A 72,089-nucleotide genomic window follows, 5' to 3' on the forward strand; every position below is an offset into this window, starting at 1 on the left:
CTTGCGTGAATGTAGGATTTTGTATAATTTTTAGATAGCACATGTTTGTGCATGCTATACAGATGCTGATTCGTATTTTACAGGAACCGTACGTAGTGTTATGGTATTTGTCTCCCCTCACACGCAAACCTGCTCATCATCCCAGTGTAACCTTAACGTAATGCACAGTTTTTAGTGTCAGTACCTTAAATTAATCTCTTACAGTGGGGTTTTAGTACCAATAAAGTGTAAATAATGTTATTAGCAAGAAATGGCCATAAACATAAATTTCAGCAATAATCTATAATAAAACGTAGATCAAACGTTCAATTTGCATAAAGAAATTAAATGATTATCTAAAATATCAGGTCTTGATTTTAAATGTTATAAACTGTTGTTGATAACTTAATGTTAACGCGGAGGTAACTTAAAAAATAATAATAAAAAAATAAGCAAAAAAAAAAAAAAAAAATCCGTGTTTCTCATTTCCAGTAAATGATCACCAAAACAATATTTAATTAAGTACTAAAATCATGACTATTGAGTATATGTCTTTGTATATCTCCTTCCGTTTCGCTTCTCTCATTGATGGTAACCAGATTTGGAGTCAATATTTTAATTAAAAAGTCCGTCTCCACCGGGAGATGCCGCTCCTTACTACAACTCGCACCGAGGTGGAAAGAGAACAGTTAAGGGCGGCAATTCCGGGTAGAGATTGTCTTAAAGCCACGAGCAGTTATCTATATATCATATACATTCAATGTAGGCACACAATCGCAAACAACTTTTTAATATATAACGGGATTCAAACAATTTACAATGTTCTCTCTAAAACAGAACACAATATGCATAAACAATAAAAAAAATAAAAAAAAAATAGCCGTAACTAGATCGAAACTAAATATCAATATCATGTGTAGTAACATAACAGTATATCTTAACAGTAAACTAAACAGAGCTATCTAATTATATACGAGGCTGTATTACCTCGGTAAGCCGTACACACTGTGGCTAAAACATTTTCTTCAATATTTTCTCCTTTTTAGTTGCAGTCTATGATGGACATAGTTAAGAGGTTCCACGCATATCTATACATGATAGTAGCTGCAACTTCATAGAAATAATTAAATGGATATTTCGGGATTTTGTTTAATTGTCCAAGATGTATTTTATAGTACAGGTTGTCATTGGCTTATTTGGTAAAGAATATTGGTCTGACGTCAGCGACCTCCTTTATAGGAACCATTCAAATAGTGATAATAAATATTTCTATATACAAAAATAGTATATGTATAGCACCTGCATTTGTTGAATAAGTGTTTTGCAATTACATGTACCTCCCATAATGCAACGCGTACATTCAAACAACATTCCACGTGGTGTACTACGCAGGAACGGATTGGATCACATGTTGGCATTGGTAACGACACGGCCGCTAACCTCTTGTGCTATCGACACATGTACTCAATTGTGTTTTAAGGGCCTGTCACACTACGACGTTCTCACCAGCGCTCGAGTAACGTGTTGCGAAACGCAGAGGAACGTCGAGAACGTTGGAAACAAGTTATAAGAAAGTTAGACGAGCGTCGACAAACGTTTAGGAACGTTGAGGGACGCCGACGAACGCTGAGGGTGAAAAATATTTACGCGTTAGAGGAACGCTACACGAAAGTTGGCGGGCGTTACTCGAACGTAACTCGAAGGTCAGGACGTTCCCTGGACGCTAGGCGGACGACGGTCCATCAGGATCGAGTGTCCAGCGCGTGGCTAGCGCTTGGGTAACGCCTGTGTAACGTCCGTCGAACGTCTATCCAGCGTGTCGCCAACGTTTCTCAGCGTTCACTGAGCGTTATTAACGCTCATGTAACGCTCTTTTAACGTAAGTCAGCGTTCTGAATTTTTCCAACGTCAGTGTAATGTCCATGTAACGTCCTTGTAACGCGCCTGTAACCTACTGGTAGCGTTCAGGAGCGTTTGACAGGCACTTGCCATATATAAGGGGCTTGCAGAGGCCACGCCAGCCCTGTTGGAACTTTCACAGAGTCAAAAGCCCTCAGAAGAATGACAGACCAAGAGAAACGCCAGTATGCTGTTGCTGCTCTCCTGAACGTTATAACAACGTTGACCTAGAAACTCAATTTGAAGAACGTCGACGTTCCCCGACGTTTCTCCAATTTTTCAAAACGCAACCAAACGTCCAACAAAACGCTATAGTGTGACAGGGCCTTTAGGTAGCTGTCATTTTTAAAACTGAGTACTGGTTAACAACAGCGCCCGCGATGTATCATAACGAGTTAGGTGGCCTGTTTCTCAATTACAAAAATACAAAAAACAAAAACTAAATGGCTTCTTACTGATGGGACAACAGAATAGGGATGATGACAGATGCTACTATATCTGTGATATTCCGGCTGGTGACAATGGAAATTATGGCATGTTATGTACATGTATACATATTGTTTCAGTGTGCAATAATGGCAGCCGTATTGGACACGGATGAATTCCCGCGTTTTTTTTTTTTTTTTTAAACTTTATGCTCAACTTTACATCTCCCTTTCATCAGCGCCATACTTAATACAATCAAATAGGACTAACTAATCAATCAAGTAAATCAATTCACTGTATTATTAGTTTCCTTGAAAGTCACATGTCCATTTGTTTTTGTGACGTCACGACTTGCGTCATCGACAGTGTCCAATGGGATGTAGCTCTGATGTTGCTGGGATTCCTGAAGACGTGGGCTTCTCCGCACTGATGTTTGTACGTTTGTGTACTGTGTTGTGGACGTGACGCTCGTGAATCTCGTGTCCCCATTCATGAAGCTTGGCCAGCGCTTTCTGATCAGATTCTTTATGTGAGTGTGGACCTAGCAAATATCAACATGCATTTGAGTGTAAAACAGCATCAACTTCCATGATTTTTAACTGCAATCTAGTATTATTCAAAGAGTAATATCATTTCTTTTTCTCAATGTGATACATCTATATAGATATATACCATCTTATATATGAAATATTTACATTATATGCTACTCAAAGAGGCCAAACAGAAATAATTAGAATTTAAAAGATCGTTAATGACATGGCTTAACTGTCCATTATGACGTGATAAATAATGTCTTAGGGAGGTAATATCAGTTCTATTTAAATGGTCACTATAGCGACGGTCCAGTATATCTTATTAAGTTTAAATATAAGCAAAATCTACACCAAACAACAGCAAACAGCGTCAGAAAAGTAAATTATAAGCGCAATTAACAATTTTGCTATGGCAAATATTGACAGTGTTTTGCAGCCAAAATAATAGCGTTTTGCCTGTGAATCTGTGTCATTGTGATCGACTTTAAATGCCATAACGATACATTATTTCAGACTGAACATGTTTCTTAAATATATTTGTATCAGGTATGTTTATTGTCAATAACATGTTTTTACGAAACATAATGGACTATACTATAAATGGAAAGGTTGTGAGACAAAGAGCACTCGGTTTTACTTAGTTCATAAATAACGTTAACATCTAAACTTTTCAAGGATTGAGATAGCTTTAATATCAGCGAGGAAACGCAGTCGTAAAGAACACTTACACAACTCCATTGTACAGGTTTCTTACGAAAAATAAGAAAACAAATAAGTGAACGGATTGATTGCAACAGAAATTTTCAATTTCTAGCTACCCCAGAATCCTTGACTTGTTCCAGGTGATGGAGTGCTGAATACGTATTAAAGCTTACCGCTCTGACACGGAGGCAAAATAATGATTACGGCGAAGAGCAGTATTTCATTGAAAGTTAATTCAGTTACATTGTGATACACGGGTTAATAAAATTGTTCATGATCCTCAAAGTGTATAGTAGTGGGTGATGTAATGTACATTTGTACCATGCAATATCATCGTGTACGAATAATGAATTGATATACCTTACCTCCCCATTGAAAACACAGAAGATTAGAGAAATTATCCCGCCCTGAAAACAAAACAAATTCAGTTGATATACAGATATTTATGATAGCGCATGGGTATTTATATAGACAATATAAATCGTCATTAGATATAATTCGCCTCACGTCTTATGACAACTAGTTCCAAAATACTTTTAGTTTTATTTGTCTACCGTAATCGTACTTTATGTGGGGTACTCAAATTTTAGCATATTTCCGAATTTTTACAGATTAGCGCATTGATGAAATTGCGCAACAAAACTGTTTTATATAGAAACAGTGTATAGAAAGTGCAATTAGCGCAATAATAATTTAGCGCAATGCTTTTAGCGAAAAGTGCTAAAATAAGATTACCACTAAAATAAGATCACCGCTAAAATATGATTACAGCTAAAATATGATTACCGCTAAAATATGATTACCACTGAAATAAGATTACCGCTAAAATAAGATTACCACTAAAATAAGATTATCGCTAAAATAAGATTACCACTAAAATATGTACGTTTACAGTATTTCAATATCGGAAAAGGGTTGTAAAGTCAACCATCGAGAAAATATTATTTTATCCAGCATCGTCGAGTTTACCGTACCTGAGTATTGATGACAATAGTTTTAGCGACCTCGTACACAAACATGGCTGATCTAGAAGTATCAGGTCTGTAGATTACGAGGATAGACTGGATACCAAAGAGAGGCACAAGTACAAAGGTGGCCCGGAACGCACGCCTGAAAAAAACAGGAATATATACAATATAATTATGTACAAAGGAGGCCCGGAACGCACGCCTGCAAAAACAGGAATATATACAATATAATTATGTACAAAGAAGGCCCGGAATGCATGCCTGCAAAAACAGAAATCAATTATAAATTGTGGACAGGGTCTGGAATGCATGACTGAAAAAAAAGAAACAAAGCACAAATCAGAAATAAATTATAGACATGATCTTGAATGCATGACAGAAAAAAGAAACATAATAGAAATCAGAAATAGAACATAAACATGGTCTGGAATGCATGACTGAAAAAAGAAACATAGCACAAATCAGAAATAGATTATAGACATGGTCTGGAATGCATGACAGAAAAAAGAAACATAGCACAAATCAGAAATAGATTATAGACATGGTCTGGAAGGCATGACTAAAAAAAGAAACATCACAAATCAGAAATAGAATATAGACGTGGTCTGGAATGCCTGATTGGAAAAAAGAAAGAACACAAATCAGAAATAGAATATAGACGTGGTCTGGAATGCATGACTGAAAAAAGTAACAGCACAAATCAGAAATAGTATATAGACATGGTCTGTGCTTAAGTACAATAACAATCAGTAAGGGAAACCATAAAGAAGACAAATGCTTTATTCGGGGCAGCCGATCATGTTCCTTGTCCCCGTGACCGAAGACAGGATAGAAAAGCCACCGATACTGCAGGGGTACCTCTTATAATAACCTCCTGCAATCACATGCAGTGGGGTACAACAGGTGTTATTCTGTGATTTCCACAACCTGAAGACATCCCAGTACCCCCGATCCTGTACCTAAATGTATGACCTACAGAAGAACACAACAGGCTTATTTCCCATGAGATTACAAATTTAAATTATGTAGCTTTCTTTATATAGAAACACTTTGAGCGTGGTGTGTGGTATACTGGATGTTAATGATTTGGACCAGAAGATACCTTCAGTAATTACCTTGCTGGGATGTGGAAGTCGAAAGTTTATCAATAAATGGAATTAAATATACATGTACCCTGAAGCGCCCCTAAAACAAAACTGTTAACGTTGGATCTGACTAACGCTAGATTTGCCTGCGACTGAAGTACCCTAGTGTTTTCTAACCAATTATTATATCATTTGCTTTACAGTCTAAACAGTATATTCATCAAAATGGCGCGGTCGTCTTGTTACTGCCCCAAAGGATCTTAACCTTTGACATATGAATCGGAAAATCAAAAGGACCCATTTGATAAAGGTGATCAGGTACGCCTAATTTGATCATCCTTCATGCGCCGGATTTTCTCCTAATTATGTTGACACGGAATTGGGTCAGTTACCTTGCTATGTGCCACCTCAATACAGAAATAGAGGTGTAGGTGTCTAAGTCTTATAATCCCCAGCGGTGACGTTTTCTAGTAGCCAGAGTGACAACCAATCTTGTAACATGACCCAACTGACATTGACCTTTTTAACCTCTGACTCAAAAATCGATAACGTTCATCTTCTTATATTTACATTTCCACTGTATGTTCTCTATATGAAGGTACTAACAAAATTAGCGGTCATTCCTAGGTGAACAATTCACCTGTCGCGTATGAATACATACAGTACATTGTTGACGGTGCCAACGTCAACATTGAGAATGCAGAAGTGTGAATATAAAATCGCGTTTGATTACACATGAAATAATGTTTTATCAACTTTAAAACTTGTTAATAATTGTAAAATTGAAGACAACATTTCAATATTTTTCTTTATGATGATTAAAATAATGAATTTGTGTGGAACTATATTTTGTGTACTTGTGTACTTGATTACCTTTCCCGCCAAATTGGAACTATCTGTTACGCTGTTACATCGATCATTCAGCTGTTTCGTCACTACGTATAACGAACGTAGAATACTATTTCTTATGATTTTTTTTTCAAAGATTACGTTGAAAAATAGTTTTGAAATGTAAATATAAGAAATAATTGTTATTTTTTGTTGTTCACTGGTGTATGAACGGCATTTTTTGACAGATATTTCAACATGACGCGCTAATGCGCGTCATTTAAAATATGTCAAAAAATGCCGTTCATACACCAGTGAACAACAAAAAATAACAATTATTTCTTAAATGAAACACGTATGCCAAGATTGATTTTATTTATGAAGCGGAAGTGGAGTGAGCTGAACGCCAATGGCTATCTAGCTCAGATGGTTAGAGTATTCGTCAATATACTTCGGGGTCCTAGGTTCGAGTCGCGGTCTGGTAGTTTCATTTTCTTCTATTTCATTTGAATTTGGTTGCCATGTTTTATATACCGACAAACAGGCAGACACAAACACGTATATCCTGATAGATCTCTATGCTCGGGGATAATTACATGTATAACATGAACAGGAAATGTATGCATAGGACCACGTGTTAAAGGACATAGGTGATACGGAGCGGCGCCTGTCTTCAGAAATGATTGATTCTCAGGCAATTCAGTTCACCTGTCACTGTCCCGTCAGCTGGTTCGCACGTGTAAACCTCTGCCATCTTATGAATAATGAAGCCGATATCAAATCAGGAGATCCTATACATGATTTAGTGCTTCAATATTGGCCGTCTTTGTTGGGTGATGTATACGGCTATGAATGAAAATATGCATAGAGCGGATTCCACGGTGTTATTCTGAGCAGTAGTAATCTCCCTCAAATCCTAGGACGCGTCCTTGGCATCTGTTTTATCACAGGGACGTAATAAATGATGAGTGGTCCGTAAAAGCATCACAATATCCTCATTTGATGTACAGTATGTATTATAAAAAAAATGCTTTCTGTAATGGACTAAAAGATGTACATTCTGAAATACTGTAAACGTGGAAATTTAAGCGAGGGGGAAATTTACACTAATTACATGGAGTCATTTTGATCGCGAAAATTCCCCCCGAGCGTTTTATTTTGATATCAATTTGCATAATCTCGAACTAAAACGAATGTGGATCGATCGCGAAAATTACCCCAACGCGTATAGTTTACATATAGAAATCGTGAAATTAACTCCACGCGAAAGTAACCACGTTTACAGTATATTTTTCTGTTAGTACATTGCACTCATAGTCATTATACTACACGATGTGATGGACAACTCTAAAAGCTGAATCTAGAGACGTAACCTTATTGAAAGGAACATTACTTCCAAAAGGTCACAATTTTCAATGAACCTGGCAGATTTGGGAGCAGAATAAACATCTTAAATCTCTGTTCTCAAATCCAACGTTAACGAATGGAAACTGTTTAGCGTAAATACTGCAGTGGTATGATATTAATTCAGAAGCATGCTAGGAGGGCGGGTTATGACTGCAGGTATTGAAGAACAAGGACTTTGATGGTAATTCACAACTGTTAAAACAGAATGAATACCGCCCATTTAAAATATTGAGCTAATGATCAAAGTATTTTATACACTCCATAATGGTGTTAATGAATACGAAACATCATGCAATAAACCATACTGAACTTAAGTGTAAGAAGGTGAAGTAAAAAGTTTTTTGGAGTTTCCGACAAAATGCAGTTTATATAGAACTACAATTTTTCGAAATAATGATGGGGTTTGCTGCTAAAACATGCATGCCGACATTCCTGTATATTTTAACCCCCAAACTGGACCTTTTATAATCAACCGTATTCACATGTAGAAAAAGAGACGGCTAGAGACGTCGCAATAACGAAACACGTCAGGAGCAGGGAGACATTCAAAATCAGTTGATCTGATTTTATACATGTTGATTGACCAACAATAATTTGCTGACAAACAGGAGATTGGATCTAAACTCTGCGATGTTTTTTAGTCTTCACTAGTAATGTGTTTACGTTTTACACAGCAAAAATAAATATTAAATAAGTGAAGATGGATACACAAGTCGTTTGCGTTCAGCGTTATATACAGGATCGATATCTACCTGCCTGAACCGTCATTGTTGTGTAATGGCGTAGGGAGCTGAAGGTATTGTTGTTTGATTACAAAAAATACCTTGACGGACCTAGACTTTATTATCTGTCACTATACTAAGTGATAAATCGCCCTAGTTTAATTAAATGGAAAAAGGATTTCAGAAACCTGCCATGGAGTCATTACATTTACCTGTGTGTGACATAATGTGGTATAAAGCGATGGTATCGATCTTCGATATATAACCAACACATATGCACAGAGCATCACTGAAGTGATAGATAACTTCGATAAGTATGGGGTGATGTCCCAACATAAGGAGAAGTTCCGAACGGTCCCAGGCATGCATGGAAGGTGTGTGTAGCCTGTTAGGGGGTGAAGTAATGAATACATGGAATGATTATATGAGTGTGATACTGAACAGGTAATAGAGATTACATAAGAATTACCGATAGAAAATGATGACAAGCTTAGAGGTAAATTTTAAACGACAATATGTTGCGTGGGCATGCGCAAGAGTCAACAAAAGATCAGAACGTGTGGAAGATTTTGTCGTTGATGCAGGAAATGCCTGACTTCAAGATTCATGTAAACACGAATAATAGATTTGTACGATAGCACGGCGATAACTGAAAATGGTATCAACGTATTTCAAGGACTTGCGCTCGAAAAGGGGAAAAGAAGAATCACCTGATGTTAACAACTTTAACAGTTTAGCAAAGTTCAGAAAGTGGACTGACAGCACGTTGTATGCCGTACTGACGAGCTCAGTTTATCTTGGAGTGTCGGACAGAGCTAACCCACATCCATTTTGTCAACATAGCCAGCATTCACTATGGGCTTTCAAGAATGCTTAAGTTTACACGCAACAACTCCGTAGCGGGGTCGATTCTGTTCGATACAAGCCCTCTCGTAAATACAGCTCCAAACTCCAAACATTGATGTTCATATGTTGTTATAAAGCGGGCATGACATAATTATTGATGTACATATGATGTTATAAAGCGGGCATGACAGAATTATTGTTTTTATTTACATTATCCTACTTTTTGAAAAGTTCGTTCGAGGTTGCATGTCCTTGTGGCAGCTAATACCATATGTAGACAGTATATAGCAGGGTCACTTAGTGTCACGTAAACATGATCTCACACTCGAACTCTGGTCACGGTAGTATGGTACTAAACTCATTTAATACTGACAATGGTCTGACCTGACCGCTACCTAAGAAAGGGGTCAATGACCATTAATTACCCACTTTAGGGATCATGTGTTGTTTCGCTTAGGAGGCAACTCAATCAGCTGTCACCCCTTGGTCGAACACTCTATACCAAGGCAATAATCAAGAAGGACTGAGAGGGAAGTCCGAAACGAAAAGAGTCAGGAAATTGCAATTGGAAGAGCAGGTTCATTTGAGTCGCTTTCCAAATGACACAGGCAGATTTCATATTCGTCGCCTCAATTGGCGCCATGAAACATCAGGTACATTAGCTTTTCAACATTGAGTTTTAGTTGCACGTGGAATAAAGCAATCTGTGAAATATTTTGATCATTTGTGTTATTTTGATCTCATTAGTAGGATATCAGATATCAAATGTTACCTGTAATTACTTGGCTCGTTTGGATGAGACTGTAACTGTGTCAGCAAAATCCGTAAAATGTTGACGAAGAAAAATATGTTGATCTGAAAGGGAAGTAATATATATTATAAAGAGTTTAATGATATAACAAAAGGAAAAAATGTAATGACATTCATTTTTGCTCTTGTTGTTTAGATGGGAAACCGAGCTACCATAACACATGTAGGAGTGTATGTATCTGGTATGAATTATATTTAAGGTAGGAGGGAATTAGATATGTATGGAACAAGACGTAACTACAACACAAACATGTATATTTTCTTTACGATAATGATATGGATTATATACTAAAATTATTTTTCTCAAGACGTAATGTCTTTGCTTACGGTCCTATATAACGAAAAACATATCACATACAGATGTGAACACAACACATATTGACAATTAGTAAAAGTATCTCCGCCGAATGTCCTAAAATTTGACCATATGAATTTTTCAGTCGAAAATATCATTCACTGCAAATTGATAGAAATTCCTATGAACCCTTTTGCTCACGATTGTACTTCCTGATAATTTTGATATTTGATAATTCATTTCTAAAACAAAATGCAAAATCTAATTTAATAAACATAACATTATTGTAATGTTGTCATCATTCCTTCTTACCGCTAAAGTCACCAGTATAGGAACATATATGACGTATTCCAATCCGCCTGCGTGTTTAACCCAACAGTTACTGGAATAAAACCAACAAAAAGCAATGAATTTGATTATGAGAACATGCCTTACGGGTGCCAAAATATTTAGATATTTTTAAAATGCTTGGTTAGTTAATAATTTTTATTCTGATTCTATTGAAAGCCACAATGGTTTATTTAAGGATGACTTTTTTTTAGTATATTAAAAAAAGAATTAAAATGTTTGAAAAAAAATAAGTAAGCTAACGAAGCTCTAAATGTTCGAACACTACGTACGCGCTTACGTCATTGATTAAACTGTAATTTATTTTAGTCACCCAGACGCTTGTATAGCTGAGATTCACCATACGCCTCATTACAAACATCAAAGTGATAGGAAACCATATGTATGGTATCAAGTTCATATCATTAAACCTCAGTATACAGACACTTGTGCTACTGAGTTTTCGCCGTCTGTAAGTACAACATGTCAATTTACAATTACTAGTAAATAAAGATTAATGATTTCTAGGGTAAACGAAGTAAAAAATAACTTTTAGTTTGGCGATTACATGTAACAACATGGGCCACGTAAACTGTAAATTTAAAAAAGGGGAAACAGTTTTAGAGAAATAATTAACAATATTTTCCTTGCCAAACGCCAGACTGTTTCTCGCAAACTCTAAAACGCCTATCTTAATTAGACATGATCATACTCTTCCCTATCAAACTGTTCTTATTATCACGATCAAACCGCAGATGTTCCATCTTGAAAATCTTCACAATATGTCTTTTTAGCACTTGCTGCCATAGTCTTCATTTCTAAAATCCCAACATATTTTACCCTTCAAATCTCAAAAATTCCTATCTTATAAAGTACAATATTCCTTCTCGTCATTCCCAGAAATCTCATTTCCTCTCATAGCTCTCAAATTCCAATTTCATTCCTATTCTATCTCAAGAATCACATTGTCAAATTCCACTCAAACATTACCACACAACATAACCTTACATAAAAAAATATCATTTCCAACCCTAAATTTCATCCATTTGTGTTTACCAGAGTACAGTTCCAAACGTCTCCCTATGTCTCTTAATTGGGTCGCATTCATGACCATAATAGTTATTTTTATCCTATGTTCCACAAATGCCGGAATGATTTGATCAATAGTAGACTTTAGTAGAACACCGTGTAGAAAATAGCAAGTTTTGATACTCTACACGATTTTCTCGTCCAAATTAATTTTATTTATGTGTTTCATATATAGATCGGATTTATCTATCTCGAGATGTCATCGGAGTTCGTATATGACATTATTGTACTAAACCTATATAGAGACATAGCAGAAGTTTGTACAGATTTGTAAAAAGGTTATATTATAATTTATACGATGTAATAGGAATTTCAAAATGACGCCAAAGGAAACAATGTAGTCATAAACGCTATAGGAAAGGCTAAAATAGACGATTTATTTTCGTAAATTATGAAATAAGATCTCGATGTACAAAAAAGGTCTTATTTTGAGAGCATGATATTCCTTGAATTGCTAAGCTGAATTTACATAACGTGTGTGGGCGATAAACCAGAAACCGATTACTCTTTCGGAAATCTTTGAACTTTTTATAGAGTCTCATTGACTGGTTTGTCAACATTCTGGGTTGGAATTACGACCACACGTTATTTTTCTCTTTTTGAATCACGGCATTATTTGGTCGTGTTTGCAGGACAATCATCAAATATTGGGGGCATTTCTAACAGGTATGGGGTGCCATTACAACAAATATAAAGGTACCTTCCTTGAAACGTAAGAAGGACTTGAAACTATGAAGATGTTATGAAAAAACGGCAAACCATAATTTTTAATTGGTTCGTTTGTGACTTTAGAGCTTCCATACGTAACAGATACTTCAATTCAGGCCTCTCTGCCTACAAAATGCTGTGGTGTGTACTCCAGTGAAGAAGTGACGTGCATTTGTGAGATTAATACTGAATGCATTGTCCAGAGGAGAGGATTCTCTCAATTGAACAACACAAGTTATCCAATAATCATATGTCTACATCTCCACCGCCCTTGTATTGGATTACAGACCCACAATGAGTAATCGAAGGATTAAAGACGAAACATTAATTGCTTTCGGGTACAAAATTATTCTCCAGATATTACATCGCTAAATCGTTTCCATCGATTATAATTTAGGATTTGCCAACATGACAAGGCTTACTGTAATCGTCAGGTCTCCGGAAGGCACTTACTATACATGACTCTGGGTTTGTGATTACAGGAAGGAAATATCATTACAATGCGATGAAGTGCTTGTAACACATCAAATTATAATCAAAATTTAAAAAAAAATCGTAAATGCGAATGAGATAATAATACAATTGAGTCAATAATTGAAATCAAATCAAAAATCTAAATTAGTTGATAATCTCTATCAATCAATTATCCACACCAATCAATAATCCACACCAATCAATAATCCACACCAATCAATTATCCACACCAATCAATAATCCTTTTTTAATTTCGAGCATTAGAAGAGAAGATCTTTGTAAAAAGCTTGTATTGAAAATATGTCATACTGATATACCAATCCGTTGATGGTAATATAAGTAGTGTATGTTATCGATGTCTATAATGTCTGGCTGAGTCATAAGGCATGACGTCACCGGCCCCTAACTATAAGTAACAATGTGACATATGCCGTCTCGTTCAGCGTGTGGTACATTACCTCGAGTTTGTGACGATGATGTTAGTCTTAAACCGGAAGTGTGGATTTAATGTCAATGTCAGTTAACTCTTGTTTCAAGCAGCGTACCGGAAAGAAATGCTCTCTGAATATATCGAAAGTCCGCAGACATACTCCTATTCCCTTTACCCATGCTGAGGACGGCGACACTTGGTACGATGGAGGAATCGAATGGGATTATAGACGGTCATTGCATCCTAACATTACGTACTGGGCGTGCACTTTCCTTAAGGCGAAATTTCATAGCGATGACAAAATAACGAATTTTGCAAGTAACAAATTAGCAATTAAATCCTAACCAAGCTGTTCGTCACTTGTCACATTGATTGCAAATGAATTTCCGGTGTCAAATTGAAAATGCTGGAGTGCAATCCGGCTGTGTCGATCAAATTTGGTTCTTGCCGGAATTGACGAAGTGAAAAAAAAAATTAGAAAAAAATAAAACATTGTATTCATTTCATTTTATCAGCAAATAGGAAATGGATTTAGACAAAATTGATCAAAACTTTTTGCCGTGTTTGAAATAAAGATACTGTCTGGTCAAATTTTACACGTAGTTATGTGGATGTTCAATAATCTGATATAAGAATGATGAAACATTATCACAGACACAATTGTTCAGATACATGTGTTTCTGTTATCGTCATCCCATTGGGGACACAATCAGATCAGGCAACCTGGTATCAGTTGCGTGTAGCTTATATCTCTTGCGAATATTACATGAAAAACACGCAATGGTTTGTGGTGGGCCAAGTGATAAGAGAAAATGTGTGTAGTATATTTCTTGTCTGTTTCTACTTCTGAATTCGCTACCTACATATATTTTGACTTCATCACCACACTGACTAGAAGGCTTTGTACTTATAGTCCATCATCCGTCTAACTATGACTTCACCATCACACTGACTAGAAAGATTGTACCAATCGTCTGTTTAAGTGTGAATTCACCACCACACTGACTAGAAAGATTTGTACCAATCGTCTGTTTAAGTGTGAATTCACCACCACACTGACTAGAAAGATTGTACCAATCGTCTGTTTAAGTGTGAATTCACCACCACACTGACTAGAAAGATTTGTACCAATCGTCTGTTTAAGTGTGAATTCACCACCACACTGACTAGAAAGATTTGTACCAATCGTCTGTTTAAGTGTGAATTCACCACCACACTGACTAGAAAGATTTGTACCAATCGTCCGTCAAAGTGTGAATTCACCACCACACTGACTAGAAAGCTTTATACCTACCGCCTGTAAAAGTGTGAATTCACCACCACACTGACTAGAAATCTTTGAACCTATCGCCTGTCAAAGTGTGAATTAACCGACATGCTTTTTAGGAAGTGTTGTACCTACCGTCTGTTAATGTATGATTTTACCATCACACTGAACAGAAATCGTTAGTCTTATCTAGGTCTGGATTCACTACCACGCTAACCAGTTAGTTTTGTACCTACGTTTGATCGAATTCTTTGTCCACAGCACGAACGATTGAGTAGATGATTATTGGGACCCACGAGCCACCTAGAATGACAAAACCATGATTGATAATTACATTTGTCATAAACTACATATACCTGTTCTATCTTCAGGTTTACTTTTGTTTTCTTTTTGTCATGAAGCAGCGCCTTGTTTTAATTTACTTGAAATAAAATGTCGCACATCAGATCACCTCTATATTACATACTGTGCACTTAACCGCGTAACAGTACTATTGGTTTGTGGTATTTTTGAGCATTACTACAGAGGGTTTCCTTTCTAGCTAGAATAAAAAATAAATCGTTTTTATGCAGTTCAAAATATCATTCGGTGGATTATAAGTTTTATTTTGCTATAATGCATTTCAATAGACACTAAACGAGCCCATTCAACACAGGACATAGTCAAACATACACTCTGTATCGGTATCTTATTGCCATTAATGTGCAGAAAAAAAACCGGAAAGATGGCGCGACATTTTATTTGAGTGTTAGTTTTACGACAGTGTGACTCGTTATGTAGAGACATTTTATGATGATAATATGGTAATTCCCTGTCGAGAGTTTTGGTATTAACGGAAAGTTCATAACAGTACAATAACACAATGAACTAACAATTTATTTTCTTCTTATCTTCTAACCTCTTCCTGCCAACAAAGAGTGTGGCATTAGAATATATAGAATGTATTTATATATACCATTTTCACTTGAATCATGCCCTACATAATGCAGAATAGTTTTTACAACATAATAGAACATTTCAATACAAAATAATGAGCAAATTCAATTATAAACTAAGAGTTGTACAGTGAACCAAAAGTCAAACAAACTGCAACATGAAGCTGTTTAGTCTTTCTAAGACTCGTATGTGGGCCTACAGTGGTGATACCAGGAGGTGACGGTAACTTTAAACAGGAAGAAGATACGTAAAAAGTCTTTGAGTGGGAGATGTAATCGTTCAGTTATTCAATAAATTTCAAATTTTCAATAATTGATTTCATAAGAATGACAAATACATGTGTAGGAGTTTAACTGGAAGCCTTGGAGCTCCTAAAGCGAAATGGTAAGATTTTACAATATATAAAAATAGCATATAGTCTGTAATTCCAGTCGTATCCAAAAGATTGACGGATAATGCTTGCAGTATTATCGAAAATTAAAAGCTTACATGTGTTCTTAACTAAGACAATACCCATTTACAAATATAAATTGTTCTTTAATACGCACCCCAGCCGAATATGTAATATCCAATGAGCGTCTTTGGTACTTCGAAGGCATGCACGATGAGTCGATGGAGATAGAAGCCCTCACAGAACATCCAAAAATAGTTACACATCTGGATGTATCGGTGAAGGACGTACATTAGCTTACAGCCGGCCTACAAGTACAGGAAATGCATGAGAGCAGTAACATAAATGTGCATTTAAAAAAAAAAAAAACTATCCATCATAACATTTCACAAGAGAATTCTGGCATGTGAACAAAACCGTAGTTCTGACTTGAAATGTGAAAATACTACATATTTACAAGGTAACCCTAGGTAAGTTAACAATATAAACTGTTCCGGAAGAGTAAGCGTCCTCCGATTACCGTGTTATTTGACATTTCAGCAGAAAGTCATCAAGTTGGATATATCATACCAAGAAGAAGCATTTTGAGTATTACATGTCCCCTACCTGCCCTCGATAAAACAGGAACAGTGACCTTGACCTCGATCCCTAAACCGTGAATCTCGAACATGTCCGAGATATTATGGTCCTTAATCGTTGTGTGAAGTTTGATCAAAATACCTCAAGGCTACCTCGAGTGCTGACAACCTAAGGCGTTACGTATTTATACCTATGTATAAGATGGACGGAGAAGAAACCTATAATCAGCCCCCCCCCCCCCCCCCCCCCCCTAATAAGTTTGTTGAATGAATTGAAGGTACATGTAAATGCAGTAAATCCATCGCCTGTGTGTGAAATATATATTTCTTGTGCCATGCCCCGTAAGTAGGTCTAGGCAGCTGTGTATCATTTAATGTCAGTATGTGAAGGCTGTTACGCATGGTAGGTAATAGGGTTATTTCAGACGGTTTCCTGTTAATGGGTGAAAGCTGATTAATTTTGGTTCGGATTGCAAAACATTATCGTAATATTTACGTGTACCGTTTTCTGTAATAAGGTAATGGCAATATTTAATGTGAATATGGGAAGGAAATCGTGCGTTATTCGATGTAAATTAGTCTAGGACAATAACGATTATGTAATGTAATAGACAAAGGTAATTCTGTACACCTTGATTGTGTATATGTGATTTAATACGTGTATGATTTAGTAGTAGTGAGTTTAGTATGGCGGTTTCCGGTAATAGATATATGGTTTTGATAGGTAGAAATGATGATACCGTTGAGTATGGCTAGGATATAAAGAAAACATGTCAAATCACCTGTATTTGATTCCAATAATTAAAAGTAAATGTAGATCTGATTACTTTTAACGCTATCTGACCTGAGAAGTCTGCAGGAATTTTACATTTTGTGATGAATATGTCATATTAATGTTACGTGATATAGATATGCCATGGTTATAATGCTTAAATTTGTGAAGTCATTTGGCCAGGAAGGAGGTGAAGGATTTTGTCTTTAATGATCAATTAGTACAGCAGTTTAGTGATCTAGATCAAGGCCATCGTGTATGGTACCCCGTCAGTTAAGATGTTCTGTTCGTACGGAAATATAATTGTGTTGGACCTTCCTGTAGGAAGTTATGGTAATTGCTAATAGTGAATTTGTGCTCCTGTTTTTATCCTTAAGGACACCATAAATGCAGCTCAAAATAATCTGTTTATTGCTGTGTGTCACTATCTTCACTTTCCCGTGGATATGTTTTATGGTTGTGAGTGACCTTCACCATTAAGGTCACAATAAAAACGTTCAATTCCCTGTGAATCAGTGTTTGACCGTAGCCTAATAAGCAAGGACAGGGTAAATGATCACGTAGAAAACTCTGCTGATTTAAAATCCTACCGTATTTTGAACCATCAGGCTTTCTTCCCGATTTTGAGCTTTTTCAACTCGATCATAAACGACGAGGAAGTCCCATAGGATTGTAAGGACGGCGGACACAGTGAAGGATAGAAACAGACAGACATGGAGACGGATCCTCTGTTGTACCCGGAGTTGGCTGTGGATAACAAAGTATTAATGTTAAGACATGGAGACGGATCCTCTGTTATACCCGGAGATGTCTGTGGATAACAAAGTATTACTGTTAAGACATGGAGACGGATCCTCTGTTGTACCCGGAGTTGGCTGTGGACAAGACATTATTAATAGTTAAGACATGGAGACGGATCCTCTGTTGTACCCGGAGTTGGCTGTGGATAACAAAGTATTAATGTTAAGACATGGAGACGGATCCTCTGTTGTACCCGGAGTTGGCTGTGGACAAGACATTATTAATAGTTAAGACATGGAGACGGATCCTCTGTTGTACCCGGAGATGTCTGTGGATAACAAAGTATTAATGTTAAGACGTGGAGACGGATCCTCTGTTGTACCCGGAGTTGGCTGTGGATAACAAAGTATTAATGTTAAGACATGGAGACGGATCCTCTGTTGTACCCGGAGATGTCTGTGGATAACAAAGTATTAATGTTAAGACGTGGAGACGGATCCTCTGTTGTACCCGGAGATGTCTGTGGATAACAAAGTATTAATGTTAAGACATGGAGACGGATCCTCTGTTATACCCGGAGATGTCTGTGGATAACAAAGTATTAATGTTAAGACGTGGAGACGGATCCTCTGTTGTACCCGGATTTGGCTGTGGACAAGACATTATTAATCGTTAAGACGAGGAAACACATTACTGTTTTATGCGCAGTTGTCTGTGGACAACAAAGTATTCAACATTAAGTCGAGGAGATATATTTTTGATGCACCCGGAGTTGTCTCTGAATAACAAATTATTAATCGGTAAGACGAGGAGAGGTATCCTCTGTTGTACCCGCACTTGTCTTTGAACATTATCAAAAGTGAAATATATAGAGAGGTAGCGACCAGTCCCTGTTATTTTACTTCAATTTCCTAATTCACTCTTTAGAGTCCATGTTTAGTATACCATGAACATTTCATCAACTTTTCTCCAAATGAATTTCAAAAAATCCCTGTGTATTATTGATTCGCTTCGTAAATATTCAAAAGTTTTTAATTCGGATCGAACGAAATGAAAAATATATATACAGTGTATATATTATCCCCTTTCCTGGGATCAGGTTATCAGGTAGAAATATTGATGCTAATAATGGTATTACTTACCGGAATGCCAGAAACACTATACAGGATGGTACTAGTAAAATGATGCTGATAAGGCTGCAAGTTAAACCAACGTACACCAGCTGTTGTTGATCCTGAAATACATAATTAAATATAAATGATAATGGTAACACCATTTTGTAACGGTTGTAATTGTCAAAGTCCTCTCTCTTTCTGTCTCTCTGTGTCTGTCTCTGTCTCTATTTATCTCTTCTATCTGTCTGTCTTTCTGTCTCTCTCTGTCTGTTTATCTCTTCTATCTGTTTGCATGTCCCTGTCTCTCTGTCTCTCTGTGTGTATCTCTTCTATCTGTCTCTCTCTGTCTCTTCTATCTGTCTCTCTCTGTCTCTCTCTGTCTCTCTCTGTCTCTCTCTGTCTCTTCTGTCTGTCTGTCTGTCTCTGTATGTCTCTTCTGTCTGTCTGTCTGTCTGTCTGTCTGTCTGTCTGTCTGTCTGTCTGCCTGTCTGTCTCTGTATGTCTGTCTCTGTATGTCTCTTCTGTCTTTCTCCCTGTCTGTCTTTCTCTGTTTCTCTCTGTCTGTCTGTAGTATGATTTTATATCCCAAATGTTTATATGGTTTTATCCTACCGCCTTTTGAACAACCAGACATCACACAGGTTAAAAGATGTGTATATCAATAATTAGGGATACTATTTATTGTGTCCAAAACAACACAAACTGTACTCACGGAGTAAGGTTAGAGACCGCTTCTCAAATAGTGGGATGTTGCCTAGTTAGAAAATTGAATTACTGCATCCCAAGTGTAAGAAATAGTGCATATTATATAAAAATTTCTTTTATTATACTAACATTCCATCGCTGTTGAATATCATTTATATATGTTTACTCTATAAATCATTCAGCTGTGAACAAAACGTGGGTCATAAAACGCAGGATTTATTCAAACGCTTCCTTTTAACATGTATTTGTTCTTTCTTTACTACATAGCCATAAGCTACATATATACTGTTGTTAAACAAATTTTTGTCCATGCCGAATCAAATGGGGGATGTTCACAAGATATTTGCAATTGAATACTTGTTTAAGACACATGTGAGAAGAAAATTGCAAAGGACGTGATAGCCGAAGGTTAGGAAACCATGGAGACCATGTTGAGAAGTCACTTACAGGCCGTCACTTCCAATACACTGAAATTAACAACGGTATCCATTTACAGTGTCATCATCTCTCATAGGCTCGGCACCAATACTTGTAAGTATTGTATCAGCGCCTTATATTATCCTCTATACTAATTTACGTCTCAGATTGTGTAAACACCATCGCATTGGAAGGATTGTAAAAACGACAAACTAGATATTAGCGCATTTCAATGCTCATTTAGACAGTAGGGCCAAAATAGATTAAACTGCAACATACAGCTGTTTCCTTCTTGTAGGATTCTTCACTAATGCTAAAGATTTAAAGTGTTGAGATAAGTAGGAGGCGTCAGAGGAACCGGAAGGCGAAAGAAAAAGAAAATTCTGGATTAAGTAACCTACGAGGCACAATCTCATAATTCAATAACGACACTTATCATATGCGATGTCAATGTACTCCGTACGTCTTGGAGTGGCGACAGTATTGGTTTGCTGGTATCTATTACACAACACAGGACCGATAGGGCAGTCAACACCCCACTTATCTTGATATTGAGAAAGTCAGACGGGACGTCCCACAAATATCAATGTCATGGACGCATTTCCACAATCACGTGCATCGAGATAACCTATCATAAGTTACGTCCGCCCGCATTAAGACAAACATACTAACAAGTACTCACCTCAATGTCGAGACATGTAGAATAGTTGGTCCACTCGAATGTCTGTCCTGACATGGCATTTGTGAGAGAAAACCACGTGCCATTCTCGGTACAGTCCTTATATGCCTGGGCTGCAAGAACAAAAATAATCATGCCTTTAGCATTCCGACTACATGTAAGAGCATCAGACAAGCTATCCTTACCGATACTGTGTAAGAGCTATAGTACCTGTTTTTTTTCTTACGTCATGCTTCATCTGTATTTTCTTAAATAATATAAAAGAACTTGTTTTTGTAGTAATGTTATTCTAGCGTTTTTCGAACTGAAAGTCTTCCGCTAAAACAGGATTGCCTTATTGAAATTTTGATATATTGTTTTCCAGGACAATTAGAGTGGATGCTCCAAGTATTCAATACGTTAATCTGTTCAAATAACCAGTAAGTACATGTAAGTCATCCGCGAAAATTGAAATATTCCAAAATGAATGAGTTTACAGTATATTGTTTTCTTTGTAATGTCTGGACACGGCGTTATGCCCTTGAGCATTGCCTCTTGTTGAAAAGACTATCGGAACTGTCTCCAGTGCCATACTGATGCCATTGCATAGTACTTAATATGCTTTAGGGATTCACAGGGAAACATTAGTGTCCGAATAATGGACTAAGAGAGAGTTTTAACCAATTTATCTATGATTTGACCTTTTAGTGAAATAATGCTTCTACAGAACAGAGCGATCAGCCCACGTGCTTACCAAAGTCACTTAGCGAGTCATATCTCACTATTTAACCCATTACGAAATGTTCATGGGAAAAAAACCTCAGAACTCTGTACGGAAATGAATGCCTCTACCATTTACCGCTTCCGTGAGTCATTTAATGCAAATTGTTTGAAAATTTTAAATTTATTAACATACTATTTTTATTTCTGTACTTAACAATTACAGTATCGTGTGTTCAGACCTCCGCGATAGCGGTGAACTGTAAACACAAATGGTGCCGACATAAAAGTAAAAATCAAAGCTGTGGCGTAAAAACGCGATAAACAAAGTTGCCTGACGTCGACGGTAACCTCGGGAACGCTAAACATCAACAAAACAATACCATTGTTCTTCTACAACAACCAAGTAAACACATATAAGGGTCCATGATAACAATTTTCTTGCCCAAACTTCGTGGCAGTTTGCTTACATATCGACATCTGTGCTGTGTTCGAATTTACATTTTGAAGTCGTTAGCCATTTAATATGTGAAACATTTAAATAATTGTATGCTGTTAATGTCACCTTTTGTAATGGTATGTTTATTTATGATTGCAGGTGCTATACAATTGTTTACATGGCTAAAAAGATATGCATCATACATTTTAAAATATTCCATTGTAGAACATGTGTAAAACATTCGAGTTTTATCGCTTACAAAACGTCGAATTTAATGGCTTAACGAACGATTCATAGTTACAATATCAACAAGTTTAATCAGTCAGAAAAAAACCTAAACGTATTATCGCTTTGAAAATTTCTACTTAAAAGGCCCAACTAATGATTCAGTATTTTATTAACTAGTTTAATTATTCAAAGTAATCGTGTGCTGTCAACTCTGATATTTTTATATAAATGTCATGTGCATCGTGTCGTGATACTAATCAAATTATCATTAAAATGCATAAATAACCAAGCGTGGACTAAATGGAATTAAATTCCTTCTAATTTCATCGCCATTAGGCCTACTGTCATAGATTAAATCATAGTGAAGTAGTAACATTATTTATACACTGTACATAGAGATAAATTAAATATATACACAAAGAAGACGTCAAAAGATAATACAATTCTTAGTTAATGAGTTAAGTTAATTAGAATTTGATGCCATTATTTACTACATGTATCCCCTCGCGACGAAGTCTGTTTGGGGCGCATGCACGTTTGTATGTTCGCCTTTTGTAAGCGCCGTAGCGACATCGTTTCTAAAGGGATTTCAATCAAATATCATGCATTGGTCAAATATGAGTAACACTAGACCTTAATAACAAGTTCGTGCTTCAGGGTGTCAAGATCAAGGACAAGGTCATCATTGATATTAAATTCATACCATAAAACAATATTGATCCTGCGCTCTAGTGATTTCATTTTTAACGGATCTTCATCAAACTTCCCATAATGGTAGAGTTCAAACTGTTATGGTTCTAAACGAAAATATATTTTGTAGTTCAGTTGTTATGAGAGTTTTATGGCTGACATGATAATCTAATTGGGAAACGTTAAATTTCCTGATGCGATATGCGAACAAACGCTTTCGATGCTTGTTAAATTGTCTAATGGTTCCGTTGTCACCTCCCTAACTCAAATTTAAGAATGTTCCTTAACGGGATTTGTCCTAGATTTGTATGGCGAATGTCGTATATAAAATAAAAGATGCTTACTCTTCCGAATCGTATGGTCTTATTCACTTTGTATTTGTTAAAGAGTCTTCATACAATCTGTCTTTTTGAGTTGGAATTACGGTTTCGTTGTTTTGTCTGAGTTTTCTGTTGTTTTGGTATCTCCAAGAGTCCGAAACCTCGGTTTTTGATTGGATGGATTAGGTAAACAATAGTAAATTGTCATTGCGAGACACCACAAAATTCCGCGGCAACAAATATAATCAGAGAAGAATTCCACTTTTTGATAAAGAAATGAACTTTGGTCCCACACCAGTTATAGCTGTCAAAATATCAAACGTATAGCTTTGGGGTCAGAAAAACCTAGTTATTACAAAGGACGCCTAGGCGATGACAGACACAACAGACAGTTCGGCGCGCATGTGAATGGTGTTTAAAGATGACGGCTATAATAAACTTAAATCATCTGTAAACAGTTTTACCCAGACGTACCATTAAAATGATTATATATTACAACATGGAAATGGATATTGAACACCTGTAGTTTATAGCTTGATTTAATAAGGCGATACCCAAGTTTTCTAAGATTATAGGTATGATGTCGTCTGTCTCCCTTATGTTTGAGTTTCTCATACTGCAAAAGTCAAAATCTCTTGTCAGCGATTTCATCTGCCACCCGACAGACATTGAAATATTATTTTATGATCTAACAACAGTTTCTTTCGTTAGTTAGCACTCATGTGACTAAGCGTGTATAATGTATCAACACTCAATAGCGAAAATTCGCGCAACGCTCTTCAAAGACACCTCCTGGTACAACAAATGTCAAGATATTACCCATTTATGATTGGTGGTTTTGAACGAGGTTTTGCCTTGTTGCGTAGGGAGAGAACGCACGTGCATGACACAACATCCAGGTCGTGACACAGCAGGACCGCTAATTCTTGTTATCCGGAAATCAGACGTCACATGATAGAATTTTGTATACGCATTAGAAAACTAGTTCGATAATTAGACCATATTATGTCACATTGCTTCCTAGAAACAAAGGGAGGCACGTGATCACACTGCATTGTTAACGTATCGAGCGCGTCAAAAAGACGTGATGACGAATATTTGTTTGTATATCATGGTAAATAGTAACAGTGACTTTCAAAAACGCAAACATTCACAAATTTTCGCAATTTGGTTTTATATTTATAAATTTCTTTCTCTGTCTTTGGTATTTATTTACCACGAAACCGAATGTTCAACGTACATGTACCAATTAATACCGCCCATTCGCGCTAACGACAGCGGAAATACGGATACGCTTCACATTATCAACATCTGTTGAATAATCAAAAATAAAAAATAAATTCAAACCGTAAGAAAGTGTTCTCCACTATCCATATTACATTATCTACGTAAAGTAAGGTTACAATTAGTATCTGCTCTTGGAATACACCCAGTACATTTCCTCATTACAAACTTCGGGTTTCGGTATCAATGTTCCATACCACCAGTCATTGGCGGCTCTCCAGAAAAAGATGTCTTACGTCAATAGCGTTTTTTTTTTGTTTAATTTAGATTAATCATGAATTGATTTCGTAACGGATACAACTGATATAAACATTTCATACGGTAATTACTCTTGGAAATCTGCACAAAATACAAAAAATTAAAGTACACACATTTGTAAATGAAAGGTTGCTGAACCCATGAACGAGAGGCTTGGTTTGGTCTGGTTTATTTTGTTTAATTTCCTATTAACAGTACACTAGTCAGAGTCAATTTAAGGACGTACCAGGTTTTGGAGGTGGAGGAAAGCAGGAGTACCCGGAGAAAACCCCTCGACCTACGGTCGGTACCAGACAACTGCTCCATGTGGGTTTCGAACTCGCGACCCAGAGGTGGAGCGCCAGTGATAAAGTGTCGGGACACCTTAAGAGTTCCCAGTTACAATAAACTCGTGGTTGGATTCCTTTAACACATGCTCTGAGCGTTGTGTTTTCTTGATGGCACAATTCCGCATGGTTTTAATAAACGTTTAAAAAGAGAAAGGAAATGATGGTTTTCTTTTAGTGAAAGTTATGAAACGGGGTCCATTTCATCCGTACCGTTTCAAAGATAATTATTTTTCATGGTTGTGTTCTATTTCTAAAAATACAGTAGAATTGATCGTCTTGACATAACGACAATAACACCAATTGTATGTTACTCTCTGTAAATTGCTTAGGACAATACATTTTAAAAACAATAAAATACATAAAAATGTAAGTAAAAAAGGTGTTTACTTCTATATCAAGGTTTTTCTCCAAAAAAATGTTTACAAGGCGGGAGTGTTGTCGATGAAACTGAAGACGCTTATCATTTTGGATCAAGTGGTCGTATTATCCTGGTACAATGTACCTGTTTAAGATTCTCCGTATAAGTTGATATTTTTTACCCTATTTTGCCTTTTGGAGGCGATGCCGTTTCAATTTCAATTTCAATTTCAACATATCTTTATTGACTGATAGTATTTCAATATAGAATTGGAGCTTATATAAGTCCTCTCCTTACATAAAACAGGAAAACAAACTTAAACATATTTACATACAACCAATATGGATTATACAATAAGAAGGGAGGCATCTTCTTAATTTGTTCTGATTTAACTTCTTTAAAGATGATGATTTAATTCTTGCGAAATGCATGGGTATACCTATTAGGTCAATTTGAGCTTTTCCCCCAAACAGCTACAAGCCGAACATGGCGATGCCGTTTACAAGGTATTCTTTTAATGTTACTATACATATATTTATATATATATATATATCTATCATGACTATGATAATTCGTGTCAATTAGAATATATTTTCGTTTCTGCAGTGAGTTTTAATTTACCCTTATAGATGCTTCTCTAAATATTTTGCTTGTTCTGTTGCCATTAAATTGAACTGTTCTAAAGGCAAACCAGCTGAACAGTGCCCCTAAAATGATTATGGCAATAGAAATACTTAATCCTAATGACGAATTCAAAACAACAACAAACAGCTGTTTCTTCCTTCAAGGGACTCGTCAGTGATGTAAGGGATATCATTCAGCTGTTTGCCAGTTTGGTACTTCCATGACTCGGTAGCGATGTTAGGAATATCACAAAGCTGTTTTGTCCTTTAAGGGCTGGTCGGTGATGTTAGGGACATCACAAAGCTGTTTATTCCTTCTAGGACTCGTCAGTGATGTTAGGGACATCACACAGTTGTTTCTTCCTTCTAGGACTCGTCAGTGATGTTAGGGACATCACACAGTTGATTCTTCCTTCTAGGACTCGTCAGTGACGTTAGGAACATCACAAAGCTGTTTTGTGTTTTACATGACTCGTCAATCAGTGATGCCAGGGACATCATACATTTGTTTCTTCCGTATAGGACTCGTCAGTGACGCTAAGAACCAAAAGTGTCGAAAACCAGGAGGAAAGTTAGGAAAATCAAAGCGGGATTCTTACCAGTCTTAAACTATATACTTCTATATTTTGTCTCAAGATGTACAGCTAGTATTAAGGATTGAGTGTTTTATTGCATTTAAAAGATAACAACAACCGAATTTAGGGATTGACATTTAATATATGTCAGTAGTTAATGTCATTTCCCATGGACCGCTTATTTTGAAAAGTCACGTTTTCATAAAGAAATGATGGATTTTTGTCAGAGTGAATCATTTATTAGCAGGAACAGGATTTCTTCCCAGTTACATATAAAAAAACTGATAAATGTAACACAACATCAAATACGTTAAATACATTAACATTGGGGACGAATGGCTTTGCTGGACATTTTTTATTGAAAAATCATCCTTAGTGAGTCACATATATGTAAATACGATATCATTGTAAACACATAATGAGAAGATGAAAGCAATACGCTACAACCATACAACTTACACTAAATGGCAATGGTTCTATCACCCGGTAACCAGATAACATTCACTGCAAGTAGAAACCGAAATGGGATTTCACACAAACAGCACAAAGGTACAGTTGTTGTAGCAGTTTGGTCATTCGTTTAGCCACCTGGAGCACATCCGATATTGATTACTTTGGTCCATTTTGTCCATTAGGGGAGTGTTGTCACCGACAGTCTCGTTTGTTATCTTGCTTGGCCCCCTTGTGTGGACTTGTTGTTTCGTGTCCATGTTTAGTGTTTTACAGAAAATGATGAGGTATTCTAATCTATAGTGTCCCTCATGGCTACTGTACCGCTCATTTCTATCAGGAAAAAGATCATACTTACTGTCGTAACAACGATCATGGAAATGATTTGTTATGCCCACTACGGCCACCGGTACGACCCCTAGCCACAAAACATATCGTTAAGTCCATTTTGGCTCCCTGCGCCGGCTTTACAGATGTATGTCCGTACATGTCAGTCATCAGTACTTATCATAGGTACATTAGAATTATAAAGCTCTTTTCAATAAGGATGGGTCTTTTCATATTTTGAATAAATTATTATTAAGAGATTATGATCCTCCAATACTCAACCTACAAGTTTATCTACATTTATACTTATCTTTTTATCTTCAATAATTAATAAATTTGTTTTAGTCTTTTAGGTTTTTGTCTCGAGTGTATTCTTTTGTCGTCAGAGCATCATTAGATGCTGTCTACTGATTGTGTAATTGAAGAAAATAAAAATATATTCTGAAATGAAACAAAGAAACTTGTTATATGTTAAACACTTTGTACCGCATGAAAGTACTTGTATCTCATATAGAGACAGACAGTCTAACGCCGCCGGGAACATTGGCTCAGACATACTTCTAAGACATGAGCCGATTCTAGCATTGTTGGTCATGTGAAATCAGTAATGTTGCTCTCAAAGGGGTATCGGGCCAAAAAGAAAAGTTCCTGAAACCCTTGATAAGCTTCCCTAGAGGTCTAAATAGGTCAATTCCAATTCTCACGGCTTCTAGTTATTTTCAATATATTTCAAATTAATTTGATAATAAGTTGTTACTTGTTTCTCTTCAGTTTGCATAAACCCCTAAGATGTCGTTATTTTAGTAGAAATTGCGAGTGTTATATTTCTGATGGAGTCAGAGAGTTCCAAAATACAAACACATCTTGAGTAGCTTAACAGCAGCCGCTGTACTCCAAAGGGACAAGACAACACGTATGTTCATCTATCAGTACCTACTCTCAACAGGCACTGACTTCTGTTACTGACTTCGTCTAATGATAGCTCTTCATCATCGAATTAAGCTGGAACTCTTTACCAGAAAATGTAGGTCAAGCACTAAATTTGAAACCCTTTTGGAGTAATGTCACAACATGAAAACTAATAAATCTTTGTTAAAATATTATATGGACAGCGATCTGAATATAGAGGTAATTATGCCCGAGTTCATAATATATTAAATTTCTAAGCTACTGAGTTATTTCAATAATAGCGTTCATCATATCGCGACGTGCTGGAGTATTGAATAGAGAGGGTGTCAGACTTACGATAATTTTACCCTACTAAGTAAACAGTGGCGAAAATATCATATTGTCGGCTCTGTGTATTAATATTTTAAATACGAAAACATATACATGTATGCTCATATTATCATATAATTATTAAATAATAAAATAAAACATGACGTTATTGTTATGAATGATTTTATTCATATTTAAAAAGTTGGAAAATAAACAATTACAGCAAAAAGTGTTAAGTTGATCTGCGATTAAGTTTAGCGGTAAATATAGATAGTAGCGGTTCTTTAAATGTGATTTCGGGGGTAAGCGATCAATTTGTTAGCGTTGTTAAACTGTAGTACGCGCCATCGTGTCCGGCGCCAGAACACGTGAACAGCAACGCACAGCATCGTCTTGGCAACAGGGGAAGTGTCAAGACACAATTAGGAACGGAAACAATGCCAATCAATCTAATGTTTGGTCCGTTTAAAGTCCAAAGGCTGTTAACAAAACAAAACTAATGCTGATGAATTTCTGCACAAAGGTCACGAGTTCACACCCAGGAAATAGCTGCGATGTTAAGATGGAGTAATGATATATCGTTCTATCTTGTATCCTATATTTCCCTTTTTCAAACTGGGAAACTCCTCTCATCTGAAATCTTATTTTTGATTGACTTAGCAAATTAATAGTTCCTATCCGGATAACATCCATCCGACAACGATTCCAAACATCCATCCCGCACTGATTCCAAAGAGCTACCTCACGCCGACCCCAAGCATCCTTCTAATACCGATCCCAAACGTCCACCTCACACTGATCCCAAACCTCCACCTCACACCGATCCCAAACATTTTTCTAACACCGATTCCAAACCTCCACCTCAAACCGATCCTAAGCATCGACCCCACACCGATCCCAAACATCCATCCTAAACCGACCCCAAACCTCCACCTCACACCGATCCCAAGCATCCTTCTAACATCGATCCCAAACCTCAATCTCGCACCGATCCCAAGCATTCTTCTAACACCAACCTCAAACCTCCACCTCACACTGATCCCAAACCTCCACATCACACTGATCCAAAACCTCCACCTCACAGCAATCCCAAAGTTCCACCTCACAAACATACCCCAAACATCCACCTCACAGCAATCCCAAACATCCAATTCAGACTGATTCCAGAAATCGATTTTTTTTTATGTTTGAACGATATTTATGTAGGTTGACACAATAACACCTTTCGTACGATGTCATTGTTCACCAATGTAATTGTTATTGCCGTCTTCCTTGGTAAAGCCTTTTTGTCAGACTTTCACGATAATTAATTCAATATCTAATTTTCAATAAATATGAATTTGATACGTCACTCGGGACACATCTATTTTTATCGGTAACGTTCCTAATCGATCGGCTAACAAAACAATCATCACTAATATCTTAATTAGCTTCCATTGTCAGGTAGAATTCACTTATGTGTGTTCCATACATAATCCGAGGTATCATGATCGAGCAATTTTCTATAATGGCCATGCGGCGGAATCATAAATCATTGAAATAATGCCTTTGTTTTATTTGCATTGTCGCCGCTTCTATCGTACTTAGGAAAGAGTAAACATAATTATAGCGGTGTGTGAGCGTTTGACATTCGCAGAAATAGTTAACATCCTATACGCGTACTTACATAACCTTTTTATGTACTGTATAGGGAAATGATATAGTGGAATCTTCAATAAAACTTTAATTTCACGTATCTGTCCACATTTTAAAGTTCACTTCACTGTCATGTAGGTCATTAACTTTATTGCTCTACGATTACACATTTGGAGTAAGTAACTAAACAACGCCCATTGAATGTAAAATGGCAGAGAAAATGTTTATTCAATGTTAAATAATGTGTTTTATGCATACTGTATGACTTTCGGAAATGGATACGGTCGCCGTGCAGTCTACTCAAAGGGACTGGTGTGGAGAACGTTGAACGGGACCTTTACCTTTCGCATACCGACTCTGACCTACTTTTTGGAAGGAAGTAAATGATAATAATGCCCAAAAAGGTACTTGTTACTTTTGAAGTTTTGAAAGTGATGAATGGTCGGTACAATGAAACAAAAAATGGAATAAACGTGATAAAAGTAAACTGCATAGTTGCATTCCGTAGTGTAAAATTAGAATAAAAAAATAGGGAAAATACAGGATTAGTCAATCCATATGGATATACTAGTTGATAAAATTATGAATATGGTTTAAAAACTGGTTTATTGTAACAAATTGCAATTGTTTATGAGACAGAAAAAGACACCTGCAGAACCAATATGTATGGAATGTTGTCATTCCACTACACAGAGGTCAGAACCAGCAGGTATGGACTGTTGTCATCCCGCTACACAGAAGTCAGCACCAACAGGTATGGACTGTTGTCATTCTGTTACACAGAGGTCAGAACTAACAGGTATTGACTGTTGTCATTCCACTACACAGAGGTCAGAACCAACAGGTATTGACTGTTGTCATTCCACTACACAGAGGTCAGAACCAACAGGTATGGACTGTTGTCATTTCGCTACACAGAGGTCAGAACCAACAGGTATGGACTGTTGTCATTTCGCTACACAGAGGTCAGAACTAACAGGTATGGACTGTTGTCATTCCACTACACAGAGGTCAGAACCAACAGGTATGGACTGTTGTCATTCCACTACACAGAGGTCAGAACTAACAGGTATGGACTGTTGTCATTTCGCTACACAGAGGTCAGAACTAACAGGTATGGACTGTTGTCATTCCACTACACAGAGGTCTGAACCAACAGGTATGGACTGTTGTCATTCCGCTACACAGAGGTCAGAACTAACAGGTATTGAATGTTGTCATTCCGCCACACAAAGGTCAGAACTAACAGGTATTGACTGTTGTCATTCCGCCACACAAAGGTTAGAACCAACAAGTATGGACTGTTGTCATTCCGCTACACAGAGGTCAGAACCAACAGGTATTGACTGTTGTCATCCCGCTACACAGAGGTCAGAACCAACAGGTATGGACTGTTGTCATTCCGCTACACAGAGGTCAGAACCAACAGGTATGGACTGTTGTTATTCTGCTACAGAAAGGTCAGAACCAACAGGTATGGACTGTTGTCATCCCGCTACATAGAGGTCAGAACCAACAGATATTGACTGTTGTCATTCTACAACACAAAGATGATACGTGTTCCATTTCTACTTCGGTGTTGGCACGTTAAAGCTCGTGGTATATCAAATGGCTGAATTCATTTAATAAACTCCATTTAACATTGTCACTCATATTAGATCTACTATATATATATCATATGTTTGCTGCAAACAAACATGATACTAGGGGCCGAACGTGTGGAAACCCATTGGAGACGTTAGTAGAATCTATATTGACCTGACAAAATCATAAAATATTAAAGTAAAAACGCTCTAATTCGGTTTTAAAACAATTAAATTATTTTTGATATTAGATAATGTTAAAAGAACCTCAAATAAGTGTGTTTTATTAGAAATAAGATATTAAACGTGGTATGCAGTGTTACAGAAAACCCCAAGGGCTGAAAATTCCACAGTTGCGTGCCACATATCATCAAACCCTTTAAGAGCTATATATATGTGTTATGTATATCAGGAAAAGCATGCACACCAAAGAAAAAACTTCATAGACGACAAACGCACACAGAACGTGGATACACGAGATAACAGTGTGGATCACGAGATAAACAATAGGCTATTATCAATGTTTGTTTACGTACATAAAGCATTCAGCAAGTTTAAGAGATGACTGACAATTAAACGTTTTAGCCTGTCTGAGGAACATTTGATGTTGTGTCTTCGGAATTACACTTTTCAATTATGCTCTTTATTTTGCATTCGTGAAAGTTGATTTGACTATGTCGATAACGTAACATCCTCGCTCAATATAATCAAAATAGACAAGTATGCTTATATGCCGATTGTCTATTTATGTAATATACATTCAGCCTTTGTCAATATTTCATATCATTTTATCAGCATACTACAAACGCACTTCATTTAAAACACTGAAATTTTAGCGCAACGCTAAATCAAAACAGATTAACGGAATGATGAATTAGCACACAAGCAATGATTGTCATAGAAACGACTATAAATAAACTACAATTAGTGCAATCATAATTTACCGTAATGCTTCCAGTGGAAAACGCTAAAATAACATTACCACTAAAATATGTACGTTTACAGTAACACGGTGTGAGGTGAAATCGGTAACCAGTAAAATATGCCCGGCTTATTAAGTCCCGTTTTGACGTGTTTGATTTGAGCTACATGATTTAGTTGTATCCATCATTCGGCATTGTCGTCTAGTTTTTGTCTCTATCATTTCATTGTTAGTTTCTTTGTGCTAGTTTGGCTAATAAGCTGAGCAAACTTATTTTGTCGCATGGCTGATTTTATGAGTTATGTACAGTGTATTCCGAATGATAAATCTGATTTTGTATATATATTAATACATTTAGGTAAGATAAGTGTAAATTAAAGTGTTAATTAGCACTCCAATGATATAATTGGCGTTATAAACCGTTTGGTAGTCAATAACAAAGATGTCCTTTTATACAGTATAGTCTACAGTTCTCGGTTATGATTTATACTAATTTTCGTTGAACCTTTATCATCATTTTTGATGATTTATTAGCATATGCATGTGTCTGTTAAACAACGAAAATCTTTAATTTGATATTAGATTAACCGGTCTTTCCTATTCAGTGCCTGTTGATGTGACGACCACGTTGATTGGTCCAATCCGCGAGACGAAAATTTGACCAATCATCGTAGTCGTCTCGTCGGCTGACAATCCAGAAAACATGGGTGAATTGAACCTAAATGTTTACGAATAGTGATATTGATCGGGAAATAACAACATCACGGATTTATACATTTAACAGCGCCACAAGTGTACAGTCTGTGTAATTAGGCGTTGTTAATGAGTTACCCATTAATGACGAGACGGCGGTTCCGGCCGACAGGCAAATGACTACTTAGCGGATTTGACAAACGTTTTCGTGATTGACCTATGCAGATCGGTTTTCTGACTAATGTTAATGAAACTGCGGCTTGAATTTGGTATGTTTGCCTCGTTTCTGATAAAAATTCCATCAGAAGAGCTTGTAACATATAACATCAAACATTCTCGAAGTTTGAAATGGCATCTTTCCTTGTTTATTTTCTTAAAATGGAAGGACTTACGATTGGCTGGTACATAAATTTCGACCACATATTACCGACTCTGTTTAAAAGCTTTTTATGCGTCCGAAATGACCGTACATTTATGTAGGAGAATAAGTAACCCACCTCCGTAAAATCTGGCATTATATAACTTTAGAAATACTAACGACTTATGATATTCATTCGTTTTGAATCTTTTGCATTTCTTTTCAAAACACTCATTTCAATAACATCCAGATAACTCCAACAATACAAACGTAATAGAAATTATATCTCAAAATCGATAAAACGATTGCAAAAAATGAATAAAATCGAGCAAAATTACACCGAGACACTTCAAAAAGCACAATTAGAATACGACCAGGTGTGCTGGAACAATAAGCGTCTTCATGGACGACAACTGCGAAACTATTCCTCTTAACATACTGCTAACAAAACGAAACGTATTTTTTAAAACAGCTAATTCAAAGTTTTCTTTTTCGCTATGATGTTTTTCTTACATTAAAATCAATATTATGTAAATACCACTAGTACGTTTTTATATATTTCGGTACAAATGAGATACAAATCGAAGGAATGCCTGATCAATTGTTGTAGACATTCCCGGATTCTGGCAGAGTTTGACCGAACGTCATTGTGATTTATTGTTCGTATAGATTGTACGGAGATACGCCGTCTTTTAGACGTATTACTTCGATAGTCCAAAACCTTGCAAACACTTTAGTAAAAGCCCCAATCGAAAATGTCAATATGCTGACCCTTGCCCGTACCCAGATCACGTCTGCGGTCCTGCCACTCATTAGTCTAAAGCATACAGACCAGGGTCGTTGTACAGATTGTACAACTAGACCTGTGTGTTTGCAAAGAGTAAGGCACATTGATTTCCGATTCACCTGGTTGAAGTCTCGCCATACGGCTCGCGTCATATTTGATATCGTGATTTTAATACTATGAACACTACGGATTGCTATTGGAGGCAAGAATCGCGATCCTTGGTACAAATTAACCCCTCAAGACATTAATAATTCAGCGAATCACTACAAGACATCCGACCGGAAAAATAAATCATTGTGTTCTATTTCTTCATGAAAGAAGCAAACTGATAAAAACTATCGTATCAATGTATATAGGACCAATTCTTACTTTAGTCGCTGTGAACGTATGGATGTATCTGGTAGAGAAATCTTTGAAGAGTTGTCCTCCAATTTGTCTGTAATTGCTGTGCGACTCTGACATTGACTATCACCATGACATCGGATAGCTGTGTGCTCCGGCATTAATGATATCGACTAAAACTGTCTAGGCGCTAAACTAACTAACGCCACTTTTACTGTACATGTTAAATTAAGTGCAATTGAATTAGTGGGCTGTTATATGAAAGAATCATTCTCTTTATTAAAATGGGTAAAGTCAACAGTTGCAACACTCAAAAATTATTACATGTAATTCTTTATGGGTTTTTCATAATCTAATAATAGGGGTATCTTGCCTTGTACACAATGACAAATCATCGAAAACAAAACTGTGTTTCGGAATCAATGTCTTCACTAAAGTTGGAGTGTTTAACAATGACGCCAATACAGTTTGTCCAAAGATATTGATATTAATGAAACGGTTTTGTTCTGAAGTTGGCTACAATCAAAGACGACCCATACTAAAAGATGTAGAAACCCGTGGCATATAATATAAAGACAGCTATGATAGTTTACATACGTTAGCCCTCGATTTAATAAGGGTCACGCGTCAGTCCGCAGTATACATCAGAACATACACTTCAAAATTAACCTATGCGCCGCAGTCTCCCATAACCCCAATGCTAATCATGCAGTCTAGATCACATGACGTCATTTTGATCAACGTTACGGAAATGCTTCGAAATACGCTACAGATGAATCAAACGCAGGGAGGATTATAACGAGCGCCATTTTATCTACATGTCAACAATATTGCATTTATATTGACAATGAATACAATGTTACATGAATTATGTCGGGGAAAAAAATCGAAGCATCGCGAAAGGCCACCAGTTTGGTCCGATGCATAAAACCTAGGCCGATTTTATGTCATTTGGCGATGAAATGGAGCTACACCTGAACCAAAGCAAGATACGTAAAGTGCTTTCAGATTCAATTTACTTTGTACCGTAAAAAAGACAACTCACAGCATCCGCAAGGGTTCAGAGCATTCCAGATTGTCAGTTCATTTATTCCATAAGCTCAGAAAAGATACGTGTATGTGTATAGTGAGAGGAACCTGAAGTGATATATGTTTCACATGTCAAAGCTTCATAAACATAGGATTTGAGTAAAGTCATATGTAGTTTCATAGCGGTAAAAACCTTCCTCGGTCAGTGTAGATAGAGGTTCAGAGTTTGGATGTGTGGTAGCCTATATAACGCACATGCTTATGAAAAGTTACTATGAAAGTGGATATTTTCGCGCGTTGAAATTTTCGCCTAGTCAACTTCCAAACTGTTCGCGGTGTAAATATTTTCGTGTAGTCAGTCATCCTGAAAATATGTTTTCGCGCTGCGATGTCATTGAGTATGTATATCCGAGTATTGTTATAGTGCTAGTATTGGAGCGTCTAGGAGATGGACAGTTCTACTTAAAGGATGCTACAGTGCTAGTTTAAAACTGGTCCACCGGTCAAACCAGGACTACCGGGCCTTAATAAACAGGGAACTTCAGAGAAGGGTGATTTATATGAATAATTGAATGAAATTAGTGATGTAGACCTGAGGGAAATGTCCAGAAGTAGCTAAAGCAATTAGACTTTTAATTCAAACGTCGATCGCTATATCTAAATGTTATATTTATATGATATTATCTCTCTGATTTCATTTTAAAGTTTAGTGCACTAATTACAGGTAATTATTTTATAATTTGTAAATTAACAAGAATGCATGTTAACTTATGTACATATCACAGATAATTACAATTATTTGAAAAACGAATCAGATTGTATGATATACGCTTCCGCTCCGGAAACTACTTTCCACTTGATGTAGCGGAGTGTGATTTTGATACGGAACAGGAACACATTGTTGTTTTCGTTTTTGCAGTCGAAACGGTTGGACTAGTTGGGCCAGAGTTGTTCGTTTATGAAATAAACCTTGTGACCTTGTGACCTTGTGACCTATGTTTTCAGGCGAGCTTTGATAAATACTTTCAAGGTCTGTATTAACATTAACAGTTCCATTAAGATTTATGTCTGAAATATTACATTCAATCACTGACGAATTGGTTTGTCAGCATAAGCGAAGAGGCCCCAGGCCAGGATATTTTGATCAGGTAGTTGAAAAAGTGTTGAAAATAGCGTTATTGATACTTCTATGTGACATACTCAGCTATGATTGGTTTTCCTTATATATATATAATAGTTTCTAATTATACAACTTACCATAGGGTAGTGAGTGTTCTACATACACGGGACAGTCCAGATAGGCCCGACTTCCGGCTTTTGTGTCATCAAAACATCCAAATCCGTCCCACGTTCGGGGACAATATCCCGGTTTTGGTGACGAAGAGCCCATATTGAGCTGTTGTTCACAACACTTTTCTGCTGCGTCACAACATGTTTTCCACCATTCACATTTTTCCTCGTCCATTGTACTACAAATGATGTTCACGGACGATGCATTTTTCGCGTCGGCAATGACAGGGGTTCCCTGTTCGAGTCCAGACTCTGGCCCGGCCACAAATGCGAATCCTTCAGGGCCCGGGATTGGTATTTTGTAGAATTTGGCGTCCATTTTCATGATGTAGTTGTAACAAAGTGTACAGGATAACAATTTAAACACACCGAGGGTGTGGTTTCCGCTACTCTCCCGACAGAACATGTTGCTAGTACAGATACACGCTGTTTAAGTCCAGAAAGGATAACCAAAGATGACCTCAATACTCCGGTAACACTGTGGCGGGATGGAGTCTTGTCCCAGACAGCTGGTTCCTATCTGAAATACAGAATACTGCGCATTAAAGAGACCGCCAGAACGCATGGGAATGCCGTCTTTTAGCGACGATTTTCAAACCCAGTTGCAAACGGATCGTTTTTATCATTGTGTATTTGTATTGAGAAATCTAATTACTAAAATTGATAATTCTGGTTATATAATTCTGCTTATCAAAGAAAACATATTTCACAAACAATACAACGATGCAACAATCTGGTTCGATTAAAACGATCGAGTGAGCCTTTTATGCACATATAACGACCAGCAGTACTGGGTATAGAGGCACCAGTGCTTATTTTACCATAGTAACAACACAAGCATCTGCATGAAAAAGACTAAAGATATCTATCATTTGTATGTTTGCTCCAGACGTTGAATTTGAAATTGAGGCTGGCAGACTTCTTATGTTACCATGTCTTAATGTTTAACATGTCCTAATGCCCAGTGAGCATTGATCTCGTTAATATAGCGCAGGTGTTTTATCTTTTAACTGTACTTGTGTCGACTGACTCTACAGATATTACAGAATCAGTTGCTGCACGCGCAGTACCACTAACAGGACCGGAACAATATTCGCTAGGTATAAGTCTATGTGAGTATACAGGGCCTTAATTAAAAGACAACTCTATTGCCATTGTCTGTCAGAACATGTCCTTCCTTCGGTAATCAATTCGTCGTAAGAAAAGGCGGTTGTCAAGCCATACACACGACACTTACTGAAACAGATAATCACCAGAATTTCCTGTCATTGATGTTGGTTCTAACGTAGACCTAAGGAGTCTCCGATAAAAAGACATCGCAATAATGGATTTGTCTTGCTTTTATCTCGCTGTTTTAAATCGTTCAGCGACAAATGTCCGGAACCCATATCAAAACAGTACTTGCGTCATAGGATGCAAACACGTGCGATTCGCACGTATCGGTTAGCTAGGTCTCAACATGTGTCGGCCAACATCGGTAAGAGGACAGGTCCGACATCGGTAAGAGGACAGCCGGGTGTCGACATGTGTCGGCCGACATCGGTAAGAGGACAGCCGGGTGTCGACATGTGTCGGCTGACATCGGTAGGAGGACATGCTTGTGTCGACATGTGTCGGCCGACATCGGTTAGAGGACAGCCGGGTGTCGACATGTGTCGGCCGACATCGGTTAGAGGACAGCCGGGTGTCGACATGTATCGTCTGACATCAGTAAGATGACATTAGGGTGTCGACATGTGTCGGCTGACCTCAGTAAGAGGACATACGGGTGTTGACATGTGTCACCGGACATCGGTAAGAGGACAGGTGGGTGTCGACATGTGTCGGCCGACATCGGTAAGAGGAAAGCCAGGTGTCGACATGTGTCACCTGACATCGGTAAGAGGAAAGCCAGGTGTCGACATGTGTCGGCCGACAACGGTAAGATGATATGAGGGGGTCGACATGTGCCGCCTGACATCAGTAAGAGGACAGGTGGGTGTGGACATGTGTCGGCCGACATCGGTAAGAGGACAGGCGGGTGTCGACATGTGTCGGCCGACATCGGTTAGAGGACAGTCGGGTGTCGACATGTGTCGGCCGACATCGGTTAGAGGACATTAGTGTGTCGACATGTGTCGGCCTGACATCGGTAAGATGACATTAGGGTGTCGACATGTGTCGGCCGACATCAGCATATCATTCTGTCGTTATTAATGATTCATTTCAGTAAGAACTGACGTTCAAAGTAAAATACACAAAAATCGAAGAACAGAGAGGGTATTGATGAAGACATGGCGGCATATGTCTGCTATCGACAAATATTTTCATATAATCACAGATTAGCTGGCACATCACAGTCTGTGGATATGTCGACACATAATCGAATTTGGGGAGAAATAATTATTACGCAACTTACTCACACGGCCAGGCGTGAAACTGACCTGTAACCGCCAGGTTGACAACGGGTAATTTACAGGAACGTGGTCTTAATTAATTTTTAAACAATATTTATTGATATTCAAATACTGTACTTACACACAACATCACAATACAAAGCACACATACATATAAGATTTTAATACAAGCTTAAAGCTTATACTAATTCCTTTCCTCTTCTAGCAGATACGATATTGTTTGTTTATAGAATATTTCATGTATATAATTCAAAGGGAAAATATGACGAAAATGATGCATTCATTCGTCCTTGTCAAAATTAAAGCAAAAAAAACAAAAAACAAAATGACGATATTATAAGTTGTGAATGTCGCGTTTTTGGTAATGGGCAACATATGTTGATGTATTGCACATCTCCTCAGCACGGAAGAAGATTCATGCTGCTTTCTTTAGAAGTTACGCACAGTCTTTTAAAATCTTAAAATTTCCCTTTGAATATAGTCCGGAACAGAAACTCTTCTCACAGGTTAGAGATTAATCAAGCATTCTTGTGAAGAATACATCTTTTCACATAAAAGTCTTATAGTAACATAAAACGGTTTTCTTCATAGCTTACATATGTATATTGTATAAATTAAGTAGAAGTAGTCAGCTTTTCTCTGAGGAATGTAAGTGGAAATCTGCTAACTTGCAGAAAGTTTCGCCCCTTCAAAACATCACTGACAAATCTCTTGACATGTGTTGTAGTAAGTTGTATAAGTACTCGTTTCATTCTTAAAAATAAACGTGAGTTGTCGGGTGGCACAGTGGTAACACACTTGCCTTTCACCGCCGCGGCCGGGGTTCGAATCCCCGATCGGACGTGAAAAGGTTAGGGGTCACCTGCCGGACCACGTGGTTTTCTCTAGGTATTCCAGTTTCCTCCCACACAAAGACCGATCAATCCGAGCCAATAAGCATGATTAATATAAGTTGATAGCAAATTTGTCAATTGGCAACTGTTGTAAAATTAATAAAGATATATTAAAGTTCGTCTGATGAGCTCAAGTAATATCAGAACATACGCATGTATAACAAGTGATAGCTGTATACATTAACTGTACATGCGTACCGTGCGATAACCAGTAACCATATGTATGATCCGGTTCTACGTGTACCTAGAACGGACCTCTGTACTATTGCTAAGAACAAAAAGAAATGCAAATGTATTTCAAATTTCCGATAGTTCGGATAATTGTATTTTTAATAATCTTTTACGTGTGTATTATACCACATTTGATGGTCGTGATGGTATATGAAGCATGTTCTGCGTGGGAGGAAGTAGTGGAGCAGATAACTGGAATATGCTGCGTTTGTACTTTGAGCCAAAACTACTATTAGATTCAGATACGGAGGCGTCATTATAGCAACCACTTCCGATTTTTTAAGATGGTCCAACTTAGACATGAAAAAAATGGGACCAGGAACGTTGTGACTAAAAGCAGAGTACGAGGACTCGTGTTGTCGGGTAGATGACTCGAGTACAAGGACTAACATTGTCGGGTAGATGACCCGAGTACCAGGACTAACGTTGTCGGGTAGATGACTCGAATACCAGGACTCACATCGTCGGGTAGATAACTCGAGTACCAGGACTCACATTGTCGGGTAGATGACTCGAGTACCAGGACTAACATTGTCGGGAAGATGACCCGAGTACCAGGACTCGTGTTGTCGTGTAGATAACTCGAGTATCAGGACTCACATCGTCGGGTAGATGACTCGAGTACCAGGACTCACATCGTCGGGTAGATGACCCGAGTACCAGGACTCGTGTTGACGTGTAGATGACTCGTGTACCAGGACTCACATCGCCGGGTAGATGACTCGAGTACCAGGACTCACATTGTCGGGTAGATGACTCGAGTACCAGGACTAACATTGTCGGGTAGATGACCCGAGTACCAGGACTCGTGTTGTCGTGTTAATGACTCGAGTACCAGGACTCAAATCGTCGGGTAGATGACTCGAGTACCAGGACTCACATCGTCGAGTAGATGACCCGAGTACCAGGACTCACATCGTCGGGTAGATGACTCGAGTACCAGGACTCACATCGTCGGGTAGATGACTCGAGTACCAGGACTCACATCGTCGGGTAGATGAGCCGAGTACCAGGACTCACATCGTCGGGTAGATGACCCGAGTACCAGGACTCACATTGTCGGGTAGATGACTCGAGTACCAGGACTCACATCGTCGGGTAGATGACCCGAGTACCAGGACTCACATTGTCGGGTAGATGACCCGAGTACCAGGACTCGTGTTGTCGTGTAGATGACAAGAGTACCAGGACTCACATGGTCGGGTAGATGACCCGAGTACCAGGACTCGTGTTGTCGTGTAGATGACTCGAGTACCAGGCCTCACATCGTCGGGTAGATGACTCGTGTACCAGGACTCGCATTGTCGGGTAGATGACTCGAGTACCAGGACTAACATTGTCGGGTAGATGACCCAAGTACCAGGACTCGTGTTGTCGTGTAGATGACTCGAGTACCAGGACTCACATCGTCGGGTAGATGACTCGAGTACCAGGACTCACATCGTCGGGTAGATGACCCGAGTACCAGGACTCACATCGTCGGGTAGATGACTCGAGTACCAGGACTCATATTGTCGGGTAGATGACTCGAGTACCAGGACTCACATCGTCGGGTAGATGACCCGAGTACCAGGACTCACATCGTCGGGTAGATGACTCGTGTACCAGGACTCACATCGTCGGGTAGATGACCCGAGTACCAGGACTCACATCGTCGGGTAGATGACCCGAGTACCAGGACTCACATTGTCGGGTAGATGACTCGAGTACCAGGACTCACATCGTCGGGTAGATGACCCGAGTACCAGGACTCACATTGTCGGGTAGATGACCCGAGTACCAGGACTCGTGTTGTCGTGTAGATGACTCGAGTACCAGGACTCACATCGTCGGGTAGATGACCCGAGTACCAGGACTCACGTTGTCGGGTAGATGACTCGAGTACCAGGACTCACATCGTCGGGTAGATGACCCGAGTACCAGGACTCACATCGTCGGGTAGATGACTCGAGTACCAGGACTCACATCGTCGGGTAGATGACTCGAGTACCAGGACTCACATCGTCGGGTAGATGACTCGAGTACCAGGACTCACATTGTCGGGTAGATGGCCCGAGTACCAGGACTCGTGTTGTCGTGTAGATGACTCGAGTACCAGGACTCACATCGTCGGGTAGATGACTCGAGTACCAGGACTCACATCGTCGGGTAGATGACCCGAGTACCAGGACTCATATTGTCGGGTAGATGACTCGAGTACCAGGACTCACATCGTCGGGTAGATGACCCGAGTACCAGGACTCGTGTTGTCGTGTAGATGACTCGAGTACCAGGACTCACATCGTCGGGTAGATGACTCGTGTACCAGGACTCACATCGTCGGGTAGATGACTCGAGTACCAGGACTCACATCGTCGGGTAGATGACCCGAGTACCAGGACTCACATTGTCGGGTAGATGACTCGAGTACCAGGACTCACATCGTCGGGTAGATGACCCGAGTACCAGGACTCACATTGTCGGGTAGATGACCCGAGTACCAGGACTCGTGTTGTCGTGTAGATGACTCGAGTACCAGGACTCACATCGTCGGGTAGATGACCCGAGTACCAGGACTCACATCGTCGGGTAGATGACTCGAGTACCAGGACTCACATCGTCGGGTAGATGACCCGAGTACCAGGACTCACATCGTCGGGTAGATGACTCGAGTACCAGGACTCACATCGTCGGGTAGATGACTCGAGTACCAGGACTCACATCGTCGGGTAGATGACCCGAGTACCAGGACTCACATCGTCGGGTAGATGGCCCGAGTACCAGGACTCGTGTTGTCGTGTAGATGACTCGAGTACCAGGACTCACATCGTCGGGTAGATGACTCGAGTACCAGGACTCACATCGTCGGGTAGATGACCCGAGTACCAGGACTCACATCGTCGGGTAGATGACCCGAGTACCAGGACTCACATCGTCGGGTAAATGACTCGAGTACCAGGACTCACATTGTCCGGTAGATGACCCGAGTACCAGGACTCGTGTTGTCGTGTAGATGACTCGAGTACCAGGACTCACATCGTCGGGTAGATGACCCGAGTACCAGGACTCACATCGTCGGGTAGATGACCCGAGTACCAGGACTCACATTGTCGGGTAGATGACTCGAGTACCAGGACTCACATCGTCGGGTAGATGACCCGAGTACCAGGACTCACATTGTCGGGTAGATGACCCGAGTACCAGGACTCGTGTTGTCGTGTAGATGACTCGAGTACCAGGACTCACATCGTCGGGTAGATGACCCGAGTACCAGGACTCGTGTTGTCGTGTAGATGACTCGAGTAACAGGACTCACATCGTCGGGTAGATGACCCGAGTACCAGGACTCGTGTTGTCGTGTAGATGACTCGAGTACCAGGACTCACATTGTCGGGTAGATGACCCGAGTACCAGGACTCACATCGTCGGGTAGATGACTCGAGTACCAGGACTCACATCGTCGGGTAGATGACCCGAGTACCAGGACTCACATTGTCGGGTAGATAGCCCGAGTACCAGGACTCACATTGTCGGGTAGATGGCCCGAGTACCAGGACTCGTGTTGTCGTGTAGATGACTCGAGTACCAGGACTCACATCGTCGGGTAGATGACTCGAGTACCAGGACTCACATCGTCGGGTAGATGACCCGAGTACCAGGACTCACATCGTCGGGTAGATGACCCGAGTACCAGGACTCACATCGTCGGGTAGATGACTCGAGTACCAGGACTCACATCGTCGGGTAGATGACTCGAGTACCAGGACTCACATCGTCGGGTAGATGACTCGAGTACCAGGACTCACATTGTCCGGTAGATGACCCGAGTACCAGGACTCGTGTTGTCGTGTAGATGACTCGAGTACCAGGACTCACATCGTCGGGTAGATGACTCGAGTACCAGGACTCACGTTGTCGGGTAGATGACTCGAGTACCAGTATTCACATTGTCGGTATATTTAATTTAGTCATGTATAAGTAAATTATTTGATTGTGATGACTATTCTAGTTCAACGTAAACAATATCCTACACGTGCATTAGCATGAAAATTTGTGAATATCAATATTCGTGCTCACGATTGAAGATTGCAATTAAATAATAACCAACCTACAATTACTTCTTCAGAATAGTAATCACCCTAGAAAGGTAATCAATTATCCACTTGAGATGAGAAATATTAATCAAGAGACCAAAGATATTTTTAGATCATACATCACTTGTACAGTTTTAGTGTTACTCACATCGAGAACAGCCTTCCCTCGACCAGCCTCTGTATCCAAAGCTACATCCTTACTAAGTGGTAACGATATTGAGCGCTGATTACTATACTCCAATACCTAGCGGCGATGTAGATCATAATATAAAATCATTTACATCGTCCTGCAGGCTTGTTTATCAATAACATACATATCAGTTAGCTCATATTCCACACTGGCTTATTGTATCGGGTAATAAAAACAGGTTTTGCCATTTCCTCGCCTATTTAACAAGTAGACCTGACACCAATACCCAGCAGTAATAGCTCACCCCTGTCCGCACATCAACACAATAAACCACTGGTTATTTAAGCGGGCTGAAGTTAGCAGCGGATTCGTTATTCGTTATTGGGGATTCGAATAACGAATCCGCTGCCAGCAGCGGATTGGGGATTCGAATAACGAATCGGATTGGTGATTCGAATAACGAATCCGCTGCCAGCAGCGGATTGGGGATTCAGTTTTTTATGTTTAAATGATGTTTCTTTTTATTGACGTTTTGACGATTGGATTCAAATAACAAATCCGTTTCAGCCGTGGATTAGAGATTCAGTTACATATAAGTATTTTTCTTATTATATGTGATTGGGGATATCGAATAACGAACCCGCTGCCAGCAGCGGATTGGGGATTCGAATAACAGCGGATTCGTTATTCGAATCCCCAATAACGAATAACGAATCCGCTGCTAACTTCAGCCCGCTGGTTATTTATTAGTGTTGTAAGTGTTACATGATTGAAGTGAAACTATATCCGAGGGAAATAATATGTGTGTTACATTAAAGAAGGCTCAGACATGAGGTGTGTAATCATATCAGGGTGTAAATAGATCAGTGTAATCAGATCAGGGTGTAATCAGATCAGAGTGTAATCAGATCAGAGTGTAATCAGATCAGAGTGTAATCAGATCAGAGTGTAATTAGATCAGATTGTAATTAGATCGGAGTGTAATCAGATCAGAGTGTAATCAGATCAGAGTGTTATCAGATCAGAGTGTAATCAGATCAGAGTGTAATTAGATCAGAGTGTTATCACAGAGTGTAATTAGATCAGAGTGTAATTAGATCAGGGTGTAAATAGATCAGTGTAATCAGATCAGGGTTTAATCAGATCAGAGTGTAATCAGATCAGATTGTAATTAGATCAGGATGTAATCAGATCAGAGTGTAATCAGATCAGAGTGTTATCAGATCAGAGTGTAATCAGATCAGAGTGTAATCAGATCAGAGTGTAATTAGATCAGAGTGTAATCAGATCAGGGTGTTATCAGATCAGAGTGTAATTAGATCAGAGTGTTATCAGATCAGAGTGTAATTAGATCAGAGTGTAATTAGATCAGAGTGTAATTAGATCAGAGTGTAATTAGATCAGAGTGTAATCATATCAGAGTGTAATTAGATCAGAGTGTAATCATATCAGAGTGTAATCAGATCAGAGTGTAATTAGATCAGAGTGTAATCAGATCAGAGTGTAATTAGATCAGAGTGTAATTAGATCAGAGTGTTATCAGATCAGAGTGTAATTAGATCAGAGTGTAATTAGATCAGAGTGTAATTATATCAGAGTGTAATTAGATCAGAGTGTAATCAGATCAGAGTGTAATTAGATCAGAGTGTATTAGATCAGAGTGTAATCAGATCAGAGTGTAATCAGATCAGAGTGTAATTAGATCAGAGTGTAATCAGATCAGAGTGTAATCAGATCAGAGTGTAATTAGATCAGAGTGTAATTAGATCAGAGTGTAATTAGATCAGAGTGTAATTAGATCAGAGTGTATTAGATCAGAGTGTAATCAGATCAGAGTGTAATTAGATCAGAGTGTATTAGATCAGAGTGTAATCAGATCAGAGTGTAATCAGATCAGAGTGTAATTAGATCAGAGTGTAATTAGATCAGAGTGTAATTAGATCAGAGTGTAATCAGATCAGAGTGTAATCAGATCAGAGTGTAATTAGATCAGAGTGTAATTAGATCAGAGTGTAATTAGATCAGAGTGTATTAGATCAGAGTGTAATCAGATCAGAGTGTAATCAGATCAGAGTGTAATTAGATCAGAGTGTAATCAGATCAGAGTGTAATCAGATCAGAGTGTAATCAGATCAGAGTGTAATTATATCAGAGTGTAATTAGATCAGAGTGTAATCAGATCAGAGTGTAATCAGATCAGAGTGTAATCAGATCAGAGTGTAATTAGATCAGAGTGTAATTAGATCAGAGTGTATTAGATCAGAGTGTAATCAGATCAGAGTGTAATCAGATCAGAGTGTAATCAGATCAGAGTGTAATTATATCAGAGTGTAATCAGATCAGAGTGTAATTATATCAGAGTGTAATCAGATCAGAGTGTAATTAGATCAGGGTGTAATTAGATCAGAGTGTATTAGATCAGAGTGTAATCAGATCAGAGTGTAATCAGATCAGAGTGTAATTAGATCAGGGTGTAATTAGATCAGAGTGTAATCAGATCAGAGTGTAATCAGATCAGAGTGTAATCAGATCAGAGTGTAATTAGATCAGGGTGTAATTAGATCAGAGTGTAATCAGATCAGAGTGTAATCAGATCAGGGTGTAATTAGATCAGGGTGTAAATAGATCAGTGTAATCAGATCAGGGTGTTATCAGATCAGAGTGTTATCAGAACAGAGTGTTATCAGATCAGAGTGTAATTAGATCAGAGTGTAATTAGATCAGAGTGTATTAGATCAGAGTGTAATTAGATCAGAGTGTAATTAGATCAGGGTGTAATCAGATCAGAGTGTAATTAGATCAGAGTGTAATTAGATCAGAGTGTATTAGATCAGAGTGTAATCAGATCAGAGTGTAATCAGATCAGAGTGTAATTAGATCAGGGTGTAATTAGATCAGAGTGTAATCAGATCAGAGTGTAAATTAGATCAGGGTGTAATTAGATCAGAGTGTAATCAGATCAGAGTGTAATCAGATCAGAGTGTAAATAGATCAGAGTGTAATTAGATCAGGGTGTAATTAGATCAGAGTGTAATCAGATCATAGTGTAATCAGATCAGGACGTAATCAGATCAGAGTGTAATCAGATCAGAGTGTAATCAGATCAGGGTGTAATCAGATCAGAGTGTAAATAGATCAGGGTGTAATTAGATCAGAGTGTAATTAGATCAGAGTGTAATTAGATCAGACTGTAATCAGATCAGGACGTAATCAGATCAGGATGTAATCACACCAGAGTGTAATTAGATCAGACTGTAATCAGATCAGGACGTAATCAGATCAGGATGTAATCAGATCAGATTGTAATTAGATCAGATTGTAATCAGATCAGAGTGTAATCAGATCAGAGTGTTATCAGATCAGAGTGTAATCAGATCAGAGTGTAATCAGATCAGAGTGTAATTAGATCAGAGTGTAATTAGATCAGAGTGTAATCAGATCAGGGTGTAATCAGATCAGGGTGTTATCAGATCAGAATGTAATTAGATCAGAGTGTAATTAGATCAGAGTGTAATTAGATCAGAGTGTAATTAGATCAGGGTGTAATTAGATCAGAGTGTAATCAGATCAGAGTGTAAATAGATCAGAGTGTAATCAGATCAGAGTGTTATCACAGAGTGTAATCATATCAGAGTGTTATTAGATCAGAGTGTAATTAGATCAGAGTGTAATCATATCAGGGTGTTATTAGATCAGAGTGTAATTAGATCAGAGTGTAATTAGATCAGAGTGTAATCAGATCAGAGTGTAATCAGATCAGAGTGTAATCATATCAGGGTGTAATTAGATCAGAGTGTAATCAGATCAGAGTGTAATCAGATCAGAGTGTAATTAGACCAGTGTGTAATTAAATCAGAGTGTAATTAGATCAGAGTGTAATCAGATCAGAGTGTAATCAGATCAGAGTGTAATTAGATCAGAGTGTAATTAGATCAGATTGTAATTAGATCAGATTGTAATTAGATCAGAGTTTAATCAGATCAGAGTGTTATCAGATCAGAGTGTAATCATATCAGAGTGTAATTAGATCAGAGTGTAATCAGATCAGAGTGTAATTAGATCAGAGTGTAATCACAGAGTGTAATTAGATCAGAGTGTAATTAGATCAGAGTGTAATCAGATCAGAGTGTAATCAGATCAGAGTGTTATCAGATCAGAGTGTAATCAGATCAGAGTGTAATTAGATCAGAGTGTTATCACAGAGTGTAATTAGATCAGAGTGTAATTAGATCAGAGTGTAATTAGATCAGAGTGTAATCAGATCAGAGTGTAATTAGATCAGAGTGTAATTAGATCAGAGTGTAATTAGATCAGAGTGTAATCAGATCAGAGTGTAATCAGATCAGAGTGTAATCATATCAGAGTGTAATCAGATCAGAGTGTAATCAGATCAGAGTGTAATTAGATCAGAGTGTAATTAGATCAGAGTGTAATCAGATCAGAGTGTAATTAGATCAGAGTGTAATTAGATCAGAGTGTAATTAGATCAGAGTGTAATCAGATCAGAGTGTAATCAGATCAGAGTGTAATCAGATCAGAGTGTAATTAGATCAGAGTGTAATCAGATCAGAGTGTAATCAGATCAGAGTGTAATCAGATCAGAGTGTAATTAGATCAGAGTGTAATTAGATCAGAGTGTAATCAGATCAGAGTGTAATCAGATCAGAGTGTAATCAGATCAGAGTGTAATTAGATCAGAGTGTAATAGATCAGAGTGTTATCAGATCAGAGTGTAATTAGATCAGAGTGTAATTAGATCAGAGTGTAATCAGATCAGAGTGTAATTAGATCAGAGTGTAATTAGATCAGAGTGTAATCAGATCAGAGTGTAATCAGATCAGAGTGTAATTAGATCAGAGTGTAATCAGATCAGAGTGTAATCAGATCAGAGTGTAATCAGATCAGAGTGTAATTAGATCAGAGTGTAATAGATCAGAGTGTAATCAGATCAGAGTGTAATTAGATCAGAGTGTAATCAGATCAGAGTGTAATCAGATCAGAGTGTAATCAGATCAGAGTGTAATAGATCAGAGTGTAAATAGATCAGAGTGTAATTAGATCAGACTGTAATCAGATCAGAGTGTAATTAGATCAGATTGTAATCAGATCAGAGTGTAATTAGATCAGAGTGTAATCAGATCAGAGTGTAATCAGATCAGGACGTAATCAGATCAGGACGTAATCAGATCAGGACGTAATCATATCAGAGTGTAATTAGATCAGATTGTAATTAGATCAGAGTGTAATTAGATCAGATTGTAATCAGATCAGAGTGTAATAGATCAGAGTGTAATCAGATCAGAGTGTAATTAGATCAGAGTGTAATCAGATCAGGACGTAATCAGATCAGAGTGTAATCAGATCAGAGTGTAATTAGATCAGAGTGTAATTAGATCAGAGTGTAATCAGATCAGAGTGTAATCAGATCAGAGTGTAAATAGATCAGACTGTAATCAGATCAGAGTGTTATTAGATCAGACTGTAATCAGATCAGTACGTAATCAGATCAGGACGTAATCAGATCAGAGTGTAATTAGATCAGAGTGTAATCAGATCAGAGTGTTATCTGATCAGAGTGTTATCAGATCAGAGTGTAATCAGATCAGAGTGTAATCAGATCAGAGTGTAATAAGATCAGAGTGTAATTAGATCAGAGTGTAATTAGATCAGAGTGTAATCAGATCAGAGTGTAATCAGATCAGAGTGTAATAAGATCAGAGTGTAATCAGATCAGAGTGTAATTAGATCAGAGTGTAATCAGATCAGAGTGTAATCAGATCAGGGTGTAATCAGATCAGAGTGTAATTAGATCAGAGTGTAATTAGATCAGAGTGTAATTAGATCAGATTGTAATCAGATCAGAGTGTAATCATATCAGAGTGTAATCAGATCAGAGTGTAATCAGATCAGGATGTAATCAGATCAGAGTGTTATCATATCAGGGTGTAATTAAATCAGGACGTAATCAGATCAGAGTGTTATCTGATCAGAGTGTTAGCAGATCAGGGTGTAATCAGATCAGGGTGTTATCAGATCAGAGTGTTATCAGATCAGGGTGCAAGCATGGACTACCATCAACATGCCCAGTACCGCATTAAAAATGTCTTCTTTTTTATTCCAAACAGTCTAGTATAAAGACAAAGATTTCCATGTATATTTCCTATAAGAAAAGGTGACATGCATCTATGGATCACGCCTCGACATTGTGACGGAAGAAAATATGTCAGTATGTTATTGCTCTTTAAAATGCATGTTGATGACGAGAACAATACATGAGATGAAAAAAAAGTGAGCCCCGCGTTTAATAATTTACAGACTGTTTCACTCCGATACCGATAGTTGTTTACAGCTACGTGTATATAATCTTTATAAAAACATCCATATGAAAAAGAGACAATGTATTCGTAAAACCACCTTAAAAGCAAACAAAACCCATATTAAAAAGTCCGTCATAAGTGAGATACACTTACTATAGCGTAATGCCTCCACTTTAACATTCCACAGTGTCCTAGTCAATTATCTTCTTTTTTGTTGTCATATCCTTCATAGACGGTGCAGCACATATGACTGTAGATTTAGCTGTTTGTTTACATCAACAGCCACTGCATAACAGGAAGTGTAAACCCGAATCGCCTACACATTTAATTAAATAAGTAATTTCACACGTGGGGAATGTAGATTTAGGGAAATTGTATCTAAGTCAGATTTCGACTGTTATATACAGACGTATGCAACATGATCTGTTGTTACACAGTTTACTGAACCGTCCAATTTAAGGTCATATTCTACTTTGTACTTATATTAACAAATGAGCGACAGATAATTACCGACACAATAGATGAAATAAATACAGGTGAAAATTACAGGTATTTAGGTTTCTCTTTTTATATCATGTAACTTGTGGCTGAATACCTTACATCCGGGTTATTGTGTCATACGTTTGTTTAAGGCTGTGGTCCCGTCTATATTTGTGTACAGTTGTCGGCGTTTTTGTAGCATTTTCTGATTGTCAAGAAGCAAAGAGTTTGTTGGAGGATTATAATATGATATATGTGTACATATACTCAGTGTATCTGAAGGCCTGAGAGTTGCTATACATGTCTAAAATGTCTGTACAATACGTGTTTGCTACCCAGACGTTATCGGTTTCTTAACAACTCACGTGAATAAATATGAGGACAGACTCAGTAAATAGATATACCAAAAATACAAGAGTACATGTATATTTACATATATACAGGTATACATGTATATGTAAATACAATGTACATATCGGTACATTTGTATGTAAATATGAGGACACAAGAATAGTACATAGTAAATATATGCACTAGTAAACATATTTTCACATGGGTAGATTTAAATGCTTTCGATCATTCCACCGATCCATCAACTCACCTATCGAACATTCCATCTATCCATTAACCAGCATATCGATCATTCCACTTACGTCAATTCACCGATCGACCAATCAATCCACGTATCGATACCCCCCTCCCCTAGCATTCAACCCATCTATCAATCAATCCACATTTCGATCATCCACATTTTGATAATTCCATCTATCAATCAATCCACATGTCTATCATTCCACCTATCAATCATTTCACTTTCAATAATCCACCTAAAGATCATTCCACCTATCGAACGATCCACCTATTAATCAATCCAAATATCGACCGATCAACATATCGATTGATCCATATATCGATCAATCCACCTATCGATCAATTTATTTATCGAACAACCCGACTAACGATCAACTCACCTATCGATCAATCCACCTATCGATCAATTCATTTATCGATCAATCTACATATCGATCATTTCACAATCGATCAATCAACATATCAATCAATTCATTTATCGATCAACCCGACTAACGATCAATTCTCCTTTCGATCATTCCACCTATAGATCATTCCACCTATCGATTAATCCACCTATCGATTAATCCACCTATCGATAAATCCACCTGTCGGCGTAGAATTGAATCGATATTGTAATGTCAGTTTCTTCCATTACGAAGGCATGCATAACATGTCAGCTGATATATGTCCACAGCGGACTTAAACAGTTATTTGTTAGAAGAGTCCGATTGTTGTGATTATATGATTTAAGTATTAATTTTATAAGTGAAAATGTACTGTCCTATATACATGGTAGGGTAGTCATGTGTGGATGTACGTGCATTCCTTTGCTCTCCCAGGGCGAAACAGTCATATATCAATGTGTATCACAATATTATCTATATACCTGTATAAGGGAGCTGATAAAAAGCTTACCTCAAAGACTGGGGGTGAATGTACAACTTTAAGTTAAGTTTTCTCCTGATAAACCTGACCGAGACCACACATACCATGACCCCGTAACCTTAGTTAGTCAAATCTCACTTTCGTACCGACCCTCGAACACAATCTCCAGTCCTAACACAATGTCTTACCTCCTTTCACATTTTCTAACTCATTACACAATTTCTAAATCCTTAAATAATTTATTACCCCTCACACAATTTCTAACTCATTACACAATTTCTAACTCCTTACATAATTCCTTACCACTTACACAATTTCTATGTCCTTACATAATTTCCAAGTCCTTATACAATTTTTCTCCTTACACAATTTCTAACTCCTTACACAATTTCTAACTCCTTACACAATTTCTTTTCCCTTACACAATGTCTTACCCCTTACACAATGTCTTACCCCTTACACAATGCCTTACCCCTTACACAATTTCTAACCCATAACACACATTCTAGCCTCAACTCTACTTTCTCACAAAATTTATCATCATGTACATTATCTTTTATTTGACAGTTGGCTCGTGAATTCATGGAAGTTAATTGGTTATGGGCGAAAATGATACGACTTAAAACAAGTATACATATATAATTTACAAAAGCTTTTGTTTTGAAATAACAAGACATTGTTCTATTGCCGTAAACGATTTTACACTACATAAAGTTCGGGCTAGTCAGATTCCATTTTAAGTTCAACGATTTCTGGTAAAATATATAATACAGATTGCTTGTTTGACTGTTTGGAATTATCGGTACATTTCCTGGATTGAGCTCCAAGATTTTTTGTAAAAGTTCTGCTCAAGTAGCTTGTTGGAGTTAACTATACGTTTGATGAGATAGACCCCGGCTACTGGCTATCACTCCGGTTTCATAGTTTATTTTGTTACATGTACTGCGTTTTAGCTGTTTGTCGACATGTTTTATCTTAAAAATGCCTGATTGATATCCATGATATCATATTACTCCTCGTTATGCACGTGTAAGACACGCGCGCCCTTAATCACGTTTTTAGAGTTAGTAACCCACATCATCGAAGCAATTATCAATTCCTCTCTATCTGAAACATTGCGGAGTGTAATACATGTAAGATAATATTACATCATTATTTGATATCGATTGGTTCGCTTATAAATGTTCAATGATGTATCTCTTTAGTTTGAATAAAAAGAGTTAATTAAGTCTTAATTGTCCTGGTAGTGATATCGGCGTGCAACAAAAGTTGCAGACTATGAGAAAAATATCACCTTTGTGTCAATGTTTGCCAGAACTCACCATAGGGAGTTGGCACGAATTTCCAACCCTCGGTCCATATATATGTATTATATATATAGTATACGTATCTATAATACATATAAAGAATACATGTATATGGACCTTTGCCTCGAGAACGCTACCATGGAAAACCATATCGGAGGAGAAATTGTGACGTCACAGATCACTCTTATTAAACAGTACCCTCTCCTACTGGACCTACGATTTCCGTCCCACACCTCAGCTTAATGGAAATATGTGTTCTGTAAGAAACCGTCTCAGTTAAGAGATAACAATTTTCTTACATACGAAACAGATTTCTAGTTGAACTAAAACACTCTTTTAAAGGCATCCTCTGTTAAAAAGACAACCTCTTTTAAGAGGCCATCTCTGGTAAAACTACCTCCGTTAAGAGGCCACGGATGGTAAAAATACACCCATCTCTGGTAAAACTACCTCCGTTAAGAGGCCACGAACGGTAAAAATACACCCATCTCTGGTAAACCTGCCTCCGTTAAGAGGCCACGAACGGTAAAAATACACCCATCTCTGGTAAACCTGCCTCCGTTAAGAGGCCACGAATGGTAAAAATACACCCATCTCTGGTCAAACTACCTACTGAAAAGAGGTCATGTACGGAAAATACACACCTGAAACTATTTCTGTTCTAAATGTAAAAACAAGTCATATCAATATTCCAGGTAATGTTTACAAAGAACTTCATTATAAAGTCAGCTACATAGTAAAGTACAATCAATATATAAATATACTATATGTTAAATTGTACCATAAATATTTGTACTTACTTTTTCTTCAGCGGTTTAAGTACATGACATCTTATTGATATTATATTTGCTATCAAATCTACTTTTCCTATTTTATTAGATGCGTTTTGAACCCCGATACTACACAACAGATTAAAACTTACCCTCTCTATAAACAATGATCGATTGTCGGTTTACGTTCTCGAGGACAGAATCCACTAGAATTAATTCCAAATCGAATGCAGAAATTCCGGACACGATTCGTTTTCATCACTAGACACCCCCTTTGCGATCACTGGAGACTTGCTACAAGTCTCCTCCCGATAACAGAGGCCGGGCATTGAAAACGCCACACAAACCTATCTTAATCCTTTAGGCGACTGATTTACGGACATAAGTTTCAACCAGAGCTTCCTACACTGGTAAACACTTACACACACTGACTCGGCCGTGCTAATGGCTCGAATGTTTAATTATACGTAAATGACATGTAAATCATATGCTAAAACGGCTCGCCAGTGTACATTTCAGTTAAAAAGACACACCCTCTCGATGCACTGTCAATTACCGATGTGTTGGTACAAGTCTAACAGGGATAAATTTCGTTACCACTGGCTAGCAGAGCTGCGTAGAGTTGTAATGTAGTGTAGTTCAGGCCTGCCTATAGGAGAATCGAGGTGACGGATTTGTCCCATTGGGGGCACGTACGTATCAATACTCTAGGGCGCTACCATATCCCCTATATAGACAACTCGATCTATACATATCTAAACACAATTTTCTCTACGGGTTAGAGATATGAGATGTTTATGGGTGAAATAACATTTAATGAATTAAGAGAGACGTTGTCTTTCAATAGGTGATGACTTTCTTTTCTATAAAAACGCACATTAGCATATTGGTGGCATTCATATGATTTTATTGTTGAAATGTGTTATTTTTTCATACACACGGAAAGTAGTTCAAGCTTTATCTACCTAAACTGCAATATAGAACATGTAGCCGTTTATAGATGCGACATGTAAAAAATCTGTCATGATTGGCGTTCCGTACCAACATGTTAGTATCTTGTTGATTTTTACGATTTCGTCGTTCAACATTGATTTTATCCCAGGAAAGTCTTTTTTCCTGTAAAAATGAGTTACATTATAGCTTATGACTTTTGTCGCCTTTAATCTACTGTTTTTCCCGATATGGGGAAAGTTGTGTAGATCTGAAGAACAGATATACACATTTTTGTGGCGGATTTTCATAACCCCGCTAAGGAAAAATGTTATGAGCGGGATAAGTAATGCTTAGTCATATAGCATACTACTGAAAAATTTTAATTTTGATTCACTCAATGTTATGTACATTTGTAACTGTTGTATTTTGTCCCTTATTTCCCTAAATGTCATCTATGGTGGCCATTTTCAATGTCTATATAAATGTTATTTTGAGTTGGAGCAACATAAGATTAATTTATTAATTTATTAGCTAATTTGGACGCTTAATTGATTAATGCATTAGCTCAACTTTGGGAAAATTAGAAATATACTTAAAGTGTTACTTTGGTGATTTAATTTGATTTTTTTCATATTTTTTTTCTGTTGTTACGCTGTACATACTTATTCATCTCTGGAAATTATCGTAACGAATTAAGCTATTTTGATTGGTTAATTTATAAGCAAACTTTCACGCATGCGCATAAAATAGCTTCACTTAAGACAAAAAAACAAAAAACAAAAAAATAACGTTCTATGCCATTTCTCGATTAAAAGAAAGACTTTTCAGACAATGTCAAAGTCCTACCACTTTCCATTCTCTATTTTATATGGCATTTTATATAGATACTCAATGTTATGCTGAGTGATTTCTGCTACCCCTCCAGGGCGAGATGTAACGATGTTTGGTAGCCATTCTCAATATTTATATGAATGCAGTTATTTGAGAGCTTGAGGAACATTAAGGTGCTTAACAATTTCAACACATTTCTGAACAAACTAATTTCAAAATTATGACGGAGCGAGATTTGCTTGCCCCTGGTTATGTGGTTGATGCGGTGTGCGGATTCCATTATGGTGCATGTCAACATCATCACACTATTAATTGTTTAATGGTGTATGACAACTTCGTCAGAATGTTATTAGTAATTTCACTGGAATATTTAACCACCAAATAATGAATGTTTACTTTATAGTTGCCATATACAATGTAAATTACCACACGTAGGCTATCGATTTTCTGACACCGTAATCACCGCTGTGTGCCTGGTAGATACAGCTGTCAATTGGGCGGATACCTTTACCATGTAAGAATTATAATTAAAAAAAACGATGTACATAATAATCCAAAACAATCCTCAAACGACCAACAATAATGTACATATTTGTAAATTATACATGATCTTGAATGTTGTTTTGGAAACAATAAGTAAATATTTGTGTAAAGCTTGCTGGCTAATCACTATTATTACTATATTTGCTGATTATGCAAATATTTATTTTCCACCGATTATACAAAACACGATATGTTTACGTAGTAATATTTTTACACGTATTAACAACAAACTCATTCGACCTGTTCAATAACACTTTACAGAGGAAATATCATTTTATATAAACGTAATTTTTTTTTTTTTTTTTTTCAGTTGTCGTGATATTTGTTTAATTTCTAGATCAACTCAAACCCGTACCGTTTACCAATTAGCCTTAAGGTAACGTCAATGATCAGTATCGATTGAACTCACAATACAAATCTGGTACCAACCAATCAATTGTTCTTCCATAGACTTAGAGGGTATCATTAAAACTCTTGAATTCAATTTGGCCTTTATGATTGATAACAAAAAGTTTAAGGCCCCATAATACATTTAAAAACCAAGATATATAAATAAATAAAAAATGATTAAAAAAAATTGGGCTCTTCAACTCAAAATCTTTGCAGGGTAGCCATTTTGGAATTGGGTGAATTCCGCAGTAAAAATTCTAAGAAATCTGAAATTTTCACCTATTAATTGTTATGACTTGAAATTTTGAACAAAAATTCAATCTGACCTACCTAATTGATATCAGCATTACCTTTGAATAATTACCCATCAGGCTACATATCTATTTTGGAATTTATATACTGGCCAATCAGTGGCTGTCAAACATTTTATCCCTGGCTCAACCATGCAGACACCGGGGCAAATTTCAAAAGTCTATTTTTCATTTGGTTGGTTGTTCCCCATTACTCGAACAATGTGATTAGGTTCAACACGGTGACAAACCTTTGACGAGCGCAATGTAACCCCAAGCTCTCCACAGACGGTTTTCCCGATTAAATTTTGACAATGTTAAAAATATTAATGACATTTAAATGTTCAGCGATGCCACGCTGATTCCTCCTTTTTATAAATCAAGCAGGAAGTGTAAAGTAGTAAGTTTTAAAAAAACCCACTAAAACAGCAACGATTATTTACATAAACAGGTATAAACCGGGTAAAGATCAGACTGAAAGTGATTGGCCGATACATCGAAAATTGGAATACATTGCAAAAACAAACGGAACGCAATATTCTTCGTAATAAATATCGTTCCACTTAATACAAACATTCCGTATTTTTAACAACCGACACCGCCACATTTGAAACTAGGTCAAAAGTATTGATGACATGATGAAGGACACTAATACAAATAAGTATTAATTTGATGTGGAGTAGTGACCGAAACATCTATATGGGATATAATACCAAAGAGATCGATATTGTTGTTTTTCTTTTTCATTTTTTATATATATTTTCAAATTAAACGATCAATATTGGTAAATTAGGTTTGACCAAATAAGACAATCGGGCAGTCCTGAGCATCGCGAGAAAACAAAGAGTTTTGCTTATTATACGCAGTTAAAAGGAATAGTAAAAAAAAAAAAAAAAAAAAAAACCTCGCCAGTTCACAGCAAACAATCCAAACAGATGGAAGATTTATTCTCGGAACTCTGAAGAACTGAAATGCCTAGCTTTAAAACCAACATTAAAATGAATGGTTTGTTCGATATATATTCCTGTGTAGTGAATGAGATCAAAGAACTCTATAGGATAATTAATCAATTTCACCTGAAAGGTCAACTACTCTGTAAACAATAGAGTTGATCTAATCCGGGAAACATGAAGAAATGTAGGAAAAAACAACAACAACAAAAACAAAAACAAACAAAAACAAAAAAAATCATAACACTTATCTTCGTATTGATTCATAAGAAAAATGCAATCAACATTTACGCCTTGGATAAAATAGTCGATCACCAATTTATTTTGTAACCGCGTACAATCCCTCTGGAATGGTTGCTGTATAGCCTAGTGAAAGGCTGTCTTATTACAGGTACTGTAGGTACATTTTTGTAAATCCTCACATAGTACCTGTATTAGAGGAAGGTGAACAGTCCCCCTTAGTCATGGTCAGTTCCCGTGGTCAGTGCCCCTATGGCTGTCAGCGGCTCAAACTCTGATGTTTCTAGATTATTTTCGTATAAAATTCAAAATTACAGGAGCGCTAAGTGTGCCTAGTAACTGATAATTTTCTTCATTTTATTGACAAGCTGGCATCAAGCTGTCGGCTTACTACAGAGCGGGGCACATGTTGCCTCCACTTGGCAGTTAACTAAGTAATTCAATGAAACAGCTTCAAGAGCAGACGTCAATTTTCACACATTTCATGCAGAGCTAACCGTACGAAAACAAACGTGCGCAGTGTCACTCCGTCATGTTTTGATTGCAGGTGAGAGGTTCGAAATTCCGAACAGTGTTGGAAAACGGATTTCGAGGTGATCAAGTTTAAATACCCTTCTTGGTAGATGATCTTTGAACAAGGAATGTATTACACTTACTAAATAATCTACATCTGGAAGAATAGCAATCACGTGTAACTGGGGTTATGTAAGGGCTTTCCGCAAGTCGTGCGTTATACGCAATAAATCTTCCATATCTCTTCTAGTAGAGCAACTGTCGTATTTTAATTGTTTGAAGTTAAATATCCCAGAATCACTGCCAAAATCGTTCCATTAGCTAAAACCTGCCAGCAAAAATACTCGAAAATAATGACAAAACATTGAGGGAATCAAATGGGAAATGCAAAGCTGATGATTGTTTGATGTATAGAGTAATACGTCATCGTGTTTAATGCCGATTTAACTGTGACATTAGTATTAAACAGTCGACTGTGATAACAAAGGGTTGTCAGCTGATCGGGTGAGGGGTATTCAACAATCACAACTTATCAGGCGAGGGGTATTCAATAATCATAACTTATCAGGTGAGGGATATTCAACAATCACAATTAAACAGGTGATGGGTATTCAACAATCACAACTAATCAGGTGAGGGATATTCAACAATCACAATTAATCAGGTGACGGGTATTCAACAGTCACAACTAATCAGGTGAGGGATATTCAACAATCACAATTAATCAGGTGACGGGTATTCAACAGTCACAACTAATCAGGTGAGGGTTATTCAACAATCACAACTTATCAGTTGAGGTGTATTCAATAATCACAATTAATCATTTGAGGTGTATTCAATAATCACAATTAGGTAAGGAATATTCAACAATCACAATTAATCAGGTGAGGGTTATTCAACAATCACAATTAGGTGAGGGGTATTCAATAATCACAATTAGGTGAGGGTTATTCAACAATCCCAACTAATCAGGTAAGGGGTATTCAACAATCACAATTAGGTGAGGGGTATTCAATAATCACAATTAGGTGAGGGGTATTCAACAATCACAACTAATTAGGTGAGGGGTATTCAATAATCACAATCAGGTGAGGGATTATACAGTCTGTATATACAACCACTGTCGGGTAGTCAACGACGACAACCGTGAATCTGGAGGAGAAACGAGTCCAAACTTTTTTTCTAAAGAGCCGTTTGTCAAAATTCTTCATGGCGAGATGCATCTATTAACGAAGGTCTCCTGGTTGATTTTGTTTTACGTTATGATTTGGTACGATACTTCATATCTATGTCAGTGGTGATGAAAACGCCAGAGACTGCAAAGTGAAGGGAAGATATTCAACAATTTTAATTTTCAAAATGTTGTTACATTCTAGAGATTGTTATAGCAGTAGCTTTTTAATATCAATACACCATGCATTAAAATGGTTATTGAAAAAGTGAAGTAACTTTGGAGTAGACGTCAATGGTTCGCTCTCCGAGAAATCGGAGACATTTGATTAGTTTTGCTTTTGATTATCAATCTTCAAAGTGCTGAAACTATAGTTCGAGGCTCACACAAGGTGTGTGGTTTTGAAAGTTCATTCTCATCAGGGAGACAATTGCATCGCTATACCTCCCATTTGGTTCAGTAATGAAGGGCCGAACAGAAAGGATTCGGTGACTACGCATTCTGGAGAGCGAGGATGGTACACTAACATCCAACCCTTTTCTGGTGGATATGTACACTTACAATTTGTCTAACAATATGGATGATGATCCTGATGTTAAAGTATAAGCGGTGCCGAGAGCGCTTCTGGAAAAATGTCTTATATGAATTATATGAATTCTTCGGTAAAACAGATCCAATGTGGTTTAACGCACACGGTAGAGTGGCGGTACATGAAAACTGTGGAAGAACTTGTAAATGATTAAGAATATGGGAGTCCTTAGGAAACCGCGACAATCTTTTACAGTATTTCTAGTTTACTTTTCATAAGAAGGATTCAATTAAATCACAAGTTGATTACAATTAATATAAAAGCGAGTATATCAACATGAGGGAAATGGTTGGGAGAAAATTTTGTGAGACCTAGATGATGAGGATTATTATATTATATTCCTTCATTGTTTCTTGACCAATACATATACACATATTCCAAAGAAAAGGACTACAACTACTAAAATCAGTAACATATCAGCAATAAGAAGAGACATTAACAAGAAAATCATCGGACATGGACTTGATACACAGAAACCAAAATGCCAGATCACTACATCGTGTGTGAAAAATACAGAAACCAAGTCAAATTGAACTCCGGATGGCAAAGCGTGATATTTGAAATGGCATTTCTCATAATGCCAAACGCAAGCCTAAATGTTTCTGGAAGTATATGAATGCGGAAAGAATAATAAGATCAGAGAATTTTGATTTGAATGGACTTAATGACGATCCATTATCATTAGCAACAGGTATTTCATAAAAGTGCTGGTTAACATTTTCTCCAGTGTATTTAATATGGAACCCTCTGGAGAGTTACCCTAATTCACTGCTAGACATACCAGTCAGTCATTTTAAGAACAACATGCAGAGAAGGAATGATTAAGAAATTTCTCCTTAATTTAGATGGTGGCCCATCACCCAGACCTGATGGGATTCATCCAAAAGCACTAAAGGAACTTTAAGATTTAACCCTATCTCGGTAATCTTTAAAAGAAAAAATCGCTATCGGAGGGTAAGCTTCTTCAATCCTGGAAACAAGCAAACATTACAGCCATGATATATACAAAAAGGCCCGAAAAATGATCCTAGTAATTACTGACCTGGTTGTCTTTATTGTTAAAACTATGGGCAAATGCTTACGTGGTAGTATGGTACTTTAAATGCAATAATGATTTGTTCAGTAACGATCAATTAGAATTTGGCCTAGAAGATCTACCAGAATGCTATATACTTGAGGAGAGATAGATATTTGTTTGCTAAATTGCTTCGTTATCGCCCCGTTAAAAGCAATGGTCATTTTGAGGCGAGATCTCCTTATAGTAGTTGGTGACTACCTCACTGAACAACAAACGGGAGGGCCGTCACATGCTTTCCGGAGCAATTATGGTAACGTTTCTTGCTCAAGGAGACAACCACGGCAGTAGAGAACGTCCGTTTATCAGTTTCCCGAGAAACACAAACCGGCACGGTTAGGGAGCGTCGAACTACTCACTTCGGATCTTAGCCCGAGGCTACGTGGTCAGCGGATAACCGACCTAGCTATCACGTCCCCGGAAACTAGAGAAGATACCTTATCACCGTCTCATAAATAAATTACATCATTTTGGCATTAAACAAAAAATCAAAATGGATTGAGGACTTTTTTCAGAATTAGGCAACAAAAAGTAATAGTGAATAGATCCTCTTCAAAATTGCAAGACGTACTCAACATAATTCCTCAGGATAGCAGGACTAATTATGTTTGTTATATTTATACAATAATGTATATATTAATGATATGCATCAAAACAGAAAATCTCCATTTCCGATCTTTGCAGTTTACACAACATTATACTGGAAGATCAACGACAACAAGGATTTTTAAATTCTACAAGCAGATTTAGCCAATCGTCAAATGTGGCCAGATGAATGGATCCTAAAATTTTACTCCAATAATGCAAGGCATTGTAAAGTATAGGATCATCCAGGAATATTAGAAGTTACCATCTCATGGACAAACATTGCGAAGATACAGGATATCGTCAATTAAAAACACCTATATGTAACAGTGGATTCAGGTCTTCGTGTTCACATCCAAAACTCCACAGAAAAAGCAGAATCAGTCCTTGGAATTATCAGAAGATCTTTTACAAATTGGGATGACCATAATATAATTTTCCAACAGTTGTTCAAAGGATAGGTCGACCTCGACTTGAATAAGCGCCTTGTGTAAGGTGTCCGTACATGACATTGGTAAAAACGAAAGGACTCAAGGACATAATTGTAAGTCGTATACACACCAGAGTGATACTGATTCGAGAAAAAACTCTCTTACATTTAGAGTGTAAGATGTGTGGATTAGTCGACCCGAGTCCGGGAATGCAGAGACTATGAGAGAAGTTGAAATATTATTTGACGAATACTTAAAAAGATACATCGACATTATCTGATAATGGCTATTTGTACATATCAAGAACTACCCGATTGACGACTGAAAATACATTAGTATATATCTTGTATTAGAGATATATAAGGCTTTATTCTGCGTCCATTATTATTACATTAAATTCCCTTAAATAATGGAAACATTTATGTCTTGCATTTTTATCATAGGTATAAATTCAATATTTAAAAAAATCAAACAAATTAATAAAACTGTTGTAGCCATTCGCTTCGGTTTATACCTGAATTTATCGACTCAAGGAAAGATAGCATTGACCTCGAACTACGTTCACAGTCAATATTATCTTTTCTCGAGTCCTAAGTCAATATGATCTTTTCTTTGGTCGATAAATCTAGGTATCAATCTAAGCAAAAGGCCATGCTTATATAATGTAGATAACCATTGCACAGTTTATATGTGTGTGTGTGTGTGTGTGTGTGTACACAATTGCACAACCGGCTGTGTCTAACTCGAAGCATGCTAATATTGTTACCATTCGAATTTGATTTTCTCTTTGCATTTTCATTGTCTCAATCTAGACTACTCCAGATCTTGGTCGCAAAAAGGAAATGTGTATATAACAGAAACTGATGGCAAAGTGTCTGCAGTATTAATGATAACACAAAATAGCGAGGATTTCATTCAAATGATAAATGTGTCACGCTCGGTCACTATAGAAAATGTATTTACAGGCCACAAGTAATTCTGCCTTAAAGCAGTCCACTGGCGTTGCCTGAAATCCGATTGGTATGTATTAAACTGAAAATACGAAAAAATCTCAAAACTTGGCACGCCTTTCAATCGGAACGAATAAGCTTACAGATTGACTTACGTAGCGATTGCGATAACATTTGGCGGGTTACGTCCATCAATAAGGCAGGGAGGGGCGGGCAGTGTGGCGAGGAGGAAAATGATTGTTGGGATTTATACACATTATGGGCACAGTATCTAAGCAATTTAAAGAGGATTTGTCTCCCCAATATTGAATCGCGTGCGAGGGAAAATCGATTCTAGATAACGAAGTTACCGGGATGTCACAGGAATGTGGGAAAGGGCGAAATTGAAAACCTATTTATTCATTGTCAGAGCGTCGATAACAGTGCTGTACATAATCACTGGGAACTCTGATTAGAGCCGACTTTAGTTATACGATATTGAGTTGTTATAGAGGTGGTAGAAATTAAAATTATTCAATCGCCTTGGGGTTTGCATCAACTGATGTACACGCTGTTGGGACGGTAGAGGTAACGGGACGACCATTACTCACCACAAATCTTTATGGTCTTATCTAAGAAACGAAAATATTTGGCATTCAAAATAAATAGATAAAAAAAAAAGATAAAATAAAAAAAGCTTCATGTGTATAAACTTTTTTTTCTCCGTTGTAGTTTCATCTTAGAATATCGAACTGTTCCGATACAACAGGATTCTGCAGTAGAAGATAGTTTAACAGATGAATAATTTAGGTCCAAGACAAAAACTCCATTTAATCAAAGCCACGGGAATGAGGTACGTACAAATGTATATGTATTACCTTGTGTACCCAGACACCGTAAAATGTTTCAATTTTTATTCTGGAGCTATCGATGCCTTCCGAGTCGCATAACAAAATAATACTTATCACGCGTTTACTACCCATGTCTTCATTGACTCACTGGACCTGATGTACTTTATCAGATATTTGTTTCTAGACGAAAAGTCTGCAAAGGAGTAATTGCATGCACAAAAGGCTTACCTATACTTATAAACATCCCCAATAGGGTAGTCTTTGAACCTTTGGAAACCAAGTCTTGTCATAGCTATTGTCCTATATTTCTCTCTTAATCTTCAAACACTTCTTTCTAATACAATTTTTATTCCTACACAAGTACACCTGCATAGATTTTCTTAATGTAGATCTTACTACAGTTCTTCTTTATGGACTAGTGTCTGGGCCATTCAGCCATACCTGATGGTAGTATAGAATAATTAATTAAAAACAAATATTGCAAGTATGCCTCCTACAGAGACGGACTGAGTGTTTATAGTTATCTAATTATGTAACATTATAAGTAGAGTTCAGTAGATCAGGCACATTGCCGTTTCAAAATCGCTCCAATTCCTGAAAATAAGTTGAACATCGTCTGTAGCCTTTACCAGCCATCAGGGTACACAAAGTTACCATCCAGAACGTCTGAATGGTTCAGGCAAAAGTGTTTAGTGTTAATATTCCCACACTTCCATCATAACATTAATGAAACCTGAATGCATGTCCATTTTATTACAATTAAAGCATAATGGTTCTCGTCCTGGGTTTTCCGACTGCACCCTCTTCAGGAAGGATATATTGTCAATGACATCTTCCTCCTGGCACCTTCTAGACAGTTTTAAGAGGAATTGAATAAATCGCAGTGACTGTCCGGTCGCTAATAGTGAACTATCGTAAAGGCTCCGTCATTTGAAGCCTTGCTTGAAAATGGAAACAGAGGTGTTCGAAAGCTCGCAAAACAATTTATAATCGCTTTGATTGTTCAACATATACATCAATTCTAGTGATCCCGAACGTCTGGAACAATCCAAAACATACAAATATGGAATGACTATCTACATGTTGCCTGACATTAAATAGGAATTTTCTCCACACACCTTTACGAACTAGATACACTCGTATAACAGAACGTAGAAGTTAACAAACTATTTAATAAACGGGAATATACGTAAGTCTACAGTTTATACGAAACGTTATTACTACTTGACAAATTATCTATTTCTAGTAATACTCATCCAGTCATGGACGACACCTGCTAGAATTTTACAAGGAAACGGGTTTTCTTCACAAAGAAACAGGGTATTTCATTAAACAAAAGATAGTTTTTTACAAGGAAATTGGATAGTTCACATGGAAATAGGATATTTTAGAAGAAAACAGGATTTTCGTAAGTAACAAAGAAATAAGATATTTTACAAGTAAATTGTGTATTTTAGAAGGAAATATGATATTTACAAGGAAACATGGTATTTTTCAAGGAAATTGTATTTAACAAGGTAATTGTATTTAACAAGGAAACATGGTATTTAACAGGAAAATTGTATTTAACAAGGAAATTGTGTATTTAACAAGGAAACATGGTATTTTACATGGAAATACTATATTTCCCAAATATATAAATTAAAGAACAATGGTGCTGGAGACAGATAAATTAAAGTTGAGAAACATAAAATAATCCTTTTGAATGCGAGAATAAGTCGAGGGGTTATCCACCACGCCATATTTATTATCCATTTGTATATAGAAAAAAGGCCATTGCTCATCTGTGAAATTGTACAATGTAGTTCTAATGGAATTTCTTAATACGATTTATTTTGACAGTTGATTTCACCGACCAGGAAGTATTGAGCTTTTCATCAGTTATACCAGGACTACAGCATCGGTCATAGAACTCTCTCTTCTTGCCAAAGAAACATGTTTTCAAAAGTTCAGATTTTTTCATTTCTAATCAAACCGATCCCATTCATCAATATTTTTGCAATGTTTGTTGGTAGTGCGGTGCTGTTGACAAAGACGTCAGAAAAAGCTTCACGAAATGATAGAAGCTTTGTTAATACAGTATAATAGCGTGGAAATCGCGATACACAGAAGAAGAATAGTTGTTGCATGTGGAACACAAGAAACCAAACGATAGATTTATGATTATCCATAATTCCAAGTTGTTGATAAATTTAATCATTTTGGAAAGCTCTTGGAAAGCTCTTCCCAAAATTACCATCGACAAGTAATCCAGACATTTCACAAAGCTCGGATGAGGAAGTACAAATAATCATTGTAAAAGTCAGTAAACAATGTAATATTTTAATTTATATTAATTTTCGAAGAATGCTTCTTCTGTTTGTATAAAATTGTTGTGTTTTAGATATCTGGAGTCTGGAGTGCTATTGACAGGAGGCTAAAATGTTTTATGTGGAAGCCGCTCTGCAATTTGCTCAGAAGATTCATAATGGCGATTTTTGGCAACCCCGTTAAGGCTAGCTGACATATTTGGAGGTTATTGATCATATTATACATGTGTAATAGTTGCTTCTATTGTTTATAAAATGCAAAACAGTGTGTTGGATTGTTTTTTTTTTTCTTTTTTTTTTTTTTACTTTTATTTGTGTTTTTATCGTTTTTTGAGTCGTGGAATTAACTCTAGTATATATGATAGTCTTTAATATCACCATATTGGTGGACATTTTGATTCCAACCAGTTGTCCCGAGTTTTCTTGTTATGAGTGTATACTATGAAATAGTTAAAAAAAATATGTCTCCCTGCATAATATACAACAAAACTATTATCAAACATACAAAACAATTTCCATTTTTTCTGTATGCATGTTGTAGATAGGTTTCTAGACCAGTACTTTTGCAGAAATTATTCTTTCGTGCGTTATTCAATTCATCTGCAATCTTATGAGAAGTATAGGACAGTAACTTTCCAAAGAAGAAAGTATGATACCTATATTTCCGTTTTCAATTTAAAGTTATCTTGAATATGCGAGCTGTAACAGTGTTTTCGTATTCCAAAGTCAAATTTCACGCTGTCGTTGGGACCGGTTCTTGTGAAGCCGAGGGCAGACACGGCCGTTCTGGGCAAAGATATAGTTCGTTGAAATAACGCAAACTCATCGAATTTAATTTCAACATTTTCATCAAAATATTCCACTGTGAGAATATTTACCTTTTATACAACACAACTACATAAATTGTTGCTAATGTCATTGAGCAAAATCATGTTTTTTCATCCGGTAGAACACGAATTCACATAGAGACACTAAGACAATGGAATTGAGATCTGATAACCATCTATTCTGTTTAATTTGGGGTTGTTATACTGTGTTATATTGTTACATTTTTATGTATGTATAAGCATGTTATTTTGTACGTCACAAAGTATCACTCCTAGACCTCTAAAGGATGTTTAAACCAAATTAGAAGAGTGTGGACTTTCCAAAAACTTACCGCAAAATCTTTAAATAAAGTCCACAAAATGGTAAAATGCGAAAAAAATACATTTTTTTTCTGCATGATTTTGCCATAACATCACTCCTGGACCTCGAATGAATGTATAAACAAACTTAGAAGAGTGTGAGGTACTGTATATACTTTTGGACAAAAACTTACCCCAATTTTTTTTAATGGGTTGGGACGCCGACGAGGACGCAGGGGATACAGCATTAGCTCCCGGTTACTCGTAGCCAATGAGCTAATAAATGACGCCTTTTAGGTTTGGATAGAGTAAGTTTTGTTATCCTATTTGATATAGTGTTTTGATACGAATTCAGCTAGGTGACACTTAAATATTAAGGAGTAGGATGAAATCAGACAGTTGAACAATCCCCACGTCCACTTTTCTTTACTAGTTGTCAGATAATTCGGTATTGGTAACTGATTAATGGCATTTTTTGTTAAGCTAGCAAATCAGAAGTTGCATGCCATTCCGGAACACATGGTCCTTATTTCCGTGCACATATTTAGAATACAGAAGCAAGTACTTTCGTTTTTGAAGATTTACTAGCGTTTCAACGTTTTGTTGATGTTTATTGGGGTTTTTTTTTCAATGCATTGTAAAACGTTAGAAAATATAAACTTTTAGAACTCCATCGATTCAAAATTGTTATTCGTGTACCCTCTGATTCAATGATCACATCAGAGTATATCCGGTTATCCTTTTACCCCTCCACACAAAACTCATTCTGAATTAAACAAGATTTGATCTGTATCTTCATATTCTAACAATAATCTACAGTCCTTTCCCTTGTGGACATACAAATGTGTATTTTATAGATAAAAGATTTCAATATCGTAAAAATGGAAATGATGGTTCCCAATACCCAGTTCTAATTTCAAAAAAAGTTGCCGACAAAGGTTTCTTTATTGATAACTGAGCACTAAGAATTTACATGTTTTTATTAAATGTCGTCTTGGTGTTGTGACAAAAAATTCAATATAGAAAAATTGTGTTCTTAGTGCGATCTTAGAGTAAAGGATTTCACTCATATCATCCGTTGTCTCCAGGGAAATCCCTTAATACCTTATACCCAGTGAAATAAGCAAGTGTAAGTAGGAGGTCGGATCTGGAGTAAAACCTCCTAATTATAAGTACATCACAGGTTACGCGATTTCGTCTGTCGTAATTCGCACATAAATGCATTCGCTAGATAATGCTGTACGCACTTTCCTGTCAACTATTTCGTGTACGTTCTTAATGCTCTGCGAGAAAGCAATTTTTGTGCACGCTCACATTTGACTTTATCTGAAATGAAATCGATTTTAAATTAAACTTTTTTTTTTTTTTTTTTTTTACGGTAAACATTTTAGTTTTATGCCACCACAACACAGAGATATCATTTCGAGAATAATTGAAAATATTCCGGTTATTTTTACAATGCGTTTAAACATTAAGAAATCTGGCCCGTTGAGACGGGAACATGTCTAATACATGTGACTATTTACGACAGCTAAGGTGATTATCAAGCCACGTTTGATTATCATTAGTATTGTCTTTTACTGATCTAGTTGTACAAATTAATTTAAATATCTGCACGGGCGTGAATAAAACGGGATTACCCAATAATATCGCGCGTATTGCGTCTGCTGTAAAGTTTTATTTTCCACTTTCACACGCATCTAGCTTTAATGAGTTTTAAGACTACATGTAGACAGTTGTTGAACATTAAAACGAATGATGGGAAACCTATCGGCCGATATGCGCCATTTTGTTATTTGCTATGACGATAACAGTTTCGCCCAAATTAACACCATCCTTTCACGTTAAAGTAATGAAAAATTCCAGGATACCAACATACCTGTCATAAAGTGCCAATTCAATCATTTCCATGTTGCTAATTACTGTATATATCAAGTTTTTGACGGATATGAGAATCACGTGGTCAGTCAGGTGATCACACATCTGTTATGTCCGACCGAACTCTAATTGATTAGATAAAATCGAGCCCGCAATATATTACTCTACTCGAACGAAATGTGAATCATTTTTACTTCGCAGTGAAAAGGCGAAAATGTTTGGCTATTAACATCTGGTGTCTATTGAGAATCATAATTTGCTTCCCATATCGGAGACGGCTCCTACTATAGTGTTCATCTCCAGCGAACTGCTGTACGCAGGCACTATGCGAATTAGAAATAATAATGTTTAAACACATATACACTAACACAACGAGTATTAGGTTTTCATGATTTAGATTTGATAAAGGACCATTCCTCTTACTTATCGCAGAAACCCAGATGTAGAAGTTTGAGATGTCAGACAAGATAGGGTCCTTACGACAAACACATTGTTGTGTATGTCATCGTATTGTCTCAAGAAGTATGCGAGTAATATCTCTTAGATTTTATCAAACTGCTATTCGTGTTCAAATTTATATTCCTTTTAATTATTTTAACTGTAGTTTGTAAAAAAAAAATATATCATCTGTTATATCTGAGGAATAGCCAGTACCGCTATCCTGTGGATAACTCTCTCGTCAGTATCTACGTCGGAACTCAAACTGATATCACAGACATGTTTGTAAACACAAACTAACAATTTCCCGTTTCCATTCAAACGGAATGAACCTGTACAATAAACCGCATTGAAAACCCTTGTTAATGGGGTTTAAAATATGTCTTTAAGTCGAA

The 72,089-nt window shown here is 37.3% G+C and overlaps 1 protein-coding gene across 4 annotated transcripts; it reads right to left on the bottom strand.

Moving 5' to 3' along the window:
- Positions 1-2,581: 2,581 nt before the first annotated feature.
- On the bottom strand, positions 2,582-56,191 carry LOC117344288 (calcitonin gene-related peptide type 1 receptor-like). 4 transcript variants are annotated; one of them, XM_033906981.1, is made up of 12 exons: positions 55,774-56,187; positions 37,534-38,086; positions 21,133-21,242; positions 19,356-19,447; positions 18,063-18,219; positions 16,280-16,430; positions 15,032-15,098; positions 10,813-10,882; positions 10,168-10,250; positions 4,514-4,649; positions 3,905-3,946; positions 2,582-2,845 (listed from the first exon to the last, which is right to left on the bottom strand). In XM_033906981.1, the coding sequence occupies exons 2-12, from the start codon at positions 37,970-37,972 to the stop codon at positions 2,591-2,593; spliced, it is 1,602 nt and encodes a 533-aa protein (XP_033762872.1). In that variant the 5' UTR covers positions 37,973-38,086; positions 55,774-56,187; the 3' UTR covers positions 2,582-2,590. The 4 variants fall into 4 exon arrangements, with proteins under 4 accessions (XP_033762872.1, XP_033762873.1, XP_033762874.1 ...); XM_033906982.1 differs by lacking the exon at positions 55,774-56,187 and adding an exon at positions 51,760-51,862; XM_033906983.1 differs by lacking the exon at positions 55,774-56,187 and adding an exon at positions 45,308-45,532.
- Between the last annotated feature and the right edge of the window lie 15,898 nt (positions 56,192-72,089).

The sequence above is a fragment of the Pecten maximus genome, chromosome 15 (genome assembly GCF_902652985.1).
Source record: "Pecten maximus chromosome 15, xPecMax1.1, whole genome shotgun sequence".
Classification (NCBI taxonomy): domain Eukaryota; kingdom Metazoa; phylum Mollusca; class Bivalvia; order Pectinida; family Pectinidae; genus Pecten; species Pecten maximus.

What these genes read in the sequence shown, in the direction of transcription:
- LOC117344288 (XM_033906981.1), bottom strand. Translation starts at nt 37,972, where the DNA reads ATGTTCTGTCGGGAGAGTAGCGGAAACCACACCCTCGGTGTGTTTAAA. An exon ending in CTATACTGGTGACTTTAGCG is followed by an intron (nt 10,251 to 10,812) that starts GTAAGAAGGAAT and finishes CTTCCCTTTCAG; the next exon opens with ATCAACATATTTTTCTTCGT. An exon ending in CTATTGTCATCAATACTCAG is followed by an intron (nt 3,947 to 4,513) that starts GTACGGTAAACT and finishes TTTTGTTTTCAG; the next exon opens with GGCGGGATAATTTCTCTAAT.